This window comes from Phaenicophaeus curvirostris, chromosome 8 (genome assembly GCF_032191515.1).
Source record: "Phaenicophaeus curvirostris isolate KB17595 chromosome 8, BPBGC_Pcur_1.0, whole genome shotgun sequence".
Taxonomy (NCBI): Eukaryota; Metazoa; Chordata; class Aves; order Cuculiformes; family Cuculidae; genus Phaenicophaeus; species Phaenicophaeus curvirostris.
In genome coordinates, this window is record NC_091399.1 from 2,472,464 (window position 1) to 2,544,552 (window position 72,089).

Sequence of the window (72,089 nt, forward strand, 5' to 3'; positions counted from 1 at the left end):
TGCTGGACAATGTCTTCCTTACATGACTTAACTTCCATTAGAAGAACATTCCTTTCCTCTTTGACACTGAGACCTTGCTCTTTCACCACCAATACTAACTGAATTAGTTCTGTAAGCCTCCCTGTAAAAACCTCTTCTCTCACCTTAATATTTTAACAGGGGATGACAAACCTAGGGGAGAAATCCAGACATTTCAAAAGATTTTGCCAATTATTTTCTTAGTTGGGATTAAGCAAAACATCAGTAGAAATTAATGCCGTCTCAGAAAAAAAAAATAAAATCACAGCTTCAAAGAAGGTAGTGCAATGCCTGAGGAAACTACACTTGGATTCAGAGAACATGTGCTGATTTGTGATAGTATGACAGTAAACAAATCTAAACCAAACGTTAAAAAACAAGTTTCGCAGACAAAAATGCCTCTTTATTGAAATTTATGGTCAGTAAGGACTCACTTTTCCTCAGAGGAACAGAAGTTCTCCTTGAAGTTGAGAAAACTCATCTGCAAGTGATGACTTCATGACTCATTAGAGAATTGGATCATTAAAAGGAAGTGCCTGTAATACCAAACATTTTGAGTGTAAAAACTGTCAACACAAAGAAATTGTTCTTCCTTAACTGCATTGTATTTGGATATGGACAACAATGTATCCACATTCATTTATGAACCAACACAATTCTCAGCACCAATGAAAGCTGTTCAGCCTTTCTCTTCTCCTCACTTTAGCCACAGATTCAGGTGACTTTAAATTTAATAAAGTTTGCAGGAAGAATTTAAATCCTCGCTACCCAGCTACTTACCATCAAGGAATTAGCTGTTTCTCCCAATATCATCAGCTACAGAGTAGCAAATACAATAACAGCAAGTAACTTCAGAGTTACAGTCCCTCTGAATTATCTGTGACATTTGCAATTCAGATACTAAGTCAGACATAGCAAAACAAAAATGCCTCTGCGTCCTAGTAGTTCTCATTTGACAGATTCTTTGGCCATGAGCTCAAAAGTGAATTGTTTTGACAGTAAAAGCTTTTATTCCAAGTAAATTATGTGACAAAAATGGAATAAGACAAATTACGGTTAAAAAATTAACAAAGTCCTAGTTATATCTGTATAGCTAGTTCTAGACATATGTGTATCTGTTAAAAATCATTTTGCACTGCCCACAGCAGCTTCATTGTAACTTCTCAGAGAGCAAGAGATCCAATCCTGCCTGAGGTATTCGCTTCCCTTGTACCACAAGGCCACATCACCAGAGAAAATTTATTATTTCCACATCAGCCAAAAGAGCTACAAAAATTACTTTAAAGTATACACAACTCTGCTTATTACAAAAAGAAAACCGATTGGTAATTGATTGATATAATTAATGTAAATCAGCATTTGCTGTTACTGCTAAACCTGATTAGAAGTAAGTTTTATACCATACATCCAATTAATCATGTAAGCAAAGATGCAGTTAGAACAGCTACAAAATAAATGGGAAAAGGCTTCACAGAAGGAGCACCATCTTTCCTCGTGCACCACTGCCATGAATAATGTCTTCATGAGCCTTAGCTACTTGCTCCAGTGGATATTCTGGGCCCACAATTGGGTTCAGCCAGCCAGCTTCTATGCCATCAAGAAGTGCCGCTGCACATTCATGCATCTCCTCCGGCATGTAATAAAGACAGCATTTACCACCACAGGGCCTTTACATTCTAGAAATGTATTTACTGTTTATGCAAAAGTTAAACCAAATTTCACAACCCAAAAATATTTTATGATGTTCTGAGATTAGATAAAAATGTAAAGGAATGAACAAACAAGTTATTTACGGTGAAATGATCCCTACAATAGGTTTTAACTGAAAACAGAGAAGTGTTGGAATTTGCCAACAAAACATGCTTTAAAATGAAAATGTTCCTGCCTCAGTTGCAAGAAACAGACTGACTCCAATTATACTAGATTCCTTAGTCATCGTGTCTCTGGGATTTATCTCGATGGGACCTCTACAGCCCACAACCTGTTACAAATAAGTTACGATCGAGTTCCATTCGTAACTATTCAACTGCGGTGTTACGTGCACAAAGTAAGTGACAAAACCACTTACCATCACCCTTCCTCCACAGGACAGCAATTGTAAGTCAGCAGCAAGATTGATGTTAGGGAGCATTTCTATTATTATATCAACTCCTTCCATCTTTGTGTATTCCTATACAGGATATAATACCTTATTATCAGTCCAATTAGTGCTTGGGTACTACCGTTTATTTCATATCCTATAAATAACACACATTTTACAGTTTATTGATTACATTTTAAATACAGCCTTTGTACTAAGACTGACAGGTAATAAATTTAATTTTAGAGTATTTTGATCTGATGAATTGTAATATGCTACCATATTGGAAATTGCTGGAATGCAAGAGTTTCTAAATTCCATCGCCAGTGAAGAAAGCTCAGCTCTTCTAGCCTGGGAAAGTTTTATCTTGTGTAGAAATGACAAAGACAGTACGCTATTGCTCCCACATAAATCTACTTAAAAAAAACTTCTGCAAATGACTGCTCATTCTGTTAGTAACAAGAATCACCTAGCCCTGATACATGCTTACCTTAATTTTATCAATGTAATTTGCTTCTCTGTGATTAAATACTTGGTGAGCACCATTTCTCAGGACTATGTTCATGCCCTCCTCAGTTCCTGCTGTACCCAAAACCTTTAAACCACAAGCTCTGGCAATCTGACATGTCGCTATTCCAACCTGAGGGGATGAAGGGGGAGGGAAGAAAAGGGAAAAAAAAAAAAAACCACAAAAAGGAAAAATTAAGTAATTAAGTCTTTTTTCTCTTTCTTTCTTAGCATCGATTTCATATATTTCACCTGCAAATTGGAACTTACCAATTTAAAAAGTTAGCCTGGAAACATTTTTTTAGCCATAAGTTATTTGCACCTTAGAATCAGTCTAATAAAGAAAAGATATTTACAGAGATGTGGTAAAACTTTGTGGGGTTTTTGAAGAGATATCAGCATTTAATATAAATCCACGTAGAATGCAGTCTGTTTGTTAAAGCTGGGCCATAGATACTTGATACAAAGCCAAGGAAATTCTTGCCTTCACAGAATCATCTGCTATTGATACCAGCACTACATACTGCAAAGAAAACCTGCAAGCAGAAATTTTGTTAACATTATGAACCTTGCACAACCAGATAAATTATTCCTTTAGAAACCAAATTCTCTGGGTCTCGTACCTGCTCTGCACTCCAGAGGACGTTTGGAGGTGTTGGATGCCTCCACAAAAACCTGGTGCTGGAGCCAATGGTCATCCAGGCACAGCAATGCCATCTCTTGGCATTGCTCTGTGTCATGGCAACAGCATGGGAGACCAAGATGGGGGAACACAGACACTGCCTGCCCAGGATTCAGTCCCAGCTGGTCAGCTCCCGGAGGCTACCGATTCAGCAGCTCCCACAGCAGCCACAGTTACAGGATATGTTCCGAAACGCATGCTCCAAGGATGGTGACTCAACCACCTCCCTGGGCAGCCTGTTCCCGTGCCCAATGACCCTTTCCACAAAAAATTTTTTTCTGACGTCCAGCCTGAACCTCCCCTGGTGGAGCTTGAGGCCACAGCCCCTTGTCCTGTCCCCTGTCACTTGGGAGGCCAGCTCCCTCCTCTCCACAACCTCTTTTCAGGTAGTTACAGAGGTCTCCCCTCAGCCTTCTCTTCTCCAAGCTAAACGACCCCAGTTCCCTCAGCTGCTCCTCGTAAGGCTTGTTCTCCAGCCCCTTCATCATCTTTGTCGCCCTTCTCTGGACACACTCCAGAAAAAAAAAGCATCTAAATCATCTGAAACAGAAACCTAATTTTGTTAATCCACTAATTGATATAAATGTGACCATAAATCATACCACAGACAAAAGCAGATGCAAAGACAGAAAGCAGCATTTCTTATAAGCTGCCTTCTCCAAATACTTACCCCCCCACTGGCTCCATGCACTAGCACGCTCTCTCCTGCTTTGGCATGCCCTCTGAGTGGAAAACAGAAAATATTGGCATGAAGATTGCAGTACGCAGCCGTTACGCATCAGATTGTATAAACCAACGTCAAATCTCATCTTTCACACAGTATGATTTCCAATTCATGTTATGGCTAAACAGGTACAATCAGCTTCTTTGGGAAAACAAGGAGGCAAAATAAACTATATCACTTACAAATTTACGTACTGCACAGTTATGTTGTGCACCTAGCAGCAAGTCATGGTCTGGTACTGAACTTAAAGATTTTCACCTGTTACAGAACATAAAAGTAAACCATGCTGGTTCTAACAATTTGTTCCATCAAACTAAACCAGATGTCCAGACCTAAGCTCTCACCTAGCTGACATGAAGCCTGGCTTTAACTCATTACCCTGCCCTATGGCACAGACAGGGCTGTACATGAAGCCTCTCTGGCACAGAGGCTCAGGAAGAAGAGAAATTAGAAGAAGAAATTAGAAGAAATTAGAACTATTCCTGTTCTTCACTGGCTAAAGTAACAATTAGCACTGAGAGAGAGTTATACATTTTATTACGAGAATCTTATCGGAGAAGCCTTTCCAGGCCTGTTCTCTTGAGAAGAAATGTGTAACAGGAGAACACAGTTGCTAGCTTCTAGGTGACAATGATATGACAATGCCATCAGCATAACAAATTTAACTTAAGAGTTTTAAACATTTCCACTCATTGATCTCCTCTCCTTTTAGAGGACAATGAAAATGTGGGCTTCAATATTTTAAATATTCATAAGCAAAATGGATAAACTTAGATTTGACACTTACTTTTGGAAAAGAGCACGATAAGCAGTGAAGTAGGGTATTGCAACTGCTGCTCCTTGTTTAAAGTCCAGTTTATCCGACAAAGGAAACACTTTATTAGCTGCAGCAACTGCATAATCTGCATATCCTCCAGAGATCGTACCAATGGTAAAAACCCTGTCACCTTTCTAGAAAGGAGGGAAAAAAAATAGAGACATTAATCATCTCGCTTATATTTTCTTTAATATAGTTTAAGAACCAGTTCACAGATGTTTAGCTGATTTCTAACAGCTCTCCTATTAAAACTAACCGATTATATTTGTCACAGAGAGGATTTTTATAATGCTAATACATACAATCCATGCAATACAAACCATATCATTTCATACACCTAAAGTGTCATAATTAGAACCCCAGCTCTAGAGGGTAACACACAAACCTACTGTCTCATTAATATTGACCTTAATGAACCTGAACACTAGAGAATTCCAAACACAGATTCCAAATGCAAAACCTAAAAAGTTTTCACAAACACAAAATAAACATTTCTCAATTATTTTTGCTTAAACGTGGAAAAGAGATATTCTCTTAATAAACCTTACAACACCTCAATATTGCCACTGCTCTGCAGAAGGGCCGGCTCAAGCCAAAATCCCACAGGCGATGTGGACATGCACAGCGGGCAGCACGTCACCTATGTATGCCCAGCGCCGTGGCACAACACCAGCTGTGGGGCCAAGACAGCACCCAGCCTGGCCCTTGGCCACTGGCAGAGCAATGCCAGGGCCCACAGAAGGCACAGATACACAGCTCTGAGTCTTCTGCTGCCAGCATGGTGACCTCCATAAACATCCAGCATGTGGATGGGGTGGGTCCGGTCTGCGGACACCGGGTAGTAACTGCTGCAGGGTAGTGCAATGGTTTCCCAACCAGCTCGAGCATGCAAATGCACGAGCTTGGCCACTCGGCATTTTTGGGATGTCTGTCTGGGGCACACACACGCATTGCATCAGCTCTCACTCTGGACTGTCAGGGTGACCCCACTGTGTGCTGCCACTAGCTGGCAAAGGTGAAAAAAGCCAGCAAAGCAATAGAAACAGGATTAGCAGCAGAGCAACCCCACAAAGATGAACCCATAAACAATCGTGAATTAAAACTCAATGTATTTTCTACACCTACCTTGAATGCAGTAACATGTTCTCCAACCCCTTCAATTACACCAGCCACATCTGAGCCTGGAGTGTAGGGTAAAGTTGGTTTTCTAGCATAAGTCCCAGAACGAATATACTGATCAAAAACTACATATTCAAGATGAAAAGTTTTGGTTTGTATTCTTCATTCTGTTCTGAGTACGCCTATTATCATTCAATGCCATTATTTCTGTTCACAGAACTCGTATATACCTGATTTTCTTTTGGAACAGGAATTACGACGTCTGACTGGATTTTAAGCACTTCAGGGCCACCAAATTCAAAAACTCTGACAGCTCTCATCAGATTTCTTGTGGCTGCCATAGTTATCAGAATATCTGCAGGGAAAAAAAATATGGTATTGCCATCATAATTTATTTTGCATTTTCAAAATAAAGAAATCAAACAACCACCTGCCAAGCAACAGATTAAACAGAGCTTCACTCTTTATTTAAACTGGGGGAAGGAGAGTTGGTTTGGGCTTTTTTCCCAAAACTTGCAAAACGCAGAACATTTACCCCACCACTTGCAGGGCTTTATGGGTATTAAGAGAACCACATGCAAATAATTTTCCCATAGAAATGTTTCTACAGCAGCTCCTGTGAACAGGAGCTGTCACATCTGTACAGATATACAGCACTTTGCGGGGAAAACTGCTACAACTTACTGCTACACTCTGCCAAAAAAAAAGCCTGCTACACACAGGCCAACAGGGTTGTCTAACCAAGTGACATTCCAGTCACCGCTCCTGCAGGCTGTCAAACCTCCAGGTAAAAAAGGCAAAAAAAGTCTATTAATCAGCTATCACAAACAAAGGTACCCCTAGAACATTAAAACAAGCCAGGAAAGACTGAAATGCAGACATTTAAGATTCCAGTCCTTAATTCCACAACTGCATCTGTATGTGACAGCCCTGTGCTGCAGCTCACAGCTCACAGGCACTGCTGGACACAAGGAAAACTTATCAACAGAGGGAGGTACAACTGCTCCAACCACACTCATTCCTGATGGGCTCCAACAAACCACCATGAGCATGGTTACTCCTGCTAGGAAAGTTACACTTAAAGTAGGATAAAACACTGATCATCGACTAATCAGGAACTAAGACTGAATGTAAAATTTCATGATTCTGTTGATTCTTAACGTATCCTAGCAACAGACCCGAGGTACTTGCTCAAAGGACCTCATGTGACAATAGGATCCAAGTGTGCTTAGGAAAAGTACATACTAGCTACCCTACCCAAGTAGAACATACACCTGCAACAGCCAAAAGACCATCATAAATCTTGTGAAGGACAGAAGAATAGGTTTCAGGAGGCAAGAAAGATATACCTGAGCGGTCAAGTGGAGATAAGTGCGGGTCCAGCCAAGAAAAACCGACGAGTTTGCCAAAAGAACAAGAAGTAATAAAGACAATGCGAGGAATACTACTTACTTCATCTGAGGAAGACTACTTACTTCATCAGGACGACCACCAGAGGGGGGCTACGCAGGCGCAATAGAGACTGATGTCGCAATAAGGCGATGAAGTAACCTACCTATACATATGTATTAGATAATGAAGTAACCTGTTGAATATACAATAGATTGCGAAACTTTTAGAGAATAAAAAGCGGACGCGATGTGACGGTCTTTGGAACCAGATCTGGGTGCGTACCCCTGGTTCCCGGGGCCTCGAAATAAAGCACCACATATAACCTCCTAGTGTGGTTATGTGTTTGTCATTCTGCTAACAGTTTTTGGCGACCCAGGTGGGACCTCGCGGGCATTGCTGAGGCGGCTCGCGCATCGATCCTGCTCCAGCCGGCACCGAGTGATTCTCGGGGAGCCATCGACCGCGACCGACCTCCGCTGCTCCCGACGGACCAGGGATATTGGTAAGACACGGTGCTTTATCTGGAATGGTACCATTTGGGGTCTGGTAAAGCCTGCCTGTCAGACGCGGCGAAAGCTGCGCTTGGTTGGGCTCAGGGGTCTGGTAAAGCCTGCCTGTCAGACGCGGCGAAAGCTGCGCTTGGTTGGGCTCAGGGGTCTGGTAAAGCCTGCCTGTCAGACGCGGTGAAAGCTGCGCTTGGTTGGGCTCAGGGGTCTGGTAAAGCCTGCCTGTCAGACGCGGCGAAAGCTGCGCTTGGTTGGGCTCAGGAGCTCCGACGGGAAGCCTAGGCGCCGTCCATAAGACAGTGGCGAAAGCTCTGCAGGTTCGGCATCAGTGGTCTGGTCTGGTAATTCCGGAATTCTGGTATTTCTGGTATTTTGTAGTTTTGTTCTGCTCTCAGTAGTTTATACTTTCCTGTCTAGTTAATCCATTTTAAGCTGTTTGTGGTAAAAAGAAAAAAAAAAAAAGAGAAAAAGGAAGAAAAAAACTAACAAAAAAAAAAAACCCAAAAAAACTCAACCACAATGTCAATACCTAAGTCATCTCCATTAGGATGTATTTTGAGTCACTGGAAGGAGGGAGGATTTGGGCAGGATATGCAAAAAGGAAAGTTGATTGAATATTGTAATGTCTGGTGGACACAATATGAATTAGAAGACCAGGTTCATTGGCTAGAAAATGGGACTCTAGATTATAATACGATTTTTCAGTTAATGTTGTTTTGTAGACGAGAGGGAAAATGGGATGAAGTACCATATGTAGAACTGTTTTTTTATTTTAAGGCGGAATGATGAATGGAAAAGAGCATGCGGACTAATGGTTGTCAGTGTAAAATCAAATGGGCAACGTAATGGTTGTGTGGCTGAAAAAAGTGCATAAAATGTTTAGCAGTAGAAAATGCTTCACGACATCAGCAAGATGATGATTTTGATTTATTGATAACCCCCTCAGCCCCAGACCCCAGAAAGGGGGGATCGGGTAATGAGGGGAGGGACAGAAAGGGGGGGGATAGAAAATGCGAATATGAGGAGGAACAGGTTTATTCAGGTACTCCGATCTCTCATCGAACGCAGCAAAGAGAAATCCAGGGGAGGGAGGCTGGACGTCAGCCATCTAAGGCATTACTAGCACCACTGCGTCAGGGGGTCGGAGCGGAGGGTCCGGTATATGTTAAAGTGCCTTTTACGCCAGGAGATTTGATGCTTTGGAAACAGTCTGCTGGAGTTTATCGAGAAAACCCAGACAAGGTAGCAAGGGTAATAAAAATGATTCTAAAGACTCAGAATCCTGATTGGGATGATATTCAGGTGTTATTGGACACTTTGATGGATTCTACAGAAAAGGAGATGGTTCTGGGAAATTATGGAAACCAAAGCTGACTAGATTTAGAAAGCAGTGAACCCCTAGTGAAAATAAAATTAGGAGGGGAAGAGGTGCAATTTTTGGTGGATACTGGTGCAACATATTCAGTTTTAAATGATTTGTATGGAAAATAGGAAACAAAACTACTACAATAGTGGGGGCCACAGGGAAAGAGGAAATACGGCCATTCATGCGACCCTTAGAGTTACGATTTGGGGGAAAGGAATTAACACATGAATTCTTATATGTACCCGACTGCCCGGTTCCTCTTCTGGGACGGGACTTGTTATCTAAACTAAATGCAAAAATCAGCTTTGAAAATGGAGAATTGATTATGCAAGTCCCAGAATCGAACGTAGGAAAGATTTCAGTAGTAAAGGAAAATCCCAAACCTCAGATACCCAAGAAGGTAAAAGAGGCAGTAATCCCTACAGTTTGGGAAACAAGTATACCAGGAAAATCAAAAACTGCTCAACCGGTAATAGTGGAGTTAAAAGAGGGAGCAAGGCCAGTACAAATAAAACAGTATCCCATAAAATGGAAGCCCGATACGGAATAGTAGAAATCATTGAAAAATTTTTAAAATTTGGAATATTGGAGGAATGTAAGTCAGAATATAATACTCCAATCTTTCCAGTAAAGAAACCAAATGGGGAGTATAGGTTAGTACAAGATTTGAGGGCCATCAACAATATTACGAAAGATATACATCCAGTCGTAGCTAACCCATATACATTGTTGACATCTGTGAAAGAAAAATATAAATGGTTTACAGTAATTGATTTAAAAGATGCCTTCTTCTGCATTCCCCTTGACAAAGATAGTAGGAAACTTTTTGCTTTTGAGTGGGAAAACCCATATAATGGACGAAAAACGCAACTCACGTGGACGAGGCTCCCACAAGGATTCAGGAATAGCCCAACTCTTTTTGGAAACCAACTGGCGAAAAATTGGAGATCTGGACTACGCAAGGAAAAATTCAGGTACCAAGAACACAGTATCTTTTGTTACAATATGTAGATGACATATTCCTTGCAACAGAACAAGAATCATTATGCACACAAGTGACTATTGAGATTTTAAACCAACTGGGCCTAAATGGATACAAGGTTTCAAGAGAAAAAGCTCAAATTGCATGCACAACTGTATTGTATCTTGGATGTGAGATAACACAGGGACAACGAAGGTTAGGAACGGATCGTGTTAGAGCAATTTGTGCGATTCCAGAACCCCGGAACTTGCATGAACTGAGGACATTCTTGGGAATGGCAGGGTGGTGTAGGCTGTGGATAATGGACTATGGACTTATAGCAAAACCTCTGTATGAGGCACAAAAATTGCCTAATCTCATTTGGGAGGGACCTCAAAAGGAGGCCTTTAAGAAACTAAAAGAGGCCTTGACTAAGGCACCAGCATTGGACTTACCGGATTTAACAAAGACTTTCCAGTTGTTCGTTCACGAAAGACAACGATTAGCACTGGGTGTCTTAACACAGAAATTAGGAAGCTGGAAACGACCACTGGGATACTTCTCTAAACAGTTGGACCCCGTTAGTGCAGGTTGGCCATCCTGCCTGAGAGCCGTAGCAGCAACTGTAATTCTGATACAAGAAGCCAGAAAATTGACTCTAGGAAAAAACATTGAAGTTTATATACCTTACATGGTGTTAACAGTCTTAGAACAAAAAGGGGGGCATTGGCTTTCCCCTAGCCGAATGATGAAGTTCCAAGCCATACTCACTGAACAGGATAATGTAAGTTTGAAAACAACTAACCTGTTAAACCCAGCAGCCTTTTTAGGTGCAGCAACAGAAGATGGTCCTTTGGAACATGATTGCATAGAAGTCATAGAACACACATATGCAACGAGACCGGACTTGAAAGATACTCCAATCGAACAGCCTGATCAAGAGCTCTTCACAGACGGGAGTAGCTTCGTGGAGAATGGGACGCGGTATGCAGGATATGCCGTGACCACACAGAGCATGGTAATAGAAGCACACGCCCTACCGGTGGGGACCTCAGCACAATGGGCAGAAATAATAGCCCTCACAAAGGCATTAGAATTAAGCAAAGATAAACGAGTAAACATATGAACAGATTCAAAATATGCCTTTGGAGTAGTTCATGTACACGGAACTTTATGGAAAGAACGAGGATTATTATCCTCGCAGGGAACCAATATAAAATACCAAAAAGAAATTTTAAACTTGATATCTGCTGTGCAATTACCAGAGCAGGCAGCGATCATGCATTGCAAGGCACATCAAGGAGGAGACTCTAAGGTGGCCGAAGGAAACACATTAGCAGATCGAACGGCTCGGTGGATAGCACGACAGGTACAGACGATGATGGCCTTGATACCTACCAAGGTAAGCCTTTTACAAGATTACCTGACACAGAAACCGAAATACTCGGAAGAGGACAAGAAATTGGCCAATTTAATGAAGGCAAACCTAAATTCTGAAGGATGGTACGTAACTACAACTGGACAAATAATTGTACCTCCTGTCATTATGCGGGCAATTCTACAGGCAGAACATCAAAAGTGCCATTGGAGAGCAGAAGCATTAGTGACTTATCTGAAACGAAGCATAATTTCAGCACAGATGTTAACAATGGCAAAATCTGTAAATTCAAAATGTGAACTTTGCTTGAGGAATAATCCTGTGGTTAGGAGGAGAGTAGAAATGGGACACATCAGAGTAGGCATGGAACCAGGAGATTATTGGCAAATAGACTTTGTAGAATTACCTAAAGCTCAAGGGTACAAATATTTGTTAGTTGGGGTCGACACTTTTTCTGGATGGCCAGAAGCCTTTCCCTGTCGCACCAATCAAGCCAAAGAAACAGTGAAATGGTTGTTGAGGGAAATTATCCCTAGGTTTGGGGTTCCCTTAGGTCTATCGTCTGATAGGGGACCACACTTTGTAGCCACAATTGTACAAGAAGTAAGTAAGGCATTGGGAATTTCCTGGAGTCTCCATACCCCATGGAGACCACAATCTAGTGGACAAGTAGAAAAGATGAATCAGACGATAAAAAGACAGGTCAGTAAAATATGCCAAGAAGCTAAAATTCAATGGCCCCAGGCATTACCAATAGCCCTTCTAAGAATAAGGATAAAGCCTAGGAGTGGGATGGGACTGAGTCCTTATGAAATCCTCTTTGGGAAACCATATGAGTTGCCACAACCAAACCCAAACATGCATATTAAAGGACACCAAGATGTGTACAACTATATGTTATCTCTTGATAGAACTTTGACACAGCTACGAAGGGCCTTGATCTGGAACCGTCCAGTGTCATTAGAGAATTCAGTACACGAAATTAAACCGGAAGACTAGGTCTACGTCCGCGACTGGAGTGAAGAGCCACTGAAACAACGGTGGAATGGACCGTACCGGGTGCTGCTAACAACTTTCACTGCGATAAAGGTAAAAGGAATAGACTCTTGGATCCACTACACACGAGTAAAGAAGGCACCCAAGAACTGGAGAGTCGAAGTAGTCGGACCAACGAGGCTGAAGCTGAAAAGCAAGTAAAATGTCGTACTTCGAGTACGGGACTTTGATTATAGTTTGGTCCTTGATACCTATAATAAGTGTCACATCTCTAGAAATTTCATGTAAGAGAGAAACAAGCAAGTATACCATTGGACAAAATGCCATTCTGTCTTGCAAGTTTCAAAGTCATGTCCCAATGAAAAAGAAATTAATTCAGATTTTTTTTGGGAAAAGGTGTCTAGAACTTGTGGAGCACCTGAAACAATCTATAATAGCAAAGATTTGAGGTTAGATGGTTACAAACAAGAGCTATGAGGGACATGGAAACTTAAAGGGAAAGTATCGAACAAGTTTTATCCGCGAAATCCCATACGAGGTGAAACAAAACTGGAGCTGACAAATTTAACTTTGACTGACCAAGGAAAATATAGGTGTTTTGTGGGAGCAGGAAGTAATGTAGACTATGGAAAAAGAACACTGATAATAAATCCCCTTCAAGACCATGGAATAAAAGCAGGGCATACACATTATCCGGCTCCTCTGGGTAGTGAGGCACTTATTTACTGCCTCCTAGAGGACCCCCAGCCTGAGGAATTTGGATGGATAAAGGAAGAAAAAGCAGTTCTAAGTGATAAAAGACACTCAATAGAATTGAGACTGGGAGGAATGTTAGTCCAGATTATTAAAGGGATAAAAAGATCCGACTTGGGAACTTACAGATGCCAGTATCAAAATGCTACTACCTTTGGATATAGCGAAATCAATATTACTGAAGCCAGAGTGAAACGAGCCATAGAACTGACCCAGGCACCCCAGGAGATTTATGTTCAAAAGAAAGATACTGAAAAAATTTGATGATTGGGTTAATCAAGGATTTTGCTAGAATGCAAAATACAAGTAAGATTACAGCATGCTTGCCTTTACCAAAAATGGGTGGAGAACCGATAAACTGGGGAATATTGACTTTCCCACTCCCAGAGGTAAAAGAAAATAAAACCGAATGTAAACAAATAATAAAACCCATACAGGAAAAACAGAAAATAAGTATAAGAAGGGAGTGGAGAACTGCAGGAAGTCGAAGCGATTGTGAAAAATTACCAAATTATAAGTTCACACGTATCGGACGATTTAAAGATGTAGGATGGTGTTCATATGATGAAATAAAGGAAATAGTGAGGGAAAGAAATACAATGGAATGGGTGTGCCAGAAAAGAAATGATACAGAACAAAATTGGGACACAGTTTGGTCAACAAGTATTTTACAAAAATTCCAATACGGAAGAGAAACATCTTAATATTTTAAATGGACAGGAAAACAAAGTAGTGACAAATTACCAGTAAATGGCCGGATCAGTAGAGATCCTATTGATAGCGTTCCATGGTAGAATTATTCTAAAATTTTAGATTGTGACCTAGACCCTGAAGAGATCACCATACCTCCAGTTAAAATGGCTCTAATAGTAGGGTGTGCCTGTCGGGGATTTAAGGTCGGGGGGAAAGGTAATACAAGTACCAGTTAATAGAATAGACTGTAAATATTCGACAGTACGCAGTATGGGTAATTTTGTTTGGGCATCTAATGATGGAACTTGGACTACACATTTATCAATGGAGGGTCCAGTTAAAGAAATAACTCTGGGGTTGCCTACCCTGTGCCCAATTTAGAAGCGATTCCCCTTCAGAGGTAAATTGGAAACTTTACAAATTCGTGCTAAAAGAGACATAGAAAATGATATTAAAGACATAGATGACACTTGGCAGAAGCCTGAGACAGGAGTTAAAGTGAGATGGGCATTAAAATCCCTTTTTGCCCAAATAGCCACGTATCGTAATAGAGAAATGATTTACAAACTAATTGGACAAACTGAAAGATTGGCAAAAATAACAAAGAAGGGATTTCGAGATTTAAACTTGCAACTACAGGCGACAACGAAAATGACTTTGCAGAACAGAATGGCATTAGACATGCTCTTGTTAAAAGAACATGGTGTCTGTGGATATCTCAAAGATCGAACTGATCACTGCTGTGTGCATATACCTAATGTCACAGCCGATGTGGAATATGATATCTCGCAATTGGGAAAAATAGAAAGAGAAGCTGAAAAAGAGAAAGAAAAAATTGGTCAAAATTGGGTTGGGGCATTATTTGATAGATTAAGCATCCATCTTACTGGCTGAATACACTCTCTCATTCAAACGTTATTCACACTTTTGCTTATATTCCTTACAATCTATCTAGTGTATTTGTGTATCCGGAGAGAAATTACTCGCAAACAAAACTGGACACACAAAATTATTGGAGCAGTGACACGAGAATATCCACAGCACCCAATACCCCCATCAACTTACCAAGAAACAGTTACATGAAATGAAAATACTTGCTAAGGTGAAGTATTTTCAAAGGGGGGAAATGCTAGGAAAGTTACACTTAAAGTAGGATAAAACACTGATCATCGACTAATCAGGAACTAAGACTGAATGTAAAATTTCATGATTCTGTTGATTCTTAACGTATCCTAGCAACAGACCCGAGGTACTTGCTCAAAGGACCTCATGTGACAATAGGATCCAAGTGTGCTTAGGAAAAGTACATACTAGCTACCCTACCCAAGTAGAACATACACCTGCAACAGCCAAAAGACCATCATAAATCTTGTGAAAGACAGAAGAATAGGTTTCAGGAGGCAAGAAAGATATACCTGAGCGGTCAAGTGGAGATAAGTGCGGGTCCAGCCAAGAAAAACCGACGAGTTTGCCAAAAGAACAAGAAGTAATAAAGACAATGCGAGGAAGACTACTTACTTCATCTGAGGAAGACTACTTACTTCATCAGGACGACCACCAGAGGGGGGCTACGCAGGCGCAATAGAGACTGATGTCGCAATAAGGCGATGAAGTAACCTACCTATACATATGTATTAGATAATGAAGTAACCTGTTGAATATACAATAGATTGCGAAACTTTTAGAGAATAAAAAGCGGACGCGATGTGACGGTCTTTGGAACCAGATCTGGGTGCGTACCCCTGGTTCCCGGGGCCTCGAAATAAAGCACCACATATAACCTCCTAGTGTGGTTATGTGTTTGTCATTCTGCTAACACTCCCACCACAGGACAGTTACACACAGGTCTGTCAGGAAGCTGATCCACTCAGAGAGAAGCACTTTACTGGTGACCTAGCAAAAAATCACGGAACAGCAGAGGCACATAGGAACCTTATAGGTATCAGGAGATCCCACTGCTGGCCAGCTCCAGTTATGGAACTTCAGGGCTGCAGACAGAGGCAGGCTTTTCCCAAAGATGATTACAGCTTTCACAAGGACCTGACTTCAACATTATTTTTTTTCCTAACTCTAGTCTGTAAGAAGCCTGCGTAGTTTTGGTTGTCTGTTCAAGCCAGAAAGAGCACTGGTCACAGGGATGTACACTACTAAGATTTCCCTTAGGACGTGGCAAAAATCCACTCTGCCAAGCAATTTCTGCAGTACAGGTCACTTTTATATGTTGTGATAACAAACCAAAAAGCAGCTTCTATTCTGCTCAGAAAAAAAATGGACCCATAAGTTTTAATAAACTATTCTCCAGCCCGGTAATGAACCTAGTATGGGGCCACCTTCAGAGGACTGGAAGCAGCCCGGTACTGGCTGGAGTGGCTGCAGGCAGGCAGACATCATCCCAGTGGCTCCAAGCACCTGGGGAACCCCAGACTCATCGGCACAAACCAGTTGCGGAATGGGGCAGGGCCCAGGGCCTGAGAGTGGGGGAAGCAGGGAAAGCAGCAGCAGCACAGCCCGTACAGAGAGCTCTGCCCCTCGGGATCATAACATCATAGAATGGCCTGCTTTGGAACAGACTTTAAATACCATCCAGTTCCAACTCCCCTGCCATGGGGGGGGACGCCTTCCACCAGACCAGGCTGCTCAAGGCCCTGTCCAACGTGGCCTTGAACGCTTCCAGGGATGGGGCATCCACAGCTTCCCTGGGCAACCTGTGCCAGTGCCTCACCATCCTCATTGGGAAGAAATTTCTCCTTATGTCTAGCCTAAATCTGCCTCTCTCCAGTTTATATCCACTGCAGCTAGTCCTGTCACCACAAACTGTTGTGAACAGTCCCACTCCAGCTTTCTTGTAGCTCCTTTCAGGTACCGTAAGGTCGCTAGAAGGTCTTTTCAGAGCCTTCTCCCAGGCTGAACAACAACAACTCTCTCAGCCTGTCCTCATAGCAGAGGTGCTCCAGCCCTCTGATCATCTTTGTAGCCCTCTTCTGGACCCGTTCCAACAGCTCCATAGTCTTCTTATGTTGAGGATTCTAGAACTGGACACAATACTCCAGGTGGGGTCTCACGAGAGAGGAATAGAGGGGCAGAATCACTTCACTCGCCCTGCTGGCCACGCTTCTTTTGATGCGGCCCAGGACACGGTTGGCCTTCTGGGCTGTGAGTGCACATTGCTGGCTTATGTCGAGCTTCTCATCAACCAGCACCCCCAAGTCCTTCTCTGCACGGCTGCTCTCAATCACGTCGTCCTCCATCCTGTATTGAAACTGGAGATAGCCCTGACCCGGTGTAGGACCTTGGCCTTGTTGAACCTGATGAGGTTTCCCCAGGCCTATTTCTCCAGCCTGTCCAGGTCCCTCTGGATTACATTCCGTTCTTCCATGAGGAGCATGGATAAATCCGTTTTAAACTACTCCTATATGAATATATTTTCGTACCTTGAGAAAACACGCTTTTTTAAAAGCAACGTTATTTATGATGAAGGACTGTTTTCTTTACACAAAATCAAAGATCATGTATCTGTAGTGCCACTTTAATTCTTTCTCTCTATCTCCAGGATATAAACAGGTCTGAGATCCAGAAGAAAAACTGCACCTGGCTCACGGTAACACATGAAATGTGTAACAAAGACGATGTGGTAAGAGGACATTATGGTACAACTTCTGTATTTATGTAATGCAGGATTCCTAATGTCATGATAAAAATGGCATGTAAATGGAAAGAAATGTTCAGGTGTTTTTATGACTGTTACTGAGATGAATCAGCACTCTAATTTAAAAATAAACTGTCCTCTAGTTGCTCTACTTAACAGATTCTCAAGAGCTGTTTTTAGGAGAATGCTTTTAAGCTTAAGACCAAGTTCCCTGCGTAGTTGTAAATGCAGCCAATATGAAATGTGACTGATTTTGTATGGTCAGAAGTCACATAATCCCCACGTCTCAATAGCTTCTCAAGAAGTCAGGAATAGGTGTTGCTTCTGTCACAGAACACTGACTTTCAGAAAATGATTTATGAAAATCTCGGATGAAGTGAGCCTTGGTTTTGCAAAGCCGTGGCTCTGTTCAAAATGAAAGCTGTCCTGTCCAGAAGTGAAATAAGCTCAGTTTCTGTCGAATGCTTGCTGGTCTTTGGGCAGTGATATAAGAGTCATTAGCAGGTGCCACAGGGTGAAATACAAAAAATGTATTCCTCACTGACACCACAGTGACAATTGCTGTATCAAACCACGCATTTCACTGGTGGAAGTTCTGTATCAGGCAGCATTGAGATGATGCTTTCTGGAAAAGCAGCGCTCCAGAGAAAATAGGAATTACTAACTGAGCTGTTCAGAAAGACCGGCTTCCAACTTAAAATAAGAACATTTACAGAGGAGATTCTACACAAACACATTTAAGTAGTTTTCAATTTTTGAAGGAAAGTGGAGAGTGCTACTTCAGCAGTTTTCTTTTATGCCATCATGTCTTAAAAAAAGCATATGAATCTGATTATTTTATTGAATATTTTCATTTTGCAAGAAAGATGAGAAGGGCTGGACAAGACAGCAAAGGAAAGGGTAACAGCTGACATCTTTCCAGTTAACGCAGCACATTTCTTAGTGCTGTAAATTGAGCAAGTGAAGGCAAACGGTGGGGGATGGTGCTTCTGGTTAAATAACCATGAAATGAAATAAGTCATATAACTGCCTCAGAGCAACTTTTCTGAATGGAAAAATGTAGTATCAGCCCTTAGAGCCGCTCTGCAAAAAAGATAGCATAGAAAAGTAGGAAAATTGTACTGATAAGCCCTGTGGAATATCATACAGCTCTCTCCACGCTTGCAAATCCAGGAAAAATTGCCATTAGTGTCTCAGTCTTCTGGCACAGCTCAGGGGGTCTGAAGGTGATGTCTTGCATTTTACAGTTATGAAGTTACTTCCCTTTTTTTGTTTTCCCTTGTCTTGTGTATTTATGCATCTAATTTCAACTTTGACTTTTTTACCTTTGTAGGTGTTATTCTTTAAACTAGGATTCAAACGTGATCAAGTCTGTTAGGCCACAAATTTAATCTGCTGAACCTGAGAAGAGTTTCTAAAGTTGAGGAATGTGCTTCAGAAGTAAATGTCTTTTATTTTAAAGAACAGCTTTAAGTAACTGAATAGTTGTGCTCGGGTTTCACATGGTTGCAGCAACACAGCCCTCAGTCTGTGCTGTCTGACTGAATCTATTTGTTTGCATGTAGGAAGACACAAACAGAGAAGCGTACATCTTTAATGTCTCTCTTGCTATGAATTGCTATCAAACCTCAAGCTTAGCAAACTGAATCATGGAAATCCATGAGATTTCTGTGTATTACAAGCAATGAAAAATTAAAAGCAGCTGAACGTGATTCCTTGGAGTTCATGGGCTGCATTTTAATGCTTGTTTCACACATGGACTAGGTACTTTTTTTCTTTCTTTTTGTTTTTGTTTTTTCTTTCTTTTGTAGCCCATCTCCAGTGTTAATATAAATATTTTAGTGTTTTTTCCAGATGGCAGCACTTGAGAAAGCTACTGGTGATGTTGTGCTCAAGTTTGAACCATTTGTTCTTCACGTGCAGTGTCAAGAGATGCAGGATGCACAGCTTCTGGTAAAATTACATTGAGTAACAGTATCACAATATTGTTCTCTTATATTCCGTGCTGCAAAGGTCAAAGTGTTGGCTCCTGAGCAAGCTCTAGCACTTTAGAATAGTCCCAGATGTGCTATATGTTTAATAACCAAGGTATTAAAAGTAAGCTAATGAAGAAAACACAGCTTTAAAGTGAGTAGAGATTTTGCTTTCCATTTTAAAATCAAAATTACTCAACTGCAGCTTGGTTTGCAAGCTGAAGCAGATTGCCTGCTAAAAAGCTTTTCCAGCGATCTCAGGTTGCTTTCATGGGCTGAAAGTGACGGTGTTTGTAGACAGCATTTTGCTGCCAGCCAGGCCATTTGGCTCCTGTGTTGCAGCTCATTGAATAGTACCTTTGCCTTCTGCTTTTCTAGCCTGACTCCAGAGAGTAATGCATGATGCGTTTGTTCCTTCATTGATCTAGAAGAGAGCTGATTAGCTGCTTTTATAGCATTGCTGCCCTTCTAGCTGTACAAGAGTAGCATGACTGAGTGCATGGCTACCAGATAATGCAGTGCCGTGCCCAGAGAGATGGTCATGTCCCATCTGCAGTGACGGGTTTAGATTGGACAGTCAGGATTGACTGGAGCTCTCTTAAAACTGCCCACTATTTGTGACACTACATGGGTTTGATCTTAAAAACATTTTAATGTATCTATTTTCCTGTATTAATCTGGGGAGATGGTTTGGAATAAGTTTTTTGCAAAACTGAGACTGAGCTGCATTGCAACCTACTGGGAATTATTCCTTGCTGTGAAAGTGTGTGAGACTTGTTTAAGGTATCTTTTTTTTTCCTCAGCATTCAGTGGCTGTTGATTCTGGGTTCAGGAACTCTGGTATTACAGTTGGCAGAGGAGGAAAAATTATGATGGTAAAGACTTTTCTACTGACCTGTAAGGAATATAACAGAATCCTATCATTACTTGTAGCCTCAGTTTTTTTACAAGCCAAGATCTGTGCTGTAACGTGATTGACTGCTTTCACAGGCCATGCTGTAGCACTGCAAATTCTTTCTGCCTCATTTGACAGCAAACTAACCAATTGTGTGGAAGAGTGGTTTTTTTCCTTTAGTAAATTCCCCATAATATTCAAACAACCTTAATAAAATAAAAAACTTTATTCTAGAGAAATCCTTCTCTGTGTGTTTTTAGGCTGTCCGGAGCACTCATTGCTTAGAAGTTCCATTGAGCCACAAGGGGAAATTGATGGTCTCTGAAGAATATATTGAACTGTTGGATTCCACTAGCCCTGTTCATTACATCTAAATCTGAAAGTGAAAAATGCACAGGAGAGATTGTTTAAATAAAAAAAACAAACCAAAACACAAACTAGACAGCTCTTACAAAGTCTAAAATACAATTTCAATTAATTGTTTGAGCTCCAAAGGCTATAAAGTATTTAAGGAAAAACCTGTAAGCGACATGAGTTTGCAGACTTTGTTATTAAGTGTGGTTTGAGTTTCTTTTCTCATGTTAACAGCATTTGTTATTCTAACACAGTGGCCATCTCAGCAGAATTCAGGTGGCAATACATGCTTTAAACCACTAAATGCTTTGTATAGTTTGCAAAACTGAGGATTTTTGAGGGTGGTGGAGAGTTACACACAGTACAATTGTGTCCAGCTGAGGAAGAGAACAGGCAGAAGTGCCAGAGTGCGAGGGACACAGATACTGGTGAGGCACCTATGTATACGTAACCAGAGGAGTTTCTTTTTATATGTCCACTGGGAATCTCTGTAGTGGTTAAAGTTAGCAGTGACTGCTCATAGCAGCAGTCCATCTGATTGCTAATGCTGTCAGTCATTAGACATTTAACCTGATACCGTTTCTAGTTTCTGTAAGGTTAACAGGGTCTTCATGGCACTTGAGTGCCTCCACCACTTGATTGCTAACATCCAGGCATTACAGAGTGGAGTAGCAGGACACGCACAAGGACACGCCCTGGTATTTCTGATTATCCTTCCAGTGTTGGCTAGAACATCTCAATGTCAGTAACAATTTTCTTCTCTTGGCACATTTTGGTGATATTACAAAAGCATTTGTTTGTTCAGTTTTGCAGATTCTGAGCAAACCTACAAAAGTAATACTGACATAATTTGTTTCTTTCTAGATTCTACAGAAGCTTAGAGTCAGCTTTGCAAACTGCCGCTGGTGCAAATGACTTGCATTCTGAGGGGATGGAGAGGAGTCACTCTGTGTATGTTCGTAGAAGGAAGAGGAAGACAGTTCACAGACAAAGTGTATGCCCCTCTCCCAAGGATCAGCATGAAGAGCTAGAGCCTGAGGATGATATAGAAAACAGTCTTGATATTTTTGCTGATATCATGATCTAGACTAAAGCAAACTGAATAACAATTGTAATGCTCTTTGTAAGAGACAGAAATACTGCTCTGTTCTAAGCAGTAACACTCCTATGGATGTTTACCAGGAAAAAGGTAATTAAACAGGATTGTGCACAGGTTCAATGCCAGAGAACAAAACCTTGGAAGGTTCTGGGTGTTGTTTTTTTTAAAAGCACTGTCTTTTACTCTGTCTGCTAGTCATCACAGAAATAACTGTTTTGGTACAGCCTTTGGCTATGTCCTCAGTGGTGGCGTTTTGTGTCCATATGCTGAGTTTAGGCCTTCTGATTTTCACAGACCAGAGAAACTCTAAAAGCCTAGTTGTTATCCCTGAAGGTTTTTAATCCCTGTAGGAGCTTTGCCAGCAGTACAGATGCCCGTCTCAGAACAGGACAAAGCTACGTGTCAGCCAGCTGAAGGACAGTTGCTGGTGTGGAGATAAGAACAGAAAACTAGAAGTTGGGTCCTGCTCTGTGCCAGCTTCAGCCACTGTGTCCTGGATCCTTTCTGGCCGTTGCACTGGGCAGCAGTGTTGATGTTGTTTTCCTGCACTTTGCTGTGTTTCAGGCTCCAGCCCCCTGTGTGTTGCCATGTTCTGCTTCCCTTGGCCAGTGGCCGTTAAGTGTTATTTTCCTTTGAGTCTTGTAGCCAGCTCCATACATTGATTTTGCTCCCTTACATCTCATTCCATGTGGCTGGTGCCCAGCCTCCGTTCTAGCTGTCGGGCATAAGGTCATCCGAAGTGTACCCTAACAGGCTTTCTTCCCAGGCTGTGAAGCATCGGCACTCAACAACTGTTAAGCACAAACCAGCACAATAATGTGCACATTCCTGTATTGCACCCCTGGAAAATTCACTCCTTACTCCAGGTGTATTTTGCAGAGCAATGGTGAATTTGTGAACATTTGCAGCAATGGATCCTGAGCCTGCCCTGCTTTTTATGCCCCTAGTAATACACTAACACTGCAAAACAAGGCCCTGACTGAAGGAAAATGGTTTATTTGGTGCGGTAGCTCCAAGTTCACAGAGCAGGGAGTTGTCTGTTGGGAAATGGTTAAGTGAACAAGGACATGTTCCCTTGAAGGAGCTGTATAAACCATCTCCCTGATGAGCTGGGAGCAGCTGGCTGTACAAGCTATTCTTTTTGATAACATTAAGCCTGACTCTAAGATAAGTCAGCACGTAGCCTAGAACATTGTAACCAAAACAGGACTTTGTGTCCTTGAACATAGAAACTATAGCAGGGTGTTAGAAGCAAAATAGCATGTAGTAGTTAATGAATATTAACATAGGGGGCAATATGAATATGGCCAATGAACATGTATTTGCATGCTGTTACTAACCAATGAAATTATAATACGATGATGTAATCAAGTAGAAGAAAAGTATATAACCTGACTTGTTTTGAATAAAGACAACCTTGCTTTATCAATCATATTGATTTGACTGCTTGAGTCCCTCCCGCCGTGGCAAGTGGCGCCCGAACAGGGACCCGAAGACCTGACTGGACCGGGACCTGATATGGTCACCATCCTGACCGGCAGGAGCTCGGAAAAGCACCGGTAGCAGCGACCAGGGGGCAAAAGATCGACGCTGGCTGGAACAGGTGCCTGAAGAGACCTTATAGAAGGGGTTCGCCGTCCGACGAGGGCCAATGCAAACGTAAGGCTGCACCATTTATGTGATATAGGGAAAGTTACCGGTAACAATGGAAAAGCAAGTGGCCCTAGGTTTACTTCAATGCTTTTTAGAAAAGCGAAAGGTACAGGATATAAATCTTAAAAAGGAATTACCAGGGCTGACAATCCCTTTGATCCGGGTCCGAGAGACACCGACAAGGAGCCCAATCCACCCCCTCACTGTCCTTCAGACCAACAGGCGCGAGCCAGGAGGGAGGCACAGCAGCAGGGAGAAGTTGAAATATTGCAAGCTTTGATCTGTGTGCGGCACGGCAGTCTGCGCTGGGGACTAATTAGTGACGAAGCGATGCGGGGGATGTGGGCCATTCACAGGGGAGGTTTGGGATGCAGGGGGTGCGGGACGGCAGCGGGTGCAGGGGCGGCTGCGGTGCAAAGCGTGGGGGCAGGTTCATTCCGGCACTCCAAAACTGGGAAGAAGGGAAAAAGAAAATGAAGAAGTTTAGTTTGGGATTTTGTTTTACTGCCTTTTTCTACCTCTAATGGAATTCGTAGACCTAAAATGATTTGGCAGAACATTTTTCACCCAGCTCTAATCTTGATATTTTAAGCTGCTTTTGACATGGAAACTACTGAACAAACAGCTCTGAATTGCTACATCCATAGCTGTGAGGATTGGCATCGTTGCCACACAGAGGTATTATTGCCTGTGCCTGTCATTTCAGATTTGGCTTTCTATCTTTTAAAATGCATTTTTCCAATTAATTTGTGAGTTACTTTAGTTTTCTGTGTGTTCATAATAGTAGTAATAATTCCAACAATTATTATAAAAATAGCATACGGAACTGGTAGTTACAATCAGCTATAGGAAAAATCTGAGGCATACCTGACATTAAGCTCACTGAAAAGAATGTGTCTATATGACAACCAAAGCAAAAAAGGTGGCTTTGGTTTCAGCTATTTCAGTAAGAACATATGTTCAATTTCTTGTAATTCTTAATATACCTAATTTTTCTTAAATTTTTGAGCAATTAATGTCATAGTTTTATTTTCATCCTTACTACTTATTTTTTTATTTAATTTTGTAAGACTAGCTTTTTACTTTGGAATTCTTCCAGGCCTCAGACTGTGGGTGGGAGGGTCCAAGGAGGAGACATGAATCTCCTTGGTGACCAGTCCTTTGCTGTCTCTAATTCACTCCAAGCTTCAGGAACAGAGGGGGTTTGTTTTATTTTTGTTTTCTCCCTGGCAAGGCTGCACATCAGGACCCCTTGGTGGTCAGCCTGCCCTTTGCTGTGTCTTGTGCTGCAGTTTCAAGCCCAGGAGCAGTGGTGTGAGTTTGGGAGTGGTGGTTCCAGCTGTGAGGATTGTAGCTTGCTGGGGCGCTCGGTGTGGTGTTTGCCTGAGAGGCAGTGCCATTTGGCTGGTGCCCATCGATCCCGCTGGCTGTGCCGCAGTTTGTGGTAGCTGGACTTGCCATGTCTCTTCCTCGTGTGCAGAGAAGTCAGCCACAGCACAGTCCCTCTGCCCCCCAAGAATCAACACTGTGTTACTCCACTGCTTTTCTCCTGGCAGACTCAATGAGATTTTCAGGGGACCATGATGAGGATGTCATCACCACTTAGCCCTAAATGCACCTGGATCCTTTAGCTGTTTTAGGATTCGGGCTTGGCAGAGCCCACATGGTCACTGCTGTGCCTGTGTCCAGGAGTCGCTGCCTGGGGAGCAGACCAACAGTCAGGCTACAGGTATGCCAGTCCTGTGGGTCCTGCAAAGCAGCTGGAGGCATTCCTGGTCCTGGCTTTGCTTCCTCTTCTGCTGCAAGATCTCAAAAGTTCTGCAGTCTTTGTTACCTGGTGCTGGGTTTTCCCTGTCCTAAACTCATGGTGTTGTCCTTCCTGTTCTGTGCATAGTTCCAGATGCTGAGCCATACATGGCACTGCTGCATTTCCAGGAACTCCTGCTCCTCTGATATCTTACACATCCTTTGGTCAAACTATATAATAAATTCATCTTAGAGAAATTATTGTTATCATCAGTTAATTTCTTTAGAGAGAGGGAACAAATAATTTTCTCCCGTGCCTTGTCAGCTGGCTTGGCACTGGCTTTCAACAAGGAGCGTTGGGTCCAGGGGCAGTCTGAGCAGGGAAGCACATAGCTCAACAGGAACAGAATTGCACCAAAAGCAAACAAAACAGCATTACAAGTGCAACTTTCTCTGTGTTTCAGTGCTGTTAGTGCTGAGCCAATGTAGGTGTATCTGCAAAAGCTGCTGGAAGTGACGTCTGTGCTAAACCCTGCAAGTGGTGTCCCATCTGTCCTGCTCAGAGCAATGTCTGCTTCCCCTCCATGCTCTCAGCTCCCGGGCTGTGGCACTAATGCTGCAGAAAGCTCAGCTCCTTTGGCTTCTCTTGGACTGAGTCTATGAGGATGAAACTTCTCTCAGAAGAGGGCCCCGCTGCCTCCAGGTCTTGACACTGGCAGGTTTCTCCCTGCCTGTGGCTGCTGGGGTCCAATGCCTGGGAGGCAGACACCTGTCCTTGCAGGGATCCACCTCCCCTTCTGGAGCCAGGCACCTCAGGGAGGCCGAGGTTGTGTGAGTCACTATCCCTGGAGGTATTTAAAAGACGGGTGGATGAGGTGCTCAGGGACATGTTTTAGTGGCTGACAGGACTGGTTGGACTCAATGATCCTGGTGGTCTTCTCCAACCTAGTGATTCTGATTCTGTGATTCTGAGTGCTCTGCCTGCAGTGGTGGACACCTCGCCTGGATGTTTTGGTGCACTTACTTCAAACATTAGTGACCTGGCACAACTGACCATGGGCACCAGGATTTTGGAGACCAGCTCTCCCTCTATCCTTTCCCAAGACAAGGAAGACTGACTGAAAATGTCGTATGAGTTGGTGGAACGAGAAGGTGCACATTCAGCATACAAATCTCAGTAGCAGTTGACACAAAGGTGTTGAAGAAGCATTCCTGGATAGATGGGGGTTGAGCCTAGGGCCCCATGGTGGAGATGAGCCTGAGGCAGCTGGGCAGCAGGTAAGTGTTGTACTCACCTGGTGCTACGCTGGGAGACAGTGCTGAGCTCTGGACTGCTGGCATAGGACTAAAGGACTGGTGTGACTGCAAAACACAGCACATAAACTGCTTATGCTGCTGAAGACAAGGAGGGACCATGAGTTCAGAACCAAACATTTCAGGAGGGGTAAAGTGAAAAGGTATGGTGGGCTAGCCACTCCAGAAAAAAATGCCTTAGAACTTGGTTTCTGTGAAGTTAACTGTGCATTGCTTTACAGTGTGTTAGTCAGCAGTTTACTGTTCAAAAGCAGAAATTGCAGCTAATTTCTGGAGGAGAAACAAATTCTTGTGTAATACTGGCAAGGTGAAAACCCACTGTAGAGTTGTGCCAGTCTGATCCTGGATTGTACGCCTGGAGTTTCCTCCTTGTGAGGTTGCTAGAGTGAGAGCACGTTGATCCCTGGGGAATGATGACATTTGATTCACTTTAAACAAAAAGAAAAGTTAAGAGTTTTTTCAGGTGTTTTGGTTATCACTAAAGCCCTTTGCTTCTGTAGTGAAGAGTTAGCTTCAGGCTAGCACAGCCAAGATAACTGGCACAAAGGCAGAGCCCTGAGCTCTGGGGAGAAGGGGAGGTCTCAACCTCTGCCTCTCTGGTCTCGTTTTTCCTGTGTGGAGTAGTTACACTTTCCAGAGTCACAGCACTGTGCCGCTGTCAGGGCTGTTGATTTCCTTGACATCATTTCTCCTTAAGGTTAATAGTATTTCACTTTTTTGTTTAAAACTACTAACAGCATTCTCTGTGTGCACTGGGACTTGGATATCTGAATTATAATGTCAACAGCCTCTGCTGTTTTACTTTTGTGGAATGAGCTGTAGTTACCAGAACCCAAATTACTCCCTCTGCTTCTGCTTTTGCTCAGATCTTTCCTGTGCTACCTTTCTTGAAAACTTATCTGCGTGTCCTTTCCTTATTTCCTCTGGGCCCATTCCTGAAGCTACTGTGGATGTAACTGTGTGAACTGGGGATGCTCACACAACTGCTTTGTTTGTTAATTAACATCCAGTGACCTAGGCTGCAGATGGTGAAGGCGAGTGATCATAATCATCAAGCTGTTTTTCTTTCTTTTCAATATGAAGAGTTTGGGGGTAGGAATGGAGGTGCCTTTGCAAAGCAGTGGTAGAACCAGCTGGCATGCTGAGGGCACAGCAAGGTTGTTTGCCTTTTTTAGCTTGGTTTTGGAGACAGGTTTTATATCTCCATATGCCACTTTGATTGAGTTATCTTTATTGTTTGCCTCTTGGTTTTTTTAGTTTCCACCTTGCTCTCTAACGGTGGAAAACACACATGCTAGAAATTTTCCATGACAGGAAGTTCAAACTCGGTACAAAGATTCCTTCTTGGGAAATAGCTGAGGAAACAGGTTTTACTGTGTGCCCTGAAGATCAACAGACCTGGATCACCATCAGTCAATGACAGAAGATAATTCCAGAGTCAGGGGGCTGAAAAACTTCATCTTTTTTTCCTAGAATAGTTAAATTCAATGGCAATGGACCATTAGATCGTATGGAAATCCTAGGGTCTCTCAATGCCTGAGCTATATAAGACCCCAGTTAGATGAAAACAGAGAGAAGGATGAGGTAAGATGCTAGGAGAACTATGCTGAAGTAAGTCTGCAATTGACAAACTTGCTTGAAGAAACTGTGCTTTCAAGATTGACTTCAGTGACTGATAAACTTAGGTGACACATTTATAAAGATGTGAATGAATACCTGGCACTTTAGACCGCCTGAAATTTCTACCCTGAATTTTTTATTGGCTGCAGCTCTAAAATAGTGGAAGCCATTTATGTAACTCTCTGAACACCCTTGATAGGAGTGGCTATATATCCTATTCCTAAACAACTCTGCATGAAAAATGGTTTTTACTTGACTCTGCAAAAAAGCTGGAGAACTCCACAATGATACGTTGCATACCCTTGAAAATTAGCAGAAGTGGGAAAAGAAAGGTAGTGCAACAGTAAATCACAGATTCAAGGGGAGCAAGCTAGAATGGTAAATCCAAAATTATTGAATGAGGGTTCATTACTATGTGCTGTGAGTGCTGTGCGATTAAAGAATTGCGCCAGATTGCCTATGGTATGCTGGTATAATCACATTGATTTTATCACAGCTATGCCAGTGTGATGCAAAGGAGAATGTGGTCCTAGAAATGTTTATGGTTAAGTGTTAGCAACTCAGAGGAAGCAATCTAATTTTGTGCCTTCCAATGAGACAGAGCTCCTGGTGAAGTCAGCCGTTCAAAGTGGCGTGTTGCTTCCATGAATGCCTTCTGTGGATGGCAATGCTGGGGAGCAGCAGGGCTAGCGGCTCAGAGTGCCTCCTTCTGTTATGTTTCTCTTGCATCAGGTCCCTGCTCCCAACACTGACAGAGAGTTGTGCCTGACAGTACCACAGGGTTCAGTCCTTCAGCTGCAGATGAGGAGTGAACATCTGAAGTCAGTTAGTCAGGATGGCTCTTCAACAACTGGCAGCATCTGTGCAACATTCATGGCAAGCACACAGTTTTAACAGCTTAGTTCTCAGCCATACCCATGCTTCTCTGTAAGACTGCAAAGCTGAAACAAGCTGTCCAACACTTTTGCAAGCTTTTACATTAAAGTGGATGATAATAAACCCATTTTTTTTTGAGACCTATGCATGTCAGCATGTTTTTGTAGCGACATGCCTTCATACCTCCCGTTCCACCGGTGATGGAATTTCAGCAACTGGCTTTTAGTGATACCAGAAATTTCTGGTGCCTCTAGGAAGCCCAGTGAACAGCTACAAGAAATGCAATTGTAGACACCTGTGATGAATAACAGCATTGATGTTATATGGTTAGCGAAGGCATAACTGCTCCTCTCTTGTACTAATTTCCCAGCCCTGTGCAGGCAGTGACTGTGAATGCACTCAGGCAGTGTGTCTATTAGCTCACTTCAGTTAGCATCGTAATGATCGACTCGCTAGGATAACCTATAACCATTATAAGGGATTTTCAGCCTTACTCACTGTGTATTCTTTTGCAAGGATGCACACTAGCAAACAGTTACTTTTCCAGATTGATATTGACCAGAGAAGGTGAAGCCAAAGGTGGGAGAATGGATCTCTTAAAGTCTCAAAAGCAAAGATTCATGTTTGATTATGTTTTAACGCCCTATGGACAGTTTGTTGCGATCAGTAACTTCTGTTCATCTGATATCCAAAGCCGCCTTCTTGAATCACTTTTCCTTTGTGATCTAGAGTTTGCCAGTTCTTTTTTTAAACTCAGGTTAACTCCTGCTGGCATTACATGACACTACATATTATGTTAGAAGTTTGTTTAACTCCGTACAGAAATATGTGGTGACAGATAGTTCCTCAAAGCGCTCATTGCTTTCACCGATTCTCCAGCTTGACACTTTGCTGGCTACTCAGAGACCTGTTTTTTGGCAGGGGTCGTGGATGCTACCAGAAGAGTATTTGAAGAGCATTTGAAGGTGAGAGTCAACAGTCTCCTGCTTTGCCAGCTATGTATAGTGCCAAAGTAAAGCTATCATATTGAAAGAAAACACACTCTAGACTTTTTTCATTTATTTATTGAAGCTAAAAGTGACCAGTACATTCAATGGTACAAAATGTGAGCCTAAACTCTGGTCTTGTTTTCTTCTTACAACACTCTGGGGCCCTTCTTCCTAAGGAAATTTCCTGCTGTTGTGTAGATTTCAGCTGTTTGAGCTCTGCCTCCAGATGCTCATGGAATTAAATGTTCAATATTGGCTGTCAATGGCAATGAGTGCTGCTGGTCGGAACCCCCATTCAAAGGGGAAAACATAATTTCTTCTCTCGGAGCTTGTTAAAAGGCTGCTTGGCTGACCAGAAGCAGCCACATATAACCTCCGTGACAGTAACCATAGTGGATTGAGGTTGGTGCTGTGACTGTGTGTGGGAGAATGGGGTGCAGCCCTTACTTCTCCACGGTGACTGCCAAAATGACTCTCCCAATGTGTGAATGCCACCGCTTTCCCTCTTTAAACTGGGTGCCTAAAACCCCACGGGCTGCCTTTTGGCATGACAGGATTTGGTGAATCCACTAAGAGCTCACACACACTTAAAATCCTCAGGCTGGAGACAACGCTGCTGATTGTCTGCTGAGGATAGGCTGGGAGGTCGAGCATCTCCGGGTTGAGAAAGGAGTGCAAGCTGGCTGGGTGCAGGCAGACTTCTGTCCTCAGGGAGGGTTTTGGCAGGTGCCTTTGGTGGAGTGGAAAGACCTGGGCTGGAAAGAGCCTGTGGTGAAGGGCCCTGGCAGTGTCAGGCATCGGGAGGGTAGTGAAGCATGCATGTGTGCTGCCCTGTGCGCTTTTCTTGTTCCTCTTCCCCAGGCTGTTCATCAGTGTGTGCAAGCGTCTATATCACACTGGGACATTCGACGCCCTTCACCTGCCTTTCCTGGGAAACAGTGTTCATGGTGCTGACAGTTGCATGTAGGTAAGTCGTCTTCTGGAATGCTCTGGGTGGTCCCGGTGCCAAGCTTTCTACCCAGCCCTGTGAGTGATGTGTGTTCTGGAGGTGGCACAGAGCAGTCTCTGATACCACTTGTCTGCTCTGGAGCCCTTTGCTACACCACCCTTCTTCAGCAAGGGGAATTTTCCTTGGCTAGTTTGGATTTTACTTTTGAATGAGGTTTCCAGTCTTGGGCCTTGGGTAACCTGCCTACTCCAAGGAATTACCAGTGCTCAGACTGTGGATGTGGTTATCGCCTTCCTGTGTGGGCTCTGCCTCACCGACATGGTAATGACATTGCTGTGACTCGTTACAGGCAAGCTTCTTTAAATTATAACCCCCACTGATAAAACAGAATAATGACCTCCCTATGTCATGCCAGCCAGAGGAGTCCCACTGGGGGCTATTGAGGTCAAGGGCAGTAAATTAGCAAATGCCACGACAAATAAATGAGAGTTAAGGGAAAAAAATCTGCGCACATGGCACATTCTTGCTGAGCGTAGCCCACGATGGGGATTGTGAGGCTTTTATGATGCAGTTTGGGTGGGTGATTGAAATCCTGTAGTTTTGGAGAAAGGTGGAACCTTCTCCTCCCCACCCCCCTGCCTCCCTTGATCCCTGAGCTGGATTGATGCACATGGAAGACCTTCTGATGGGCTCCTTGCTAGGCTTCACCTTTGCGAGCCTGAAACTGTCTAGGAGCTGCGGAGCTCCAGTTCTGCACATAGAGCTGTATTCCTGCTGAGCGGCTCAGCACTGTGCTTCTGCAGCACCTGTCCATGCTGAGTGCCTGCTCTGTACAGTTGGCATGGAGGTCCCACAGGCAGCTGGGGCTGGGCAGGCCACGCAGGCAAGCTGGAAGGGGTCTGATCTGACTGATAGTTGAGAAGCACAGTCCCCAAAATGGTGATCTAGGCAGCCTGTGTGACCGCATGCCGGTGCTGAGGAAGAGGTGGTGTGCCCCGAGCTCTCCTACCTGCGTCTCCTGGGTCATACGTGGCACCACCAATGAATCATAGAATCATAGAATGGTTTGGGTTGGAAGAGACCTTAAAGATCATTCATTTCCGACGCCCATGCCATGGGCAGGGACATCCCCTGGACCAGGCTGCCCAAGAACCCATCCAGCCTGGCCTTGAACACTTCCAAGGAGAGGACATCCACAACTTTCCTGCGCAACATGTTCCAGTGCCTCACCACCCTTGTTGTGAAGAATTTCTTAAGGTCTAGTCTATATATTACCCCCCTTCCCCTCCCCCCTCCCAATTTAAAGCCATTCCCCTCGTTCTATCACTACATGTCTCTGTAAAAAGTCCCTCCCCAACTTTCTTGTACACCCTCTTTGGTGCAGCATCCCTCTGCATAAAGAGGGACCAGAGTCATTGCAGAGGAGAGAGAATGAAAGAGGGGTCGAGAACTGGCTCTTGGGCATTCAAACATGGTGTTTGACAGTCCTGGGATCTGTTCCCAGTGTCCCATGCTACTCCTGTACATTGCCTAACACAGAACATAAAAGTTGTCTTGCTGCCAGACATGTGAAGCAAAGAGGTGGGTTTTTTTACTGAGAAGTGCCCAGAAGTTAGGGTTTGTGGTACCTGGCTGCTTGTTACCTTGGGCCAGGTCCAGTAAAGCGTGTCAGCAATACGCAGTTCGTTAAGTGAAGGTCTGCGATCTGCCAGACTGCAAAAGTGTCTGTGTGCTGTGAGTCATTACACCAGAAGCACACCCTAAGCAACCAAAAGTGCATTGCACTGTGTCAGGCATAAAATTTGGACAGGAAACAGAGGGGTTTTGGCTTCAGCAGACAAATCGAACCCCTTGTGTAAAGAATTTGCAATTTCAAGAGGAAAACTTGGAAGGAGGGAAGAATGTACAAATAGTGCCAAGAAACAGACTCACTTATCTGGCACAAAATATGAAGAAATCTTTCCAGCTGATGGTGAGATACCCAAAAGCACTGCAGCGGTCACAAGTTAGCAAACTTATTTGTCTCTTTGTTCCAGGTAATATTAGTAATTTTCCAGTAGATTCTGAGGACCCTACAGTATGTTATAAAATCCCTTTTGGGTGACAAGAGCAAGAACATAAAGCAGATTCTAAGTTTGTCAGGCACATATATTCATGTTTCACTGATGAAAACCAACAGAACAGAAAGTTCTTTTGAGCTTGGCTGTAGGTGTATACAATGAGCTCATGTAGATCCAGGTGCAGCCATTAAGGAAACATTTGATATTGTGAAGTTGCTTGAACTTCAAATACTGATACTTCTAGAAAGTGTGTTATTTAATATAAGTGTAAATACCAGGAAAGAAAGGGAACTGCTTTTTTTAGCTTGGGAAGTCATGTGCTTTCTCAACAATAAATACAATTAACCATTGACCTCACTTTGCACACATGAAGTGAGATGTAGTGAGGTGTAATGATGTAGAACCTGTGACATTATCCCTCTGTGCATTGCTGATAAATGAACCTATGACAACATTGCTAACCTACCGAAAGCCACGCTTGAGCTCTCTTCTGCCTACAAAACATAAATCCCCTGCTTCTGATCCTGTTCCCAAATGTTTCTTTGCAGAGCTCATCTTGGTGATTTTCCTGCCTTTGTACCTCTAAACTCAGGAAAGTGTCAAACTCATTTCATGTGCCAAGAGGTGGCTGCTGAGCAGGATGAACTTGGCCCGGGGCTGGCCAGCCCAGGGTGGCAGTGTCCTGGCAGGGACCCTCATAGCTGTGCCTGGGGAGAACCGAATGCTGCTGGGGCAGCTTCCCTGAGCTTAGCATTTTTCCTTCAGCTGTTGAATTTCAGTGTGGTGTGCTTGGTACATGCCTGTTGAGAAAAAGCTGATGGTTCATGTTCATGAATGCGTTGAGGATCATTCTTTGCTAAGGAAGTTGTATTACTAAGTATTAATAAGAAAGACAGGCCTCCTCCTGCACTCCAAATTAATTTGTTTCAACATTGTAAAGTAAGAATTCATATTTTTTTCACTGTTTTGTCTCCTTTTTAAAATTATTTCCAACTTCTAGTGGCCTCTAAAGTCGGTAAAGAATTTAGACAGTATGTTGCCTTCCTTTGTATTGGTGTTAAGTGGAGGCGTCAGCATAGTTTACAGTCTTTGTGGGGAGAGTAAAATGATAGATAGTTGGTCAACAAAACTTTAGACCAAACTCTTCTCTCTGCAGATATTTGTCCTTTGAAATGCTGACACCAAATCTCTTCAGATTTTAAAGGCTGCATGTTACTCTTCAGTTTCTGGTATTAAAGTCAATTTCTCACAAATATTGCCTAGAAGTCTTATATTCTTGCCTTCATTGATGTATTTAGATCCTGAAATGTATTGATCATATCTTTTAAATTCCTTTGTGCAAGACTAGAAATAAACTCCCCTAGGTCAAGTTCTGTTTATACAGTGGACTGTTCTTGCAGAATTACCTTCTTGACTTAATAGCTTCCTTTTGGATGACATTTCTGCCAGAAAGAAGACAAATTGTCGAAGGTCTGCGTGCAGATCAGCTCAGAGTGTGGGAGGAGATTGTAGCAGATCAGCTAAATTGCAGCAGGCCTGGCCAGCAGCGTTGGGCAGCATGATGCCGGCCAGCGGCAAGACACTGTGGGAGCGCAGCTCCCTCCCCACACTGTAATGTGCAGCAAGAGCCCTTTGGCTTTTGGATGCTATCAGGCTGTAATTTGTCCCGTTTAGTCTGTTCTTCAGCCTGAAGAACTTAACTGGCACGGTGACAATGAATTAGATCAGCATAGCTGATCCTTTCAGCTTAAATGTTGACAGGTTCAATGGTCCTCCAGACTCTTTACATTAAACCTAGCAATTACCTGGCTGTACCCAAAGTAGTCACGTTCGTTTGCAGATGTCACACAGTGCAATTTTCCCTGCACCTTGCCTCCCACTGATTCCTGCAACCTTCTTTGAAACTGTTGTCTTACAAATAGTTGGGAGCCGAAACCTCGCTGCTGAATCTGCTCTCCTAATTGCACATCGGCTGTGATGCTGAATTGTTCTCCTGATGTGTAACATCAGGGAACCAGGACTAAAGGATCTCATACCATAACCCTACTCTTGGCGAACTTAATGCTGGTCCATATATATATGTATGTTATATAGAACACACTATGTTATATAGCACACATTCTATATACGATACATATACGTTACCTATGTTTTTTGTTTTGTTTATATATATATATAAACAAATAAATATGAGTTGATAGAGAATAGTTCTGCTGAAGTTAAGGGCTTTAAATTGTATGAAGTTTATGGTAAGAGGATAATCAGGGCTGCAAGCACCAATAGAAGTGGCACCAAAATCTGTGCATTTTGCAGATGTACTTGAAAAATGAAGCTAAAACTTGACTCCGTGCTTGTCTTGTCATATACTGTGTTCATTGAGGTGGGAATCAGCGTTTTTCTGTGGCATTTCTAGCTACTGCACCTTAATTCTGTTTAAAGTATGCCTCCAAAGCCTGTGCACATAGGGGGAAAAACACTAAAGCACAACTGTGTCATACTTAAAACAAGGGAGTTGTCTTTTCCCTTTGCAAATTCTTCTATTTATTGTATGTTCTACAAGAGAAGAAATATAAAAGTCTCTTCTAATTAAGCTTTTTATCCTTTGAAGTTATTTTGGTTTTTTTTTCACATTGGTGATGTAATTTATGTAAATAATCATCTATCTATGAAAGGAGTGTGTCTGTCAAAAGCTAAAATAAAAAACATCCGTCATTTTGAAGTGATTAACATTCTCCAGATGTTTAAATCATCAGATTCCTGGAGTTTCCCTTTGTTGTGATAATGATATAGTATCCAGAACAAGAATGTTTACTTTTTTGTATGGGTCAGACACAGATTTTTCACAATCTTATTAAAGCATGCAGTTTATTGTAATTGTATGTGCAGATGAAAGCATATGCAGTTATTATTATTTCCTTTAATTGTAAACTGCTGCTGGTAATTTTACTGTACTGCTGAAACAAAAGGAGTGAACTTGAAAGGACCACCACTGCCCACTTGTGTAATCAATTTATAGATGTCAAGTCCGTACAGAGATGGTTATCCTGCTCTGTTCGAGGAGTGGTGACATGCTACCACCCTGCAGCCAGCCCTCTCCCCCTCCTCTGCTTTGGGGGAGCTGCTTGGGCATACAGTAGATGTAGCTGATAATATTAAGTGACAGTTCTGAACCGTTGTAGTCAAATGTGTTCAGCTTGTTCAGCTTTAGACTTCAGGGAAGAAATCAAACATGCATTCTTCTCTAATGCGAGGGACCTCGTGGTTGATCAAGAGAGATTTATCCGTCCTGCTCCAGCCAGCTCTCTATGGTAACTGGAGCCTCAAAGCCTCGCTGGAGGTTAAGGGCAGGGGGGGTTACAAGCAAGGAAAAGGGCTACACGTGGATAAAACGGGTCATTTCCTCTCCCTTCTGTTGTCATTGCAGAGCAACACCCTTCAATTCATAAAACTAGCTAACGTACAAGAGAAATGTGCAGATCTTGTGTGTCACCACCTTGGCAAACTTTTCTCAGTGCTGACAAAATACACCTGGACAAAACTCTGAGCAGGCTGCTTGATGATGGCAATGAGCCGAGATGTTTGTTTTTAAAAAAACCTCTCCTGAAACAGAAATTTTGCTAGATTCCCCTCAAAAAATAATAGATAATTGTTCCAGGTAAATAACCGCCCTTTCTTCCCCAAGATTTAAATTGAGCTAAAATGTTAACCAAAAAATAGTTCAAAATCTAACATTTTTTCAGTTGATGGAGTGTGCTTGTGAAATGAATAACTACGCCCTGCAGGATCGCAGTATTAGGTAGCCAAGGCAGGGACAGTGTGTGATGCTGCCTCCCAACACCTTCCCCACAGGGCTTGTTTTAGCACGCAGCTGTCCACTTAGTGGTCCAAGCAAGCTTTTCTTCGAAAGATGTACAAATCTGTCAGAGCGATTTCTGCCTTGACCCATCCAGGACTCGTGTTTCTCAAAGGCTGCGCTTGGATGGGTCCGCAAGGGGGAAGCTCAGCCGGGTCCCAACATCTCATGTGCATTATGGAAAACTTGCCTTTCCCCAGGCATTATAACACCCTCCTCGGTGTCCTTTACTCCATGGGAAAAAGGCAGAGAAGCGAAAGCTGTGTTTTGTGGAAGAGGAGAAACCAGGATTTGTCTCTGTTCTCTCCAGTCCCTGCCAACATACTATACATGATTAAGTCTCTAAAATGTTAGTCTGTTTTTTCATCTGGATCCTTGGATTTGATTTTGCCTCAGGCAAGGTAAAGAGAAAAGTCATCGAAACACAGTTTTCTGTGGCACGCAACCTTTACAGCGTCACAAGGTACTTGCCTAGGATGGCCAAAATAATTTATTAAGGACTTTAAGATTTATTTGCGAAGAAACCAAATTGTTCCACAGAAACCTGTGCTGCACCCAAAGGGCTGAAATGGTGAGCTAGATCAGCCGAGGAGCTGAGATGCGAAGGGAGAAAAACCACACACATGTGGTCAGAGCTCTGCGTGCTGTCCCTAGAGCAGCAGGAGAGAGTTGGTAATGAACAGACAGAGCTCATTGGTGGTTTCCTGAGCCCTCACGCATCAGGAAATTGGGCACTTTGGGGAGTCTGACACCAGCTGGGGGCTCTGCTCTGCTGTGCGGGTCTGATTCTCCATCCCTAGGGCTTCTGTGCAGCTCAGCTGCTCTGCCAGCTTAGCAGGCACAAAGTCCTCCCTGGTAAGCATGGGCATGAGGATAAGGTCAAATCCTTCACCCTTCTCAGTGTGCTCCTATGCTCTCTAGAAACTGGTGGGCTTCAGAATATGTAATCAATTATGCAAATGTGCCTGTTACAGACTGGGTGAGCTGCTCAGATGGGCAAATGCAACCAGGCGCATTTGTCTAAGTACAAGGAGAGTGGGTGGACGGGTTTTGTTCTTAGCATTGGATCAACTGGGAATAAAACAGTTCTCACTTGGAGAGTTACGTCAGCGACATCAAGTGTAAATGATGAATTAAAGCCAAAGGCTCTCTTCTGTTTTGTCCTACCTTGGTATTTTCATATAACAGTGCTGTGCAGTGCACTCTGGACTCCTTGTGCTAATTAAGAAGGTAAATGCAATTATTTGTATTGGGGGTCTGGCTGAGGGGTGGAGGAGGTGGTGGGAGCATGGGGACAGGAGCATGGGGAGAGGACGGGCTGGGCTCACCAAGTGGGCAGGTGCTAGAGAGGAACAACTCAGAGGCTACCAAGTCTGGGGAGGAAAAGCAGGTGTCTGGGCCACCACTCGCCGCTGCCACAGTGCCACATTTGTGCAGGACTATTCCTACCAGTCGGGGGGAAGGGGTGATGGTCCCTGTGCCCCGGGGTCCCCTCCTGCCCCTCTGCACAGCTGGGCAGCTCGCTGGCATGAGCAAGGGCAAGAGAAAGGACCTTTTTCCTTGGCTGAGCGCTCCACTTGGGTTGTATTGACTCTCTCCCGACCATTGGCCTGATGCTACTTTCAGGGTAAGAGGCGTGGTGGTGCTCTGCAAGAATGTGTTGTAAATACAGGTGTAAGAAAGGAAATCATTTCTGCCATTGTGTGTTGGCTTCACTGTGCATTCTGTATTCCCCCTGAGTCTGACTAACATTTTTTTTTTCTCCCGAATAATGCTGAAACAGACTCTTCCTCTTTCTGGAGTAACTTATTTTTGTGAGTCTTCCATTACCTCATTCATATAAGCTTGCTAATTGGGCTGAAATATGAGCCAGTTGTGTGGTTTTTCCCCCCTTGATATACTGGACCCTCCAAAATGACAGCTTTGGAAAACAAATGATAGCTGTGAAAGTGAGTTAAAAATCTCCACTAAAATGGTCATTCTACTGCACTACAGCCTTTAGCACCCAGAAATATGAGTTCTGCTATCTTCCTTCTCCCTGGTTTTGTACACAGTAGCAAGTGCTGCCTTTCTAATGCAGCATTACATGAAATGGTGCAGTTTGACCTCTGTGCTCCCAGTGCCTGTCCCACCACTGCAGTCATGGATGTGGCAGCGCTTCAGTGCTAAACTTCTTTTAGAGATGTGCCAGTGGACAGTGGAAGTGTTAACAGAGTTTCTCCCTCTGAAGCAAAATTCAGCTATTTCAGAGCAGTAGCAATTAAGTAAATTTATTTTAAAGGTATACATGGCTTCCTACAGATGGGTGTATGTGTTTCTGAACCCCGAATGCCTGTGAGTGCTGCAGGTTGGCACCTCAGTGGGGCTGGAGTTGTCAGTGCTGCCTTTTCAGTGCTGTGGGCTGGAGTGAACCTTGATGGTCTCCGAGGCATTTTCCCCTTGTACCAGGACCCCCTCAGGTGTGCTGCACACCTCTACAGAAAACTTGGGAGGGGTTATAAAATAAATACGATAGGCCAGCAAAACAGATGATTTCTGGTAAGAAGTGGTATAAATTCAAGCTCTTGTCTTGAATCTGGTTCCCAGACAAACAAAACTCTAAACTCCAGCACCTACACACCCATCAGTGCTTGTAATTGACTTCAGTCATTTGAGCATTTCCTCATCCTTATTTCCCATGTAACTGCAGGTTTGTTATGTGCCATGGAGTCCAGATGACATCCCAGCCAGCTTCTGCTGCTTTCTTTCAACTTCATACCTGGAATTGAAGTTCACACAATATTTTCAGCCCCCCGTCCCCCACAAAAAAAAAAAAAAGGGGAAAAAAAAGGAAAGATACAGAGTGAGGAAGTAGAGAGGCAGGAGGAGAAAAGACAAACAAAAAATACAGTTTGCTTAAAAATATCTCTGCTTGATAGAGGCTAAAAGGTGGCAGCTGTGCCAAATTAGTGGACCCTAAATCGTTGAGGAAAAGAGAGCAGGGAAAGCTCTGATTGCTTCTGGTACAGTGGTGAATGTGCGCTCTCAGCCATAAATCAAGCAAGCTTAAAAAAAAAAAAAGACTCAATCAAGGCAATAATGGCCTCCACTTCACAATCAGACAAGTGCTCCTACTTCAGAAATCTTACCATTTAAGGCTGATTGCTAACCCTGGCCTCATTTCTAATCTAAAGGGCAAGTAATAATTTGGAAAAGGAATTATAACAACTTCCCAACCATTTGGTAAATCGTTATTATTTTAAAGGGGTGTTGGGAGGCTGTTGCTGTTTGTCAGACAGTTTGTCCCTGCTGCTGCGCTACCATTTCCACCGCACTGATTCTTGCTAATGTCAGACTAGAAGGAAAGAAATGCACAGCGAAAATATATAAGAAAGAAAAGCCCTGTGCGACATTCTGATCACAGGTCTTCAGAGAGTTACAAGTTTAGATGAAGGCACACAAAGAGAGAAGAAACGGCTCCTTTTTTGTTCCTGTACAGTGCCCACAGCCTTCTGTTGGGATGAGGGCTTGTGCGGAGCAGGGATGCTGTTTCTACTCCAGGAGCTCCTGCTGGAGTTGTCTTGGGTGGGAAGCTCTCCGCCTCAGAAAGGCCCCAAGCGCGCAGGGTGCTGCAGTGCCTGAGATGCTTCTGTGCCTGGGCTGCTGCAGTGCCTGGGTTGCTGTGGGGCCAAGGATGCTGTGGGGGTCGGGGTGCTGCGGCAGCCTCCTCGCAGGCCATCGAGGTGCTGGGGCAGCTGCCCCACTCCTGGATGGCGGTTGTGCTGCCTCGGCCCTCACGCTCAGGGGCTCCCCAGCCTAATGGGGACGAGGCTTTACTGGCCTGACACCACCTACACCGTTCCTCAGATGCAGTGCCACCAGAGATGATATTAATAATTTAACTGACAGGCTATCAGGAAGGGAAATGCAAGTTATATTAGTGTAGAACCCTGGCACCTTAATTACATTTATTGCACTTGTTTTCCCCTTTCAAGCATGCAGAACTGCATGTGTAAATATTTCAATATTTATGTAAATATTTATTTAAACATCTGCTCCAGATCTGTTGTGATTTTCATGTGGTTTTTTCTAGGGAGAAAGCCCTGAATGAGAGGATTTGGGCAATGTGCATTCCTGCCATGAATTTGGGGATTGCCACACCGCAGAACATGGGATTCCATCAGCCTCTTTTCCGAACGACAAAGCATTGAAAAACAGATGCAATGTGACCCAGAGTGAAAAGAATGAGGGAGATCTGTGCCCGGCTTTCCCTAGGTTACTGGATCCTGCTGAAATCATGACAGTGTTTTGATAACAGCAGGCATTTGTGACCAAAATACCTCTTATTTTAGAGAATCGAGGACAAAACGGGATGCCATAATTTCCCGCATGACTGTGATACATTTTGTAAATAGGCCTGTCAGTAGGTTTTGGAGGAGCGCAAAATTTCATTCACTGACTCAGGAGTTAAATGCAGCACCAGCTTTAATGCACATTATAAACCTTACTGCTGGTTTGCCTCGTGAAGGGATCTGCTGCCACGGTTATTTCAGTCTGTCTTTTAAACATGATTTGAAGACAGACTGATTCGAAAATTTTCAGCGACCTAGTGAAATCTGAACTGCTTATTGCTGGACAAAAAGTATGATGCTTCCATCAAAATAACAACTTGGAATGTGTTTTATTAAAGGGACTCCATCTAATATTACCCTGGAGTGCTGGGGATTTGAAAACACATTCTTGAATTTGAACTTTTGTATCTAGGTAATAGGAATGAGGGGGAAACGGTAATTTGTAATATTTGTAAAATACGCACATTTGGGGCCAAATTCTGATCCTGCGTAGAACCAGCCACAGTGTTGCTGCATATATTTTCCAAAAGCGGCACATCCCTGGGTGCTGCCTATCATTCCAAGGCGAAGATGGTGCGGGGAAAACATGCAGACCCTGCACAGGGCTCTGTAAAAATTGCTGTATTTTGCTCTCTCCTCACTGCTCCATTTCTGCACAATTTCTGCAGTGAATGTCTTTTCAGTGAGGGAAAAACGAAACCAGGTTCAGTCTCTGTGGAAAAATTCTGCCTAAAATATGCCGCCAAGGGATGGAAAATAACGGGAAAAAAGTAAATTGTGTGCATAAACTCTGAGCGCATTTCACTTGTAAATATTCCTTGGGTTTTGTTAGCAATGTTATGCAAAAATATGTAAATCAGCGGATTATAAAAGAGCAGTACTGCCAGTTTAATATTGATACAGGACCGATCGGGAGGTAGAACACTACTTAGAAAGCAAAGGGATCCATTTACATCTCAGTTAGTGGAGAAACAGCGGTCAGTCCCAGAAAAAACGGGTTTTGCAGTCGAGCTGTTTGGTATTTCAGGAGTTTAAATGATTTATGCGACACGGGTGGGACAACCCCCAGGGGCTGATTTTTCTCTTTGGAAGATGGTGGTGTGAGTCCAACCGGCCCCAGAGACCACTGAGCCAGGCCGAGGCGAGGCCTGCGGCCGACGAGTCCTGACGTCGAAGTGCAGTGACAGTTGCGTTGGGGTCCTCGAGCGAGGGGGCCGTGCTCTGCTGTCTGCGTTGGGACTTCTCAGCCCTGTACCCAGAGCCGTGTTCCATCTTTGCCTCCTGCCACTGGTGCCGTGTCGCTGGGTCACTGCGGCGCGCAGGCATCCCGGGGCTGGGAAAGGGACACTGCGTGGTCCTATTCCCTCCAAGCAGACAAACCCAGGGAACGAGAGCCATTCCAGCGGAACAGCCCGAATAAAACACACGAGGGTTTGTTTAGGGGCTGTGAGTTCCAGATGCGGGGGGACCCTTGGCTTAACGTCGCGGTGTCACTGTTGGAATGATCACAGGGAGGGGGATGCGGGTGTTCCTGGCATCGGTGTCACGGGCACCGCGAGCAGGACGCTTCCCGGTTTCGGAAGCTGCCTCTGCAGTTCACGCACCGGGGCAGACGCGGTCCTGCTGAACGCGTCACGCGGGGCGCTCGGTGCGGGGTCGCTGCGGCGTCCGGAGGGCGGCGGGACGGGCACCGCAGGACGGGCTGGGGGCCACGGACGAGCCCCGGGGGGCTCCCCGCGGTGGGGAACGCGGCTGCGCTCCTACCCGAGGCGGAGGGCTCTGCCCCGGGTGATCGGGGCCGTGTGCAGGGGCCGTGTATGGGATCGGATCCGTGTGCAGGTCCGTGTGTGGGACTGTGTGCGGGTCTGTGTGCAGGGTCCGTGTGCGAGTCCGTGTGCAGGTCTGTGTGCGGGATCCTTGTATGGGATCCACGTGCGGGTCTGTGTGCGGGATCCTTGTATGGGATCCACGCGCGGGTCTGTGTGCGGGACCCTTGTATGGGATCGGGTCCAAGCATGGGTCCGTGTGCGGGTCTGTGTATGGGATCGGCTCCGTGTGCGGGTCTGGCTCCGTGTGCGGAGTCCGTGTATGGGATCAGGTCCGTGTGCGGGATTGGATCCACGCGTGGCTCCGTGTGCGGGGTCCGTGTGCGGGTCTGTGTGCGGGACCCTTGTATGGGATCCGTGTGCGGGGTCCGTGTCTGGGATCGGCTCCGTGTGCGGACCGTGTCCGAGCTCTCCCCGCGGCGGTGGCAGCGCCGCCGGCACCTGCGACCCAGCGCCGCGCTCGCCCGTCACCGCGTTTCCTGTGCTGCGTCCAAAATGCCGTAAAATCGCATTTAAACGGTATTTAGAGAACTCAGCCAGGAAATAACTCGCCTTGCAGGATTGCCAACAGATCAGAGCCAGACCTTGCCAGCATCGCTTTGGAGGTAGAAGGTTGTTCTGGCTGCTCCAAGCAAACCCTCTGCAATCCACCCACACCCCGATAACGTGTGGCAGAGCCACATCCCCAGGCCTTGAGAGGCTGCTGACTCCAGCTGCCGTGGGGACCCTCGGCTGCTCCCACCCGTGGTCCTGCTGTTGCACAGGCTGTGGGATCCCAGGTTCACTTGTCCCTGTGGTGGCAGATTCTCTCTGCCCATTCCAAGCCCACCAGGACTCAGCACTTGCTGCAAGCCTCCCAGCAAGCAGCTCCTCAGCATTAGAAATGGTCTCCCCCTGGTTCAGTCAGAATTAAACAAGGATTAGTCCACCCAGATACGAAGGCTTCTTGCAATATTTCAAGATCTTATGTACACATTCACCTCACAAGCTGATTTTCTTTCATCTTCAAAAACTTATCACTAGTGCCTCACCCCCTCCACAAGAGGAAAATTGTAGCGACTACTTTTTCTGTTTTTTGTCCAATTTGTGCTTGCAGCCAGCAGCCAAGGGCAGCATCAGCCTCCAAGTACCTCACTTGACACAACCACAATCTTCTTGCATGGATGGAACCACGTTGTCTTGATCACCTTGCCACACTTCTGCTGAGATCCTTCGAGCCACCAGAAACAGAGTGAAAGCACGTGCACCGAACTGCTCAGGCTGTACATTAGAAACACCACAAGCAACACAAAAGGCTCAGGTTTATTTTTTCTTGCATGCATGCTGCTGGAAACACAGCCCAACAGGTCTTCCAGAAACTATTTAAAACCCCAACTACTTTTCCCTTTAGCTGCCACTTTGTATGTAATTTTTTTTTTTAACAGTGGAATTAAAACATCCCCAAGACACAAGTTTACGTAATGGAAACAATGACAACTCCCTGCTCTGTGAACTTGGAGCTACCGCACCAAATAAACCATCTTCCTTCAGTCAGGGCCTTGTTTTGCAGTGTTAGTGTATTACTAGGGGCATAAAAAGCAGGGCAGGCTCAGGATCCATTGCTGCAAATGTTCACAAATTCACCATTCTTCTGCAAAATACACCTGGAATAAGGAGTGAATTTTCCAGGGGTGCAATACAGGAATGTGCACATTATTGCGCTGGTTTGTGCTTAACAGTTGTTGAGTGCCGATGCTTCACAGCCTGGGAAGAAAGCCTGTTAGGGTACACTTCGGATGACCTTATGCCCGACAGCTAGAACGGAGGCTGGGCACCAGCCACATGGAATGAGATGTAAGGGAGCAAAATCAACGTATGGAGCTGGCTACAAGACTCAAAGGAAAATAACACTTACTGGCCAAGGGAAGCAGAAGATGGCAACACACAGGGGGCTGGAGCCTGAAACACAGCAAAGTGCAGGAAAACAACATCAACACTGCTGCCCAGTGCAACGGCCAGAAAGGATCCAGGACACAGTGGCTGAAGCTGGCACAGAGCAGGACCCAACTTCTAGTTTTCTGTTCTTATCTCCACACCAGCAACTGTCCTTCTGCTGGCTGACACGTAGCTTTGTCCTGTTCTGAGACGGGCATCTGTACTGCTGGCAAAGCTCCTACAGGGATTAAAAACCTTCAGGGATAACAACTAGGCTTTTAGAGTTTCTCTGGTCTGTGAAAATCAGAAGGCCTAAACTCAGCATATGGACACAAAACGCCACCACTGAGGACATAGCCAAAGGCTGTACCAAACCAGTTATTTCTGTGATAACTAGCAGACAGAGTAAAAGACAGTGCTTTTAAAAAAAACAACACCCAGAACCTTCTAAGGTTTTGTTCTCTGGCATTGAACCTGTGCACAATTCTGTTTAATTACCTTTTTCCTGGTAAACATCCATAGGAGTGTTACTGCTTAGAACAGAGCAGTATTTCTGTCTCTTACAAAGAGCATTACAATTGTTATTCAGTTTGCTTTAGTCTAGATCATGATATCAGCAAAAATATCAAGACTGTTTTCTATATCATCCTCAGGCTCTAGCTCTTCATGCTGATCCTTGGGAGAGGAGCATACACTTTGTCTGTGAACTGTCTTCCTCTTCCTTCTACGAACATACACAGAGCGACTCCTCTCCATCCCCTCAGAATGCAAGTCATTTGCACCAGCGGCAGTTTGCAAAGCTGACTCTAAGCTTCTGTAGAATCTAGAAAGAAACAAATTATGTCAGTATTACTTTTGTAGGTTTGCTCAGAATCTGCAAAACTGAACAAACAAATGCTTTTGTAATATCACCAAAATGTGCCAAGAGAAGAAAATTGTTACTGACATTGAGATGTTCTAGCCAACACTGGAAGGATAATCAGAAATACCAGGGCGTGTCCTTGTGCGTGTCCTGCTACTCCACTCTGTAATGCCTGGATGTTAGCAATCAAGTGGTGGAGGCACTCAAGTGCCATGAAGACCCTGTTAACCTTACAGAAACTAGAAACGGTATCAGGTTAAATGTCTAATGACTGACAGCATTAGCAATCAGATGGACTGCTGCTATGAGCAGTCACTGCTAACTTTAACCACTACAGAGATTCCCAGTGGACATATAAAAAGAAACTCCTCTGGTTACGTATACATAGGTGCCTCACCAGTATCTGTGTCCCTCGCACTCTGGCACTTCTGCCTGTTCTCTTCCTCAGCTGGACACAATTGTACTGTGTGTAACTCTCCACCACCCTCAAAAATCCTCAGTTTTGCAAACTATACAAAGCATTTAGTGGTTTAAAGCATGTATTGCCACCTGAATTCTGCTGAGATGGCCACTGTGTTAGAATAACAAATGCTGTTAACATGAGAAAAGAAACTCAAACCACACTTAATAACAAAGTCTGCAAACTCATGTCGCTTACAGGTTTTTCCTTAAATACTTTATAGCCTTTGGAGCTCAAACAATTAATTGAAATTGTATTTTAGACTTTGTAAGAGCTGTCTAGTTTGTGTTTTGGTTTGTTTTTTTTATTTAAACAATCTCTCCTGTGCATTTTTCACTTTCAGATTTAGATGTAATGAACAGGGCTAGTGGAATCCAACAGTTCAATATATTCTTCAGAGACCATCAATTTCCCCTTGTGGCTCAATGGAACTTCTAAGCAATGAGTGCTCCGGACAGCCTAAAAACACACAGAGAAGGATTTCTCTAGAATAAAGTTTTTTATTTTATTAAGGTTGTTTGAATATTATGGGGAATTTACTAAAGGAAAAAAACCACTCTTCCACACAATTGGTTAGTTTGCTGTCAAATGAGGCAGAAAGAATTTGCAGTGCTACAGCATGGCCTGTGAAAGCAGTCAATCACGTTACAGCACAGATCTTGGCTTGTAAAAAAACTGAGGCTACAAGTAATGATGGGATTCTGTTATATTCCTTACAGGTCAGTAGAAAAGTCCTTACCATCATAATTTTTCCTCCTCTGCCAACTGTAATACCAGAGTTCCTGAACCCAGAATCAACAGCCACTGAATGCTGAGGAAAAAAAAAGATACCTTAAACAAGTCTCACACACTTTCACAGCAAGGAATAATTCCCAGTAGGTTGCAATGCAGCTCAGTCTCAGTTTTGCAAAAAACTTATTCCAAACCATCTCCCCAGATTAATACAGGAAAATAGATACATTAAAATGTTTTTAAGATCAAACCCATGTAGTGTCACAAATAGTGGGCAGTTTTAAGAGAGCTCCAGTCAATCCTGACTGTCCAATCTAAACCCGTCACTGCAGATGGGACATGACCATCTCTCTGGGCACGGCACTGCATTATCTGGTAGCCATGCACTCAGTCATGCTACTCTTGTACAGCTAGAAGGGCAGCAATGCTATAAAAGCAGCTAATCAGCTCTCTTCTAGATCAATGAAGGAACAAACGCATCATGCATTACTCTCTGGAGTCAGGCTAGAAAAGCAGAAGGCAAAGGTACTATTCAATGAGCTGCAACACAGGAGCCAAATGGCCTGGCTGGCAGCAAAATGCTGTCTACAAACACCGTCACTTTCAGCCCATGAAAGCAACCTGAGATCGCTGGAAAAGCTTTTTAGCAGGCAATCTGCTTCAGCTTGCAAACCAAGCTGCAGTTGAGTAATTTTGATTTTAAAATGGAAAGCAAAATCTCTACTCACTTTAAAGCTGTGTTTTCTTCATTAGCTTACTTTTAATACCTTGGTTATTAAACATATAGCACATCTGGGACTATTCTAAAGTGCTAGAGCTTGCTCAGGAGCCAACACTTTGACCTTTGCAGCACGGAATATAAGAGAACAATATTGTGATACTGTTACTCAATGTAATTTTACCAGAAGCTGTGCATCCTGCATCTCTTGACACTGCACATGAAGAACAAATGGTTCAAACTTGAGCACAACATCACCAGTAGCTTTCTCAAGTGCTGCCATCTGGAAAAAACACCAAAATATTTATATTAACACTGGAGATGGGCTACAAAAGAAAGAAAAAACAAAAACAAAAAGAAAGAAAAAAAGTACCTAGTCCATGTGTGAAACAAGCATTAAAATGCAGCCCATGAACTCCAAGGAATCACGTTCAGCTGCTTTTAATTTTTCATTGCTTGTAATACACAGAAATCTCATGGATTTCCATGATTCAGTTTGCTAAGCTTGAGGTTTGATAGCAATTCATAGCAAGAGAGACTTTAAAGATGTACGCTTCTCTGTTTGTGTCTTCCTACATGCAAACAAATAGATTCAGTCAGACAGCACAGACTGAGGGCTGTGTTGCTGCAACCATGTGAAACCCGAGCACAACTATTCAGTTATTTAAAGCTGTTCTTTAAAATAAAAGACATTTACTTCTGAAGCACATTCCTCAACTTTAGAAACTCTTCTCAGGTTCAGCAGATTAAATTTGTGGCCTAACAGACTTGATCACGTTTGAATCCTAGTTTAAAGAATAACACCTACAAAGGTAAAAAAGTCAAAGTTGAAATTAGATGCATAAATACACAAGACAAGGGAAAACAAAAAAAGGGAAGTAACTTCATAACTGTAAAATGCAAGACATCACCTTCAGACCCCCTGAGCTGTGCCAGAAGACTGAGACACTAATGGCAGTTTTTCCTGGATTTGCAAGCGTGGAGAGAGCTGTATGATATTCCACAGGGCTTATCAGTACAATTTCCCTACTTTTCTATGCTATCTTTTTTGCAGAGCGGCTCTAAGGGCTGATACTACATTTTTCCATTCAGAAAAGTTGCTCTGAGGCAGTTATATGACTTATTTCATTTCATGGTTATTTAACCAGAAGCACCATCCCCCCCCGTTTGCCTTCACTTGCTCAATTTACAGCACTAAGAAATGTGCTGCGTTAACTGGAAAGATGTCAGCTGTTACCCTTTCCTTTGCTGTCTTGTCCAGCCCTCCTCATCTTTCTTGCAAAATGAAAATATTCAATAAAATAATCAGATTCATATGCTTTTTTTAAGACATGATGGCATAAAAGAAAACTGCTGAAGTAGCACTCTCCACTTTCCTTCAAAAATTGAAAACTACTTAAATGTGTTTGTGTAGAATCTCCTCTGTAAATGTTCTTATTTTAAGTTGGAAGCCGGTCTTTCTGAACAGCTCAGTTAGTAATTCCTATTTTCTCTGGAGCGCTGCTTTTCCAGAAAGCATCATCTCAATGCTGCCTGATACAGAACTTCCACCAGTGAAATGCGTGGTTTGATACAGCAATTGTCACTGTGGTGTCAGTGAGGAATACATTTTTTGTATTTCACCCTGTGGCACCTGCTAATGACTCTTATATCACTGCCCAAAGACCAGCAAGCATTCGACAGAAACTGAGCTTATTTCACTTCTGGACAGGACAGCTTTCATTTTGAACAGAGCCACGGCTTTGCAAAACCAAGGCTCACTTCATCCGAGATTTTCATAAATCATTTTCTGAAAGTCAGTGTTCTGTGACAGAAGCAACACCTATTCCTGACTTCTTGAGAAGCTATTGAGACGTGGGGATTATGTGACTTCTGACCATACAAAATCAGTCACATTTCATATTGGCTGCATTTACAACTACGCAGGGAACTTGGTCTTAAGCTTAAAAGCATTCTCCTAAAAACAGCTCTTGAGAATCTGTTAAGTAGAGCAACTAGAGGACAGTTTATTTTTAAATTAGAGTGCTGATTCATCTCAGTAACAGTCATAAAAACACCTGAACATTTCTTTCCATTTACATGCCATTTTTATCATGACATTAGGAATCCTGCATTACATAAATACAGAAGTTGTACCATAATGTCCTCTTACCACATCGTCTTTGTTACACATTTCATGTGTTACCGTGAGCCAGGTGCAGTTTTTCTTCTGGATCTCAGACCTGTTTATATCCTGGAGATAGAGAGAAAGAATTAAAGTGGCACTACAGATACATGATCTTTGATTTTGTGTAAAGAAAACAGTCCTTCATCATAAATAACGTTGCTTTTAAAAAAGCGTGTTTTCTCAAGGTACGAAAATATATTCATATAGGAGTAGTTTAAAACTGATTTATCCATGCTCCTCATGGAAGAACGGAATGTAATCCAGAGGGACCTGGACAGGCTGGAGAAATAGGCCTGGGGAAACCTCATCAGGTTCAACAAGGCCAAGGTCCTACACCGGGTCAGGGCTATCTCCAGTTTCAACACAGGATGGAGGACGACGTGATTGAGAGCAGCCGTGCAGAGAAGGACTTGGGGGTGCTGGTTGATGAGAAGCTCGACATAAGCCAGCAATGTGCACTCACAGCCCAGAAGGCCAACCGTGTCCTGGGCCGCATCAAAAGAAGCGTGGCCAGCAGGGCGAGTGAAGTGATTCTGCCCCTCTATTCCTCTCTCGTGAGACCCCACCTGGAGTATTGTGTCCAGTTCTAGAATCCTCAACATAAGAAGACTGTGGAGCTGTTGGAACGGGTCCAGAAGAGGGCTACAAAGATGATCAGAGGGCTGGAGCACCTCTGCTATGAGGACAGCCTGAGAGAGTTGTTGTTGTTCAGCCTGGGAGAAGGCTCTGAAAAGACCTTCTAGCGACCTTACAGTACCTGAAAGGAGCTACAAGAAAGCTGGAGTGGGACTGTTCACAACAGTTTGTGGTGACAGGACTAGCTGCAGTGGATATAAACTGGAGAGAGGCAGATTTAGGCTAGACATAAGGAGAAATTTCTTCCCAATGAGGATGGTGAGGCACTGGCACAGGTTGCCCAGGGAAGCTGTGGATGCCCCATCCCTGGAAGCGTTCAAGGCCACGTTGGACAGGGCCTTGTGCAGCCTGGTCTGGTGGAAGGCGTGCCCCTCCATGGCAGGGGAGTTGGAACTGGATGGTATTTAAAGTCTGTTCCAAAGCAGGCCATTCTATGATGTTATGATCCCGAGGGGCAGAGCTCTCTGTACGGGCTGTGCTGCTGCTGCTTTCCCTGCTTCCCCCACTCTCAGGCCCTGGGCCCTGCCCCATTCCGCAACTGGTTTGTGCCGATGAGTCTGGGGTTCCCCAGGTGCTTGGAGCCACTGGGATGATGTCTGCCTGCCTGCAGCCACTCCAGCCAGTACCGGGCTGCTTCCAGTCCTCTGAAGGTGGCCCCATACTAGGTTCATTACCAGGCTGGAGAATAGTTTATTAAAACTTATGGGTCCATTTTTTTTCTGAGCAGAATAGAAGCTGCTTTTTGGTTTGTTATCACAACATATAAAAGTGACCTGTACTGCAGAAATTGCTTGGCAGAGTGGATTTTTGCCACGTCCTAAGGGAAATCTTAGTAGTGTACATCCCTGTGACCAGTGCTCTTTCTGGCTTGAACAGACAACCAAAACTACGCAGGCTTCTTACAGACTAGAGTTAGGAAAAAAAATAATGTTGAAGTCAGGTCCTTGTGAAAGCTGTTATCATCTTTGGGAAAAGCCTGCCTCTGTCTGCAGCCCTGAAGTTCCATAACTGGAGCTGGCCAGCAGTGGGATCTCCTGATACCTATAAGGTTCCTATGTGCCTCTGCTGTTCCGTGATTTTTTGCTAGGTCACCAGTAAAGTGCTTCTCTCTGAGTGGATCAGCTTCCTGACAGAACTGTGTGTAACTGTCCTGTGGTGGGAGTGTTAGCAGAATGACAAACACATAACCACACTAGGAGGTTATATGTGGTGCTTTATTTCGAGGCCCCGGGAACCAGGGGTACGCACCCAGATCTGGTTCCAAAGACCGTCACATCGCGTCCGCTTTTTATTCTCTAAAAGTTTCGCAATCTATTGTATATTCAACAGGTTACTTCATTATCTAATACATATGTATAGGTAGGTTACTTCATCGCCTTATTGCGACATCAGTCTCTATTGCGCCTGCGTAGCCCCCCTCTGGTGGTCGTCCTGATGAAGTAAGTAGTCTTCCTCAGATGAAGTAAGTAGTCTTCCTCGCATTGTCTTTATTACTTCTTGTTCTTTTGGCAAACTCGTCGGTTTTTCTTGGCTGGACCCGCACTTATCTCCACTTGACCGCTCAGGTATATCTTTCTTGCCTCCTGAAACCTATTCTTCTGTCTTTCACAAGATTTATGATGGTCTTTTGGCTGTTGCAGGTGTATGTTCTACTTGGGTAGGGTAGCTAGTATGTACTTTTCCTAAGCACATTTGGATCCTATTGTCACATGAGGTCCTTTGAGCAAGTACCTCGGGTCTGTTGCTAGGATACGTTAAGAATCAACAGAATCATGAAATTTTACATTCAGTCTTAGTTCCTGATTAGTCGATGATCAGTGTTTTATCCTACTTTAAGTGTAACTTTCCTAGCAGGAGTACCATGCTCATGGTGGTTTGTTGGAGCCCATCAGGAATGAGTGTGGTTGGAGCAGTTGCACCTCCCTGTGTTGATAAGCTTTCCTTGTGTCCAGCAGTGCCTGTGAGCTGTGAGCTGCAGCACAGGGCTGTCACATACAGATGCAGTTGTGGAATTAAGGACTGGAATCTTAAATGTCTGCATTTCAGTCTTTCCTGGCTTGTTTTAATGTTCTAGGGGTACCTTTGTTTGTGATAGCTGATTAATAGACTTTTTTTTCCTTTTTTACCTGGAGGTTTGACAGCCTGCAGGAGCGGTGACTGGAATGTCACTTGGTTAGACAACCCTGTTGGCCTGTGTGTAGCAGGCTTTTTTTTTGGCAGAGTGTAGCAGTAAGTTGTAGCAGTTTTCCCCCCAAAGTGCTGTATATCTGTACAGATGTGACAGCTCCTGTTCACAGGAGCTGCTGTAGAAACATTTCTATGGGAAAATTATTTGCATGTGGTTCTCTTAATACCCATAAAGCCCTGCAAGTGGTGGGGTAAATGTTCTGCGTTTTGCAAGTTTTGGGAAAAAAGCCCAAACCAACTCTCCTTCCCCCAGTTTAAATAAAGAGTGAAGCTCTGTTTAATCTGTTGCTTGGCAGGTGGTTGTTTGATTTCTTTATTTTGAAAATGCAAAATAAATTATGATGGCAATACCATATTTTTTTTCCCTGCAGATATTCTGATAACTATGGCAGCCGCAAGAAATCTGATGAGAGCTGTCAGAGTTTTTGAATTTGGTGGCCCTGAAGTGCTTAAAATCCAGTCAGACGTCGTAATTCCTGTTCCAAAAGAAAATCAGGTATATATGAGTTCTGTGAACAGAAATAATGGCATTGAATGATAATAGGCGTACTCAGAACAGAATGAAGAATACAAACCAAAACTTTTCATCTTGAATATGTAGTTTTTGATCAGTATATTCGTTCTGGGACTTATGCTAGAAAACCAACTTTACCCTACACTCCAGGCTCAGATGTGGCTGGTGTAATTGAAGGGGTTGGAGAACATGTTACTGCATTCAAGGTAGGTGTAGAAAATACATTGAGTTTTAATTCACGATTGTTTATGGGTTCATCTTTGTGGGGTTGCTCTGCTGCTAATCCTGTTTCTATTGCTTTGCTGGCTTTTTTCACCTTTGCCAGCTAGTGGCAGCACACAGTGGGGTCACCCTGACAGTCCAGAGTGAGAGCTGATGCAATGCGTGTGTGTGCCCCAGACAGACATCCCAAAAATGCCGAGTGGCCAAGCTCGTGCATTTGCATGCTCGAGCTGCTTGGGAAACCATTGCACTACCCTGCAGCAGTTACTACCCGGTGTCCGCAGACCGGACCCACCCCATCCACATGCTGGATGTTTATGGAGGTCACCATGCTGGCAGCAGAAGACTCAGAGCTGTGTATCTGTGCCTTCTGTGGGCCCTGGCATTGCTCTGCCAGTGGCCAAGGGCCAGGCTGGGTGCTGTCTTGGCCCCACAGCTGGTGTTGTGCCACGGCGCTGGGCATACATAGGTGACGTGCTGCCCGCTGTGCATGTCCACATCGCCTGTGGGATTTTGGCTTGAGCCGGCCCTTCTGCAGAGCAGTGGCAATATTGAGGTGTTGTAAGGTTTATTAAGAGAATATCTCTTTTCCACGTTTAAGCAAAAATAATTGAGAAATGTTTATTTTGTGTTTGTGAAAACTTTTTAGGTTTTGCATTTGGAATCTGTGTTTGGAATTCTCTAGTGTTCAGGTTCATTAAGGTCAATATTAATGAGACAGTAGGTTTGTGTGTTACCCTCTAGAGCTGGGGTTCTAATTATGACACTTTAGGTGTATGAAATGATATGGTTTGTATTGCATGGATTGTACGTATTAGCATTATAAAAATCTTCTCTGTGACAAATATAATCGGTTAGTTTTAATAGGAGAGCTGTTAGAAATCAGCTAAACATCTGTGAACTGGTTCTTAAACTATATTAAAGAAAATATAAGTGAGATGATTAATGTCTCTATTTTTTTTCCCTCCTTTCTAGAAAGGTGACAGGATTTTTACCATTGGTACGATCTCTGGAGGATATGCAGATTATGCAGTTGCTGCAGCTAATAAAGTGTTTCCTTTGTCGGATAAACTGGACTTTAAACAAGGAGCAGCAGTTGCAATACCCTACTTCACTGCTTATCGTGCTCTTTTCCAAAAGTAAGTGTCAAATCTAAGTTTATCCATTTTGCTTATGAATATTTAAAATATTGAAGCCCACATTTTCATTGTCCTCTAAAAGGAGAGGAGATCAATGAGTGGAAATGTTTAAAACTCTTAAGTTAAATTTGTTATGCTGATGGCATTGTCATATCATTGTCACCTAGAAGCTAGCAACTGTGTTCTCCTGTTACACATTTCTTCTCAAGAGAACAGGCCTGGAAAGGCTTCTCCAGTAAGATTCTTGTAATAAAATGTCTAACTCTCTCTCAGTGCTAATTGTTACTTTAGCCAGTGAAGAACAGGAATAGTTCTAATTTCTTCTAATTTCTTCTTCTAATTTCTCTTCTTCCTGAGCCTCTGTGCCAGAGAGGCTTCATGTACAGCCCTGTCTGTGCCATAGGGCAGGGTAATGAGTTAAAGCCAGGCTTCATGTCAGCTAGGTGAGAGCTTAGGTCTGGACATCTGGTTTAGTTTGATGGAACAAATTGTTAGAACCAGCATGGTTTACTTCTATGTTCTGTAACAGGTGAAAATCTTTAAGTTCAGTACCAGACCATGACTTGCTGCTAGGTGCACAACATAACTGTGCAGTACGTAAATTTATAAGTGATATAGTTTATTTTGCCTCCAGCTGACTGTACCTGTTTAGCCATAACATGAATTGGAAATCATACTGTGTGAAAGATGAGATTTGACATTGGTTTATACAATCTGACGCGTAACGGCTGTGTACTGCAATCTTCATGCCAATATTTTCTGTTTTCCACTCAGAGGGCATGCCAAAGCAGGAGAGAGCGTGCTAGTGCATGGAGCCAGTGGCGGGGTAAGTATTTGGAGAAGGCAGCTTATAAGAAATGCTGCTTTCTGTCTTTGCATCTGCTTTTGTCTGTGGTATGATTTATGGTCACATTTATATCAATTAGTGGATTAACAAAATTAGGTTTCTGTTTCAGATGATTTAGATGCTTTTTTTTTCTGGAGCGTGTCCAGAGAAGGGCAACAAAGATGATGAAGGGGCTGGAGAACAAGCCTTACGAGGAGCAGCTGAGGGAACTGGGGTCGTTTAGCTTGGAGAAGAGAAGGCTGAGGGGAGACCTCTGTAACTACCTGAAAAGAGGTTGTGGAGAGGAGGGAGCTGGCCTCCCAAGTGACAGGGGACGGGACAAGGGGCTGTGGCCTCAAGCTCCTGTGGCCTCAAGCACAAAAGTGCTTTTGTGGTGTACTGTCTGAATGTTCATGTGGTGAAGCCACCGAAACAGCATGCTGCTACAGTTCCTTTCAGTTCATTACATTTGCTTCAAGGCTGCACTGTGAAGAGACAGTAGCAAAAACTGTATTTATGGCCAAGAATTCTTTTGGATGCTCCAGTTTGTGGATACTCAGTTAGCGATGCCTAAAGTGGTCTGGCTCTTTGGAGGCAGTCCAGGAAATTTTGTTTCCCCAGGATACCTGAGAGTCACTCATCACTTCCAAATATATTGATCAGTGCTATATTTTATTTTAAGAGTCTACTCTGCACTGGAAATGATCCACTGAGATTTTGTAGCTGTTTTCTTTTTCCTTTTTAGACTTCTTGGTGACCAAATACAGCTCCAGGAAATACGCTACAACCTCTTCGCCTCCCGCCAGTTTGTATCTCTGCTGCCATAGGGTCTGCGCCAAAGGCTTCAAGCTGTAAACAAAAGCACCACACACTTGAGCCTGATAAGCAGTTTGCCAGTGGGGTGAGGCTGGATTTCATTCTGGAGGTAATGCAGATTCATGGAGAGTTTTATAATAGTGCTTTAGTACTGCAGTTCGCAGAACTGCATACTGCAGGCAACACGCCTTCCAAATATTTATCAGCTTTTATTTAAATGCTCCTTTTTGATCTCTGTTTAATTTTCAAGACATTGTCTTAGTGGTCTAATGCCCAGTTTTTCATCACAGCCCGGAAAAATGTGGTGACTTGTCTTTTATAGTCTAAAATCTCTCTATGTGCAAATTTTTCTACCTCTACATAGATTTTCTTTTATGTAGAGAGGGAAGTAGCCATCTGGGTAAGATCAAGAACTCAGGAATATTTTCACACAGTCTTACAAGATTTCATCTTCATCTACAGCTGAAAAGTAGCAAAAACCATCTTTCTTCTTTTACCATTACTACTACTAAATCACACTAGCGGGTTCAGAGAATGAGAGCTTTTTGGTGTAGCCAAACATGATCTTAATATGCATTCAGTTACTTTCAGGTGAGATTTGGACTTGTCTTCTCTTCTAGGAAAAGCATTATGTAATTGACTGTATGATAGGAGTTCCATGGGAATGGAGGATGTTGGATCTGTGGCCACTGACAGGCAGGAAATGCATGAATAACTTTGTGCTGCTGTGCATTTGTTCCATATTATGATGGTCATGATCTTCCCTCCAAGAATTTGCTGACACTTTCTATGTCTTCTATAATTATGGGTGATTTGCATTGTTTCTTTAATGCTCACAACAGACAAAACAGCTAAATCAGTCATAAAGCATGAAGATGATGCAGAACTCGGATCCAGAGCACGCAATGTTTGCAGAATTTATTCTCTAGAGATGTTTTGCTTTTCAGGGCCTTGGTCCTCTGTTTGCAATTCATTCAGAAGGAGGACTAAACCTCTGCTACAAAGGCAAAGAAGCGTTTTGAACAACTTCTTGTATAATTGGTGCCAAATAGTGTTACTGTTGGAAGATTCTGGCTGACTGCTTTGGAATTTGCTTGCCATCGGAAAGAATGCAGCAGTGCTGTGGGGTTGTGCAGTATTGTGCCTGCCTGGAAGCAGAACTCTGCATGGTTACGAGTAGTATGTGGTTAACAATGATGTTGTCTAGATCTATAAGGGCCACATTTTCAAGCAGCCTGTCCATTGCTTTGCAAATTAAACCGAAGAGGTTTAGCGTATAAATGTTTTCATAAACGTAATGGCAAGCACCAAGTGAGGAAATTGTTCGAGAGGCATGAGTGTTACTAATTGTAAAGAGCAGTCAAACCATGAGTAGTTCAATATGCTTGGTAGCTATTTTTTGTGTCACCTACTTAACCTGCTTAACATGTTTTTGCAGGGGGAGAGGAGTGAGTTAACACTTATGAATTCAGTGGAATACGTAACTGGTATATCCCCGTATCAACTCCCAGTCATCAATCATATGATACCAGTGCCACCTCCCGCTCTGCAAAAGGGAGACAAGAGCGTAAATGCAGTGAGAGCAGTGAGAACTAGGATGCTCAGAGGCAGATTATTCCATCCCACCACTGCAGCAAATGACACAGGGCAGCTTTTACCAAAGGTGAGTTATTCCTGTCTGCTTCTCTGTTTATTGTTACATTACCTTCCCTGTGGGTGTATTTGCCTAAAGCTGAAAGATGTGGCTATCTAGTTTGCATAAAGATTCCCTGAATTTTTGAAAGAAAAAAAAATTATAACTATTAAAATACATAGCTGCCACCCTTTTCTCTGTATACTAAAACATTGGGTGTTTTTCATCAGCTGGGGCTAAAAAGGTGCTTGAACAAAAAGGCGTAGGAACTCTTACTTATGGCCTTCTGTCTTCATCAATCCTTCTGTCTTAGTCAAGATCCTGCCTCTGACTGTATCTGGTGCCAGAACTTCAGCAGGATGGGGGAAATGCTGTGAGTGTGTGAAAACTTCTTCTGTTACACTCCAGCCAGTCTTGACTGCTGCAAGGAAATTGTAGGAACCCAGGACTGGGAGAGACAATCAAACTTGGTCCCTGCCATTCTGGGAAATTCAATGCAATGGCTTTTCAATTAAAAATATTTTATTGCCCTTCTGCATGTTACAAAACTCTTCCCAATTTAAACATCTCAAAGCCTGTCTTAAAGGGCTGGAAACCTCAAGTGCATTCCACATATATGTGGTCTTTGAGTTCACCTTTTATTAGAGCTGGAAGCCAAATGCACTTTTTGTGTATTTTCTGCTGCAGAATTCTGGAGGATTCCCTAAGCCCTTGTTACACAGCAACGCATTTGTTACCATGATCTTCCTAGGAAAAGGTTTGCATTTATGTTATGACAGTACTGACTACAGAGATGAAATTGAAGTCCATCAGCAGCATTGTGGAGGACAAAACCTTTGTGTCTACAAAGGCAAGCTGTTGGAAGGAGGTAAGGATAAAGAGTCAAAGAGTTTGTATTGACTCTAGTAACATCTTCTTGATTGGCTAAAATGTTGATGTGATACTGAAATGATTTCAGCTGAGCTCAGTCAAGACGTGTGCCTCCAGACTAAACCTTATCTACTGTTTCATGACTGAAAATGATGTTACAATTACTTTTTCAAATAACAAAAGAATGAATTTAGAGAACTGATTTAACAAAATGCTGTAGGTTTGACTAGTTTTGTACAGAGATGTGTGATTAATAAAGCAGTTGTATCAGTAAACTGTCCTTAAATAGGGGTTCTTTGTTTCTGACTTGCAATAGTGCATCAATGTGTGTTGCTTACTGCTGCAGAAGGAAAAGTGCATAGCGGGAGCCCAGTTCCCATTTATTTTATGCCACTGCTATTCCATCACATCAGTGAAAGGTGAACTGTGTTCTGGGAAATTGGGAAGAGGAAATGGCCTAGAGGAAAAAGACTGATTTCACAGACCATACTACTCATTCCTGCTCACAGGACACACTGTGTGTGGATTTGTGTTTTCACTTGTTATGGAAAGATGGTGCAGAGATCCCTGCACTTCCCTATATACCCTGAGGTTATGGGTGCACTGCAGTGTGCCCACAGAGAGGCATTCATTGCACCTGTCTGGAAGGTGTTCTTTGTGTGTGATCCTGTTGTCCCCAGACCCATTCACACCTGCTAGGGAAACTGCTGGAGTACGGTGGGGCTTCCTTCCTGCTGGAACGTGCTCGGGTCAGTTAGGAAGGATACTCTGACTTGTGGGTGAAGGAAGTACAACCCACTCTCCCCAGCACGGGTCTGGGTAGCAGCCTCAGTGCCCTTCAGGCCTGGATGCTGAACGGTGCCTCTGCAGAGCAGCTGAAACAGCTCCAGGCACACACCAGGAATCCTAAACTTTCTGTGTGTAATTTAACCTCTCGTAAACCATGTGACAGTTAATTTTTTTGAGACAGGAGGCTCTGGTTTTGGTTCTGCTGAAGCACTGAGTGGCCAAATTGGTGATGTATTTGCTTGTCGCAGGGGTGTCCATCTTGGTACTCCTCGACAGCGAAGAGACAAGGCTGCTGTGTGGGGAGGAAGTAGAGTCTTATCAGCTAATTAATACACCTGTGAACCATGTACCTGACCTCAGAGTGCTGGACACTTTGGTGGTGATGCAGATGAGACACAACGATTGCGACTGGCTGATAGAAAGGCATTGCCTTTTCCTTTGATCCGTTTCCTTTCTGTGATTACAGAGACTTTCCAGTTCGTCTCGAAAAGGCACCATGGTTTCCCATTCAGCCTCACCTTTTTCCTCAATGGAATGCAAGTGGACAGGTTGAGCTGTTGCTGTGAGTACAAACATCACAAGAATAGCAGGCTGGGAGGCAGACGTGGATACTTTGGTTTTCTCAATGTGGAAGGAGCTTTTAATCTTTCTTTTCTATAGAACCTGGTCTGTTTTTCAGCTCCCTAAGAAATGTGCAGAACTGAGCTTATTCCTCAGGGTCCCACATCCAAGGATGCCATCCAGGTCAGCTACCTTTGAAGAGGTTGTGGAGAGGAGGGTGCTGGGCTCTTCTGCCAAGTGACAGGGGAGTACAAGACAGGCTGGACATTAGGAAAAAATTTTTCACCTGGTGGTCACCTTCCCTGGTGGTGTTTAAGGCACGGGTAGACGAGGTGCTGAGGGGCATGGTTTAGTGATTGATAGCAATGGCTGGACTCAGTGATCCAGTGGGTCTTTTCCAACCCGATCATTCTATGATTCTATGATTCTTTGTGCTGCCTCGTCAGTCTCTCTGTTGAGCACGCCGAGCAGTGGACAGTGTTTGCACTGGATCTGTCAGCTTGTCTAGAGGCAGTTAGCACTTTCTCTGCAGTCCAGTGTGGAGGAGTAGCTGTGGGTGGTATACATGAGATGCTTGTGTGTTTCTGGTGGAAGTGATAGTGGAATAAATATTAGGAGTACTGCTGAGTTAACTGTAGTCTTCAGGGTTTTCTTTGTGATTGTGAGAACAGGATAATTTCTTTTTAAACAGCTCTGCCTCTAAGGTGGGATTCTGCTGTAATACCCCTGGCTGCTGAATAAGATAGTGTTGAATGTTAGCCAGGTTTCAGACAACAAATCTGTGTAGAAGATTCTTGGTTTGGGGCAAAAGTCCATGCTTTGAGCAACATCTGTCATTTTGCCAAGAAACCTTACATTTAATAAAATCCTGAGATTGTTAAGCCATGCTAGACAAGTAAACTTCTGCACACATGGGTGATTTTTAAACTTTTTCGTTCTTTTCGTAAGTAATTTTTAAAAGAGCAACAACCAGTTGGAAGAAGAGACCATCCATAGAGCTATACTATGTTTTCTGGATAAGGACTCAATTCCAAGAAAAAAAAATCTGCTTTATTGTACCATGCTTTATCCACTCCAATCTAACACTGAACATGGTTTCTTTAAGTGAATTCCTTAGTATGTTCAAAGTAGTGAAAAGTATCTGCATTCAGAACGGATATAGTACCAAAAGAGTTTAGGAAATGCCCAAATCTCAGCTTCTCTGTGATTTCTAGAGAGACTTGAAGTGAATTTCCGTAATGAATATAATCTTCCAGGAATTAATATCTTCCTGAGTCATCCTCAGTTTCTGTTCTTTTTCCCCTCTTAATCTTAGTGATATCTCAGTTTTCCTGTTTCTTGCCAGTCCAGCCAACCTTGCCTGGTGACTAAAAATCATCTCCATTAACCAGATACTCTCCATAAATGGCAATTATTTGGACGCAGTTATGTTTGACTCCTATTTTGCGTGTTGGACCACATCCACATGTTAAATACCCACTCTGATTCTCAGTAAAGATCCTAGTTGATTTTCCCTGTTGGGTTAAGGCTTTGATTCACAAAGAGGGGACACTGCAGTGATTTCTATGCTGATGCTGTGATCCTTGCACAGAGAGTTTTTTGCTGCCTGGGTCCAGCATTTCTCTACAGGAAAAGTGCTTCACTATCTCAAAGGTCCCTGAAAAAAATACCACGAACAAATAATTAAAAGGTAGGACCTTTATCAGAAATTGTCACATTGTCACATTTACATTTCATGCCCACAAACTGAAAGGATTTCTAGACTGATTGTTGTGAATTTCACTGTAGTTTGTGAACAGCTGGAATGTGAGGGTAATTGTAATGAAGCCTTACATAAAAAACCAGTTTTGATAGCATCCTGATGCTTGCAGTGCGTGGGGGGTGGCTCTTGGCATTTGCAGGTAAAGTGAATCAGGAGTAGGAACTCTGGCCTCTTACATGAGCCTCCTGACTGTACAAGTTGTGACTCCAGGTTATAGAAGAGGAACACTCTCAAAAGGCCATTCAAATGCTTTGTTTTCTAGCTGTTTACATTTCTGTTAGGTAGGAAAAACAGAAGAGAAACTGAAAAGAATGCAATTTCAATCTCCCATTCCCCCCCACAGTTATTAGAGAAATTAAAAACAAAAGAACCAACAAGTGTTGGCCACAAAACCTGAGTTATTGCTTTACTTGATGTTACAGCAGGATTTGGAGCAAACCTGCCTCTTATATGAGCTATGAGCTCTTCTGCCTTTCTCTGCGATTATATCTTCACAGATCATGTTTGGTGTAGCTTGAGATTAATGGACAGTTTTGATAATTTCAATTTTAATCTGTTTATGTTTCAATTGTTGCCTTTAAGTGCAGATAATGTTACTCTCCTTAAAGGAGGAGCTGCCTCTATGTTTGTGGAGCACTTGAGAACTTCAGGGTCCTTCTCCAAATAAGCCATTATCAGTAACCCTGTTATCTGAGTGGCAATGCAAAGGCAGATAAATATCTGGTTTTACTTCTGATAAAGAGCTAAACAGCTGTGTCTGCTGCCCTTCCATTGTTCACAGAAAGAAAAATGTGATACTTCCCAGTTCTCCTTGGTTTTTTTTTAATAGGTGCATTTTTGCAATGGGTCTGGACAAAAAGCCATCCCCTCCCAAGACAAAGATGGAGAACAATGAGGAAAAGCACGTAGATTCCTGGAGAGATGAAGTGCAGAGTGAGCCAAGTAAAAGCAGTATTGAGCAGAAATCAAGCAAAGATTCAGCGTTAGTCATCTTACCATGTTATGAAGAGAGTGTGGAAACTAGTGAGGACAAAATGGAGACCAGACATGAGTACAGAAACGAAGAAGAGAAAATATGTGGTTATGAGAGTGAAGATAGTCAGGAAGACACCGGGAAATATGGTACGGTATTCAAAAACAAAAGAAGAGGATGAGAAATGGGAGAGGATGGTTCTGGAGAAGGGATGGGATTGTGGGCCTCCAACTCCACCTGGAACTTCCTCTCTTAGGACATCTCATGTGCGAGAAATGTGGTGATGGTAGTGTCGGGGCAAAAAAATCAGTGGGACTCCTTTTGGCCAAGCAAAAGGATGAGAAGGTTTTGCAAGAGCTAAGAAAATGAGTAAGGAGGGTCTGAGAGGCTGAAAGAGGAGCCTGAGGTGGGTGGGAAAGCAGGAGGAACATGGGGCACAGTGGAGGGACAGCAGTGAAGAAGGACGACAGCAGCAGGTGGAGGAGAAGTAGAGAAGAAGGAAGAAAAGAGACTGGGTGTGATTCTGAGGTGAGCTCCTAAGGGAGACAGGGCATCAGCATAAGATGAATGGAGAGAAGAGCGTGACCATAGGGGCAGGAGGTAGAAAATCTCCTGCTGCCTGATGCAAAATGGATGGGAGTGACAAACTGTGAAGGGGAGGAGGCTGAATACTGGGTGTAGAAGGGGAGGGAAAGTGGGAAGAGCACATAGCATCAAAAAATCAGCAAGATTTAACTCCAGATGAACTATTTTGGTCTTTTCTCCTGTTGCCAGTGGGAGTGCAATGCTTTGTTCACCTAAGCCTCTTACAAGTCCTTTCTCCACTGCACTGCCCCAAGCACCATTTACCTGACACTTGCCCAAGCCTCCAGCTTCCTTATCTGAGCATTTGTTCCTTCTTCAGGTCTACCGCTTGCCTTTCTTGTGTTCTCTGCTCTGGCCCTGCTGGGGCTATCGTCCTTTCCCTTTACTGAGTGCTCCCATTGCCTGTTGTAACTGGCTGACCTTACCCTTTTTGCATGAATCCCGTCTTGTTTCAGTTGACAGAGATTTAAAACAAAAAAAAAGACTGGGGAGAGGCTGCCCTTGCTGAAGTTTGTCCAGGACTGTTTCTTGTGGCAAACAAAGATATTTGTGGTATAAAATATTTGTGATATAAAAATGACGCATGGCAGGTCCAGCTGCATGCTCAGGATGTGCCATTTCCCAGTGCCACCTCAGGCCAGTCGCTGTGGCCAGCAGGCTGCCTCCAACTCTGCCTGCCCCTGTGGAAGAGCTGGTGAGCTCAGGCTGTGCCTTGACTTGCTCCTTATTGTAATGCCTTTTTCAGAGAAAGTCAAATTTAGAGAGAGACTTTAATTTTTACTTCCTATTTTTACTTTCGTAATTCTGCAGTGCTACTGCTTAGCTTCCTCATTAATCCCTGTGGATGTGTGTTTGTGATTAATCACGCCTTTTTCCTTCCAGGAGGTGGGCACCTTTCTGACAGGTACCTAAGGAGGCCTCAGTTCCAACAACGTGGTTGGAATCTCAAATGATTTTTTATACAGAAAATAAATCTCCTTATTCCCTTAATTCTCACTGTCTGGGTAACTGTTTATTTGCCTAATTGGTTCTGCATCAGATACTCTTCATTTCTGTCCTTGGCATTCTGTCACTTCAGTACTTGAGAAGCATTGATGGGAAGAAAAAGAGATGAGCAATAAAATCGGAAAGGTGAGAAATGATGGCCCTGAGGGACAGCTGGTGCGTCAGCAGTGGCAGCTCTCCCTCACAATTTAGCTTTGTGGCCTCGCTGCTCTATGTGCGGTGAGCTCACTGTAGCCGTGGAATGACTGAATTTTAAGTGGAAATCACTGACATCCCTGTGTCTGCTAGTGCCTGAGATTTCAAACAGTGCAGCCTTGGCTGGAAAGAGAAGGATTCTTTTATGCATACGCATGAAGAAAGTCTTTACCTGTAGATCTGAGCAAAGTTATCTATCAAACATTACAACTCATCAGGCTGGTAGCTTGGAATGAAATCTAGACCTTATTGATGTAAGAATGCTAATTCTGCGGTAGCGTCATTTGTTTTAGGATTTCACTTGGGACCTGAATGAGGAGATTAGAGTAATGTGATAACAGACTATTCCTCTGCAGAAGCCTTTGGCTGGATTTAATTAATTCATTTAGTTTGTAAGCCACTTCAATCATAGAATCATAGAATCATAGAATCATAGAATCATAGAATCATAGAATCACAGAATCATAGAGTCATAGAATACTTTGGGTTGCAAGGGACCTTAAAGATCATCTAGTTCCAACACCCCTGCCATGGGCAGGGATACCTCCCACTGAATCAGGCTGCCCGAGGCCCCATCCAACCTGGCCTTTGAGACCTCCAAGGATGGAGTAGCCACAACTTCCCTGGGCAACCTTTTCCAGTGCCTCACTACTCTCACGGTGAAGAAATTCTTCTTTATGCCTAGTCTAAATCTGCCTCTCTCCAGTTTATACCCATTGGCCCTAGTCCTATCACTACAAGCCTTTGTGAACAGTCCCTCCCAGCTTTCTTGAAGACCCTTCAGGTGCTGAAAGGTTGCTATATGGTCTCCTCAGAGCCTTCTCTTCTCGAGGCTGAACAAGCCCAACTCTCTCAGCCTGTCCTCACACAGGAGCTGCTCCAGCCCTCTGATCATCTTTGTAGCCCTCTTCTAGACTCGTACCAACAGTTCCATATCCTTCTTATGTTGAGGGTTCCAGAACCGGACACAATACTCCAGGTGGCCTCTCACGAGAGAGGAACAGAAGGGCAGAATCACTTCTCTTGACATGCTGGCCATGCTTCTTTTGATGAAGCCCAGGATATGGTTGGACTTTTGGGCTGCGAGAGCACACTGCTGGCTCATGTCAAGCTTCTCATCAACCAGCACCCCCAAGTCCTTCTTTGCAGGGCAGCTCTCCGTCACATCATCCCCCATCCTGTATTGAAATCAGGGATTGCCCCAGCCCAGGTGTAGGACCTTGCATTTGGCTTTGTTGAACCTCATGAGGTTCTCGCAGGCCCATTTCTCCAATCTGTCCAGGTCCCTCTGGATGACATCCCGTAGTTCTGGTGTGGCAACTGCGCTACTCAGCTTGGTGTCATCTGCAGACTTGCTGAGGGTGCACTCAATCTCGCTGTCAGTATCATTAATGAAGATATTGAACAGCACTGGTCCCAGTACGGACCCTGGAGGGACACCACTTGTCATGGGTCTCCATCTGGACTTCGAGCCATTGACCACTACTGTCTGAATACAACCATCCAACCAGTTTCTTAGCCACTGACCTGTCCACCCAACAAATCCTCATCTCTCTGATTTAGAGACAAGGATGTTGTGGGGGACCTATCAAAGGCAGAAGTCCAGATAGATCACATCTGTTGGTTTATCCATGTCCACTGCTGTGGTTACTCCATCATAGGAAGCATCTAAGTTGGTCATACAGGACTTGCCCCTGGTGAAGCCATGCTGGCTGCCATTAACCACCTCCATGTGCTTTAGCATGTCTTCCAGGAGGCTGTAACAACCCAAATCTACATCTATGTCTCCCCCATCCAGGTCCTAGGAGCCCACCTCAGCCCAGGACAGGGCCCTTGGTCCTGCCTGAGCTCCATGTCCCAGCCCAACTCAAGACCTGGCCTGTCACCTGCCTGGCCATTCCAACACTCAGAAACACCTGGTCCCACAGGGGCATATACAGCAAATGGTCTGAAAAGGTTACAGCTGAATGAAATTTTGTAGAGGCTTCAGGAAGAACAAACGATTCCAGCTAAAATCTCAAAAAGTGTCTACATTTCCTCACCTGGCTGTTGATCACAAGCTCTCAAAGGTGCAAGGTCTAACCAGGAAATACACACACCACTCTCGTTTGTAAGCTGCAGGCACTAGTGGTTAATTTACATGATATATAAGTTCTAGCAATAAAAAATTCATGAAGCAAGGGTTGAATCCCTCTGCTGCCAAGCAAATGGGAACATTTCCACCACCGCAGGCTAATGATTAATTTATACACACGTACCGGGACAGCAGACAAAAAGTCCTGTTTATTGTCTAGACAAGAGCCGGTTCCATCTTTCTTATCCTAAAGAGCATTGCCACTTCTAAAAGTTGAGTAAAAATCATCAATAATTCTTCAGAAAGGGCATTAAAATTAACCTGCCTATTCAGTTATACAAGACAGGAAGGGAGGGAGGTTTAGCTGTATGCAGTCACATGTTTGTCTTATAACTTCAGGTATAAAGTTCATAATGACACTATCGCAATCCCAAAGGTGTAAAATCCTAAAAACCGTCCCCAGAGGAACAAGGATTAGTGACAAGAGGAGTTTTTGTCACTTCCTGGTCATCTCCATCCCTGAGAATTGTGTTGGCAATGTTTTGACACTAGTGAACTCCCTGTGCTCTTTCCTCTGTGGCGCTGGAGGTGGCAGCAAGCTCTCCCCATGCCCCTCTTCCCTTCCCAATGGCACAGCCACCCAGCCACCCCAAGCCCAGATCGCAGTGTTTGCTGGGTCCCCTGCCTTGGCTGGCAGAGTTCAGGGAGGCATCCCATGGGCTGGGGCACACAGCAGGGCATCAGGGAGCTGTTCTCTACCCTGAGGACTGGTGGCAGATGGGATTTCTCAAAAGATTTGGTCAGGTAGATTAGAAGAAATTTTCCTTTGTTATTGGAAGCCCAGTGCCTAAAGAAACTACATGCAGCAGTGAGAACTCTTGATCAAATAGCACACAGTTTTCAAGTCAATTTTCTTGCTCCCTTTCTGGTGACCTCTCATTCAAGCAATGGCTAGTATTGCACCTGCTTTATTTGTAGAGGTCTGAGAAGTTCACAGACCAAATTATAAACATTTCACTCTGACTGACTACACATTTCATAATTACTTTGAAGTCTGGCATTTCTGGTTTAGGGGAAATACGCAGAACCCTGGCTAAAGTATTGTTTGGGTAAAAAAGCCAGATTTCACTTTAGAAAGGAGCAGGGAAAGGGGAATTAAAATTGTGTTTATTAGACTAAAAGTCACATTTTCCACCCACAATTTTGCAAGCAGCCTTCCACAGAAAAACAAGAAGAAGGTCACCAATGCTGCGATTCTGTTGCTAATGCTACTCAGCTGCCACCCCTTACTCATTTTTTATCCAGCACGGCAGTCCACAGAGCACATGTAGCATTTGGGCTCATGACTCACAACAGGATAAAAAGAACCCTGCACGCTGGCCTGTGAAGGAGGAAGCATTTTGTGGAGGAAGGAAACCAAAAGTCAGCAGGTTTCATGTTTTCTCATCTCTTCTTTTGGTAGGAACGGTTGGACTCGGTGATCCGGTGGGTCTCTTCCAACCTGGTTATTCTGTGATTCTGTGATTCTCCAGCACAGCCAAACATTTCAATGGTAAAACAGCAGAAACAAGGTGTTCCTCTTGAGCTACTGCTTTCTCAGGTGCTTCTGCACACCAGCACCAACCCACGTCTTCCCGACAACAAGGGTACTCTGACTGCTGACGCTTCACCTCCTCTCGGATGTGTCACCTTGTGGGTGTGGGAGCCGGACCCCGAGTAACGATGAATCTCAATGTGAGTATGGTCGTTCTCGTTTATTCGTAAACACAACAATCCTTATATACTTTTCCAACAGAGCATGCGCCAACAAGCAACTTACAATTGGTCCAATTAAACTGTCCGCGCACCTTAAAAGTTACAGGATTGGCTCGAGAGGGTTGAGCGCGCGAAAGGAGCTAGTCCGGCCCTTTCAGGGACTTTCCAGCGCTGAGTTCCGGGCTTTTGTTATGCGCTTCTCCCGGTCAACATACCGAGGTCAGCTTAAAGGGGAACGCCAGGTTTAATCCTGAATGTTGAACCCTGGATTGTTCACTGCTATTAAATCATATAGCCACCCTTCCACAACTCCCCCTTTTTGTTTTTGAACAAGCCAGGCTTCATCATTACGTGCAACAGCATTTTTCTTACACATAATATTACACAGCTAAAAAGTGCTATCCCTAAAACAACCATTATCAACAACATTAGTCCAACTACTACAAGTACACAAAACATCAAGATAACAAACTTCTGATCTCTTCATTTATTCACTCGCATTGTCTTTTTGTGTTGGCAATTGGTCGCGTGCCATAGATGATTCTCGATAGGGTCGAATGCTTCTAGCTCGTATCCATTTAGGACCACCCTCTGTGGAAACACACATATATCCTCGACCATTGAATATAACAGCAACAGGTCCTTTCCATACCCCAGTTATCGGATCCCTATATAGCCCTCAAAAGCGAGGAATAGTTGTTTTCTCACTTAACTTTATACTCTGATGATGTATTACTACTGATGGCTCTTCTCTGTTACCCATTAAACACAAGTAGTTCAAAGTAAATAATGCCTTACTTAACCTCATTTGCACATCCATGTCTTCCCCTTTCTGCTTTTGCAAATAATCTTTTAAAACTTGATGCGTTCGCTCTACCAAAGCCTGTCCAGTAGGGGAATGCGGAATCCCTGTAAGGTGTCGAACTCCCCATTTAGACGAGAAGATCCTCGTCTTTTGACTACTATAGGCAGGCCCATTATCCGTTTTTATGTTCTCAGGCACCCCCATTACCGCAAAACAAGGTAACAAATGTTTACAAACGTGTTGTGCCTTTTCCCCAGGCAATGCACTTGCCCAGACAAATTTCGAGAAGGTATCAATTGTTACATGAACACATTTCAACCTTCCAAATTCCGCAATATGTGTGACATCTGTTTGCCAAAGTTCTAAGGATTTTAAACCTTTAGGGTTAACTCCTATCCCTATTCCCGGGCCGTGATTTCCACATTGTGGGCAAGCCTGTACAATACTGCGGGCTTCATTTTCTGTTAGATCATATTGTCGTCTTAAACCTTTGGCATTCTGGTGAAAGTGCTCATGGCTCTGCCTTGCTTGACGAAACTTATCCATAGGCGGCATATGTTGAGCTGGACTAACCAAACTATCAGCTATTTGATTTCCTTCTCCCAGCCCCACGTCAAGTTGGTGACTACGAACATGAATAATACAACAAGGCTCAAAACGTTGTTGAAGTGTTGATTGCAACTGCATAAATAATGTCCCTAGTCTGGGATTGTTTCTTTCTCTTATAAGAGCATCTTCTAACCTGGGCACTACTCCTGCCACATATAGTGAATCTGTAACAACATTGAGAGGAACGTTCAACCAATTTAACAAGGCCCAGGCTACAGCAGTTAATTCCAAAGTTTGGAGAGAATCTTGAGATTGTCCCTCTATAATGTGTTTGTGCCATGCGTTGCCATTGTGCCATACACAGACAGCACGATGCAACCGTTTTCCGGCATCAGTATAGACAGTAAGACCGTCTGTCAGTGGCTGTGTGCTGACCTTCGTTTTTTCCAACCACTGATTTCAGCACAATATTTGCCATCTTTTCCCTTGTGGATGCTGTGAATGTATTTTCCCTACAAATCCTAATAGGGCTTCGTGAATTGGCGTTACATTTCGTAACCACCACTCCAGGTCTACAGCATTAACTGGGATGCTAATATCTGCAGGCTCTTGTCCAGTGAGCTCAATGATTCGAGATCTACCTTTTCGTACCAATTCTGCTACAGCATCAGGTCGGGTTTGGATGCTTGTTTTTGGCTGCACTCTTAGAAATACCCATTCCAAGATGATAAATTCATCAAACCCGTCTTTGTCAGTGGCATTACTATCCAGTAAGGTAGAGACTGTCTCCCCCTTTTTGTTTTGCCACTGACAAATGACGGCATACGGTGATTCTAAACCATTACACACTATAAGTGAAATAGGTATATCTACGATTCGCCGAGATGACCAAGAAGTTTGCAATTTGCAAACAATTTTTTGCAACAGGCTATGGTGTTCTGCAGTAAGTTCAATCTCATGAGCTGGGTCCGCATTGCGTAATAACGCAGTCAGCGGGGCAATTTCAGTGTTTGAAATCCCGACACAGTTACGTACCCATTGAATGTCACCTAGCAATGTCTGTACATCTTTTACTGTTTTTACACAAGTTTTGAGCTCTATCTTTTGAGGCCGAATTTGAGCATCAGTGATATGCCAACCCAAATATTTCCAGGGGCTTGATCTTTGTACCTTGTCAGGTGCAATAACAAGCCCTCTTGCTGCTAACATGTCTATTAAGGTTTTTAACGCCATGTCGCCAAAGGGGGACTCTTGACAACAAAGTATATCATCCATATAGTGATAGATAATTGTCTTTGACCATTGTTGGCGAATGGGTCGCAAGGCCCATGCAACGTACAATTGACACAAGGTGGGTGAGTTTTTCATTCCCTGTGGTAAAACCACCCATTCATACCGCTCTGCAGGTTCGGACTTATTTATGGCGGGAACTGTAAAAGCAAATCTTGGTGTATCCTGTGAATGTAGCGGAATTGTGAAGAAACAGTCCTTTAAGTCTACTATTAGAATATGCCATCCAGCTGGCAACATATTAGGTGAGGGCAGACCAGGTTGCAACGCCCCCATAGGTAACATCTGATCATTGACCTTGCGAAGATCATGTAGCAGCCGCCATTTTTCCTTATTCTTTTTTGGTAATACAAAAATAGGTGTATTCCATGGGCTAATGGATGGCTTTATATGTCCTGCTGCTAGCTGTTCAGCAACCAATTGTCTAGCTATTTGCAGTCGCTCCTTAGTCATGGGCCACTGGTCAACCCACACCGGCTCATCCGTTTTCCAAGTCAGCGGCGGGTTGGGCAACTGCTCCCCAGCGGCCAATACTAAAAAGGGCGTGTTGTCAAAACTGCTCCAATTTGACTCAATACATCCCTTCCTATAAGAGCCTCTAAAGTGCCTGGTAATGCCATCACGTATACTTTAAGGACAGCTATTTGGCCCTCAGGGAATTCGAATTGAACAGGATCTCGACTGACCATAGGGACAGAATGTCCCCCCACACCAGCTATAGATGACGAAGGCTGTTCTACTGGCCAGTGTTGAGGCCATTTTCTTAGACTGATTATTGTCACATCTGCACCGGTATCTAGCATGGCCTGAATTTGCTGATCTTCATTCTGACATGACAGTTTAACTGGTACTATAGGTCGTTGATGCATTTTGG

The 72,089-nt window shown here is 43.7% G+C and overlaps 1 protein-coding gene and 2 pseudogenes across 1 annotated transcript; 1 reads left to right on the forward strand and 2 right to left on the reverse strand.

Annotated features, from left to right (window-relative positions):
* Positions 1–1,005: 1,005 nt before the first annotated feature.
* On the reverse strand, positions 1,006–7,875 carry LOC138723253 (quinone oxidoreductase-like). Its single transcript, XM_069862183.1, has 8 exons — positions 7,699–7,875; positions 7,205–7,221; positions 5,954–6,035; positions 4,799–4,962; positions 3,958–4,009; positions 2,589–2,738; positions 2,087–2,188; positions 1,006–1,999 (listed from the first exon to the last, which is right to left on the reverse strand). Exons 1-8 carry the CDS (start codon positions 7,873–7,875, stop codon positions 1,883–1,885), a joined length of 861 nt encoding a protein of 286 aa, XP_069718284.1. The 3' UTR covers positions 1,006–1,882.
* A 9,605-nt stretch (positions 7,876–17,480) lies between these two features.
* LOC138723171 (tRNA wybutosine-synthesizing protein 3 homolog) lies at positions 17,481–22,080 on the forward strand (annotated as a pseudogene).
* Positions 22,081–45,583: 23,503 nt separating this feature from the next.
* LOC138723134 (tRNA wybutosine-synthesizing protein 3 homolog) lies at positions 45,584–50,050 on the reverse strand (annotated as a pseudogene).
* Between the last annotated feature and the right edge of the window lie 22,039 nt (positions 50,051–72,089).

Coding starts and splice junctions, on each gene's coding strand:
- LOC138723253 (XM_069862183.1), bottom strand. CDS start 7,875: ATGGTACCATTCCAGATAAAGCACCGTGTCTTACCAATATCCCTGGTC. Junction 4,963..5,953: donor AACATGTTACTGCATTCAAG/GTAGGTGTAGAA, acceptor CCTCCTTTCTAG/AAAGGTGACAGGGTTTTTAC. Junction 4,010..4,798: donor TATCGTGCTCTTTTCCAAAA/GTAAGTGTCAAA, acceptor TTTTCCACTCAG/AGGGCATGCCAAAGCAGGAG.